The 72,089-nt window shown below is 40.5% G+C and overlaps 1 pseudogene; it reads right to left on the bottom strand.

The window, feature by feature from the left end:
* Positions 1–39,673: 39,673 nt before the first annotated feature.
* LOC122420412 lies at positions 39,674–47,431 on the bottom strand (annotated as a pseudogene).
* Positions 47,432–72,089: the final 24,658 nt, after the last annotated feature.

The following is a 72,089-nucleotide window of genomic DNA, read 5'->3' as shown; positions in this document are numbered from 1 at the left end:
AGAATCTTACTCTCTATGAAACCAGGTTGCATCTACAATAGTAATGCTGTGAACTGCTGTGGCCACAGCTTCCCTTTGAGGTCACTGGTGTAACCCATTGGAAATCTAAAGGTCGGCACAAAAAGGGTGTTAGCAGAGGATGAGAGCTAGGGATGGTCTGGAGAGACATTTAAGAGTCAGCAGGATAGACTGTGCTCTGCTCTCTTATTCACTCTATTATTACAGCCAAAATTTTAAAGAATTAGGTTCAAGACACTGAGACATTTCCCTTCTGGGCTCCAGATCTTTCTGAAGCCTAGTCAAATTGTGCACACCTCCACAAATTCATAATTCTTCTTTTTTAATTGTTTTCTTTTCTTAGTTTTTTAGTTACATTGTTTACAATGTACAGACAATGTAAACATTGTTTACAAAGTACAACAAAAAGAGATCTAATACGTATTTACTAACAAACCTGTTTATTGTCTATAACAAAAGTGGTATACAGACACTTTTGAGCAGACCACTTTGGGATTAAAATAGGTTAGTTCATTTAAAACAAATATTGAAAAAGTAGAGTCCTCTATCCCAACAAGACAAAAGACAAGGACATGATAGTTTCCAACCCAGTTCCTACAAGGAATGGCAAAAATAAATGGAAATAGCATAGTGAGGATTATCATAAATGTTGAAATACTGTCTTGTAAGAGGAGATAGATTTGTTCCCTGTGGGTGCATGGCTTAGTATTGAAACCAGTGAAATATAATTTTGTTTAATATAAGAAGAACGATCCAAAAAAGTGGAATAAAAAGTGGACTGGGGGCTTCCCTGGCGGCTCAGTGGTAAAGAATCTGGTAAAGGCTCAGTGGTAAAGAGGCAAAGTCAGGAGACACGGCCTCTATCCCTGGTTTGGGAAGATCTCACAGCAATTAAACGCATGCCCCACAACTACCGAGCCTGTGCTCCAGACCCAAGAGCTGCGACTACCGCAGCCCGAGCGCCCCACAGCCTGTGTTCTGCCACAGAAGAAGCCAGCGCGTTGAGAAGCCGGCGAACCACAGCTAGAGAGTAGCCCCTGCTTGCCACAACTAGAGAAAAGCCCACACAGCAAAGGCCCAGCACAGCCAAGAACACATACATAAATACACTTCTGTAAATGGACTGGGATGCCTCAGGAAGTACCAAGTTCTCTGTGACTGGAATACACGGGTACACACTTAACAATCATTAGATGGAGATGTTAAGACGAGAAATCAAAATACTGGCTTTTTTTATAACTGCTCTAGTATTGACATTCCAACTGACTTACAAATTTGATGTTTATTTTCTTTCCTTATTATACTAAAGGCTACAATAACAAGAAGCTACCTTCTTAAAGCTTAAGATGGTTCTTTGTTTTTTACCTTTTTTCAAACTGGCTTTTCTTTGAGGGGGCTAGGACAAAAGTTTGGAAGAAATGTTACCTACTGATATGCCACCAAGACTCTTTTTCCAAGAAAGTATGAGAAAGTGTCACCAAGAGTGAACACAAATGACATTTTAGAGGGAAGGAAGTCAATATCTAGGAAGACAGTGTCAAGTCTGAGGGTGAGAAGAAACAAGAAATGTGAGAACTAATAACACGATCGGGAAACTGAGAAAAAGTCAGAAAGCAGTGAAGGGAATGGGACAAAGCAACTGGGTCAGAAATAGCACAGTGAACCATGAGCAAGTGTTAAAACTTCTGTGGTGTTTTAAACTAGGCACAGGTCTTAACGGAACAGTGGAGGCCTCAAAAAAGGGGAAACATGTTTATGGAGACCCTAGTTTGGTAGTATTTTCATCTCAAATATTTACATAAAATTGAAAAAATAAATTTTAAGAAATCCTATACATTAATAAAGACAGAATGTGTGACAGAAGTTCAAGATGTTCAGGAAAAAAAAACTGAATTTCTGAAAATTTCAGTGTAAGTGCAAACTTACTTATAGAAATAAAAACCTAGATGAGGAAAAACAATTACACTGCAGTATTTAACTCCTTTGTAGTATTTAACTTGAGCTCTCAGTAAGAGAATAATCTACTGCTAGAGCACATTTCATGTTTCTTTGAGTCAAATGGGCCCATACAACTATCATGGGCTCATGACATGGGGGCAAAGAGCATGAGCTTTGCAAACATACAGGCATGAGGTCAAAATCCAACTATGCTTTTACTACATTGTTGTTTAGTCACTAAGTCATGTCCAACTTTTTTGCGACCCCCATGGACTGTAACTCTCCAGGCTCCTCTATCCATGGGATTTCTCAGGCAAGAATGCTGGAGTGGGTTGCCATTTCCTACTCCAAGGGATCTTTCCAACCCAGGGATCGAACCCACATCTCCTGCTTAACAGGCGGATTCTTTCCCATTGAGCCACCTGGGTGCAACATGGCATGATTTCTTTGTCTTTCAACTTTCCCATTTGTAATTTTAAAGTTGTTCTGAGGGTTAAATGAGAAAATATATTTGATGTGTTTAACATAGTTCTTGGAAAATTTTAAGTGTGCACTATAAATGTAGCTAGGGTTTGAGTTCAAAGATCTGGGGCGTGCATCTGTTTATTAATTAAAAGTTTACTGGCTCTCCAGAAGCAATTGAGCCTGTGCTCTAGAACCCAGGAGCCACAACTAGAGCCCATGCACCCCAACTACTGAACCCCGTGTACCATTGAACCCATGCTCCACAACAAGAGAAGCCACTACAATGAGAAGCCCACTCACCACAACTAGAGAGTAGCCCCCGCTTGCTGTAATTAGAGAAAAAGCCTGTGCAGCAACGAAGACCCAGCATAGCCAAAGATAAATAAATATATGAAATTATGGGGGAAAAAAAGTTTACTGGCTCTCAAAAAGTTGGCCTCATCTGTTCAACCATCACCATTACAGAGGCTAGAGATTTTCACAAAATTCAAGCAAATGGTGAACTCAACGATGGCATCCAAATAAAAAGGAACACCCCAAGTTAGACTTTGGACCCATGATGAACTTTTAATTCTGCTTTCTGAGGAGTAAAACCAAAATGGTCTTTGCTGTAAACAGATCTCTATGTGTTGCAATGTTGCAGTGTAAAGTGAGTGATGGCACTGTCCTAGGGTTCATCGGTATTACCCAAGAGCTCAATAGCAGAATCTGGGCTTCTCTGCACCAGCTCGGCTTCCTCTAAACCTATTACCTACAACTGAGTTAAACAGCAACCAAAATTCTTTAATTCAGGTCATTTATTTCGATAAAATGTCTTCTAAGTCCAGCTTTCCAGGGTTAAGACAGTCTCTTTACTTAATTTCCAGTTCTGTTAGTTTGACAGTGTACCAAAGATAAAGCAAGACTTGGCAGGTTGACCAGGGAAGCTGTGCATGTGCTGGAGGTAATTTTCAAAAAATTTTTTCAAACTGCAGTGAATCCATGTTGCCCTTCCTGGTATGTAATGATTGCAATGGACTCCTACAGAGAAATATCGAAAATGTAGGATTAGAGAGAAAATTCTTAACCTTCCATGGAAAAGTGGGATGAAAAAGTAGAGGATGTTAAAGAGGCACTTCAGCCAGAGAAAGAAGTGTCCAGCCAAAATCCAGTCCTTCAACCACCATATAATCTATAAATTATTAGAGTAATAGCAGTGTACATGAGTTGCTTAAATATCTTGAGTTCAATTTCTATATAGCAGATAAGCAAAAGGAAATCCCAAGAAGTAAAATGGCTCACCGCTTTCCAAAGTGTACGTCGATCTTCCAGCAGTACCAGAAATAGAACTATTTTCCTCACTTTTATGCTCTTTCCATGTTACACTTTAAAAGTGAGACATATACACACCAGTATATACAAGACAGAGAACTTGTATGAAGCTATTGTATAACAGAGGGAACTCTACTCAATACTCTATAATGATCTACCCGGGGAAAGAATCTTAAAAGGAGTGGATATATGTGCGTGTATAACTGATTCACTTTGCTGTATACCAGAAACTAACACATTATAAATTAACTATACTCCAACAAAAATTAATTTTGAAAAATAAAACTGATGTTACATCATGAAGACCATACCTTAGAAACACATCTACTGAAAAAACAAGAAAAAAAAAATATATATATATATATAGCATAGACAGAAGTAGTAGAAAGTAGAGTCTACTGGTTAAAGCATTAATACCAGCAACAAACCAACCTAGATCTGATTTTTTTTTAAGCACTGCTAGTTGTATGATCTTGAGTTTGCTTACTTTTTTCTGAATGGGGCTTTGGTTTTAGTTTCTCATTATTTCTGAGAGATTTGTATATTAGTTGGTTGGAGGACAATGAGATATAAATATACCCATCTCATCTAGTTTTGTTGTTACATTCTTAAATTATAACATGTTAATTAAATTATATTATAACAAATATAAAGTACCTAGCATAATCCCTGGCACACAGAGGAGTATTAGTAAAAGGCAGATCCTAGAGTGAAGGTCAGAGTTTTGAATCTATCTTCCTCATCAGAATATATCTTCCTCATCAGCTGGCAGATCCACTTTATTCTGAGATGAACACTGAAAACCTTAGCTACTCAAGAAGGTAAAAACTGATTATATTCATCAATTAACTCTAAAGGGCACCAAAATACAATATATTCATTTTCATAAACAGATGAGGTGCTGAAGCTGACTGAATCAAATGTCCAATGTTAGGGAAGATATGGTTGTGTGTCTTTCAAAGTACGTAAAAGCAAAGGTTCAGGAAACAACCTGGGGAAACATGCAAGAGAGTGATGGAGCGGAACAAGACCCACCTGTCAGCAGAGACCCCAGTCATGCTTACTGACGGCCATGGAGAAAACAGAAATCTTTCAGCTTCCTTCTGCGTATCTATAACTAAACTACTTGTTTTTTATGTCAAATAAGATAATAGAAGTTAAATATTCAAGTAAAAAGAACTTCTGTCAATCAATACACTCTTGGAGGAAGTATTATTAAGTCCGACCATAACAACTTTTACCCATCTAGATCCTAAATCCGAATCGAGATTGTGCCAGGGAAGCATAGGTTTTTGTTGCTGTTGCTAGCGATTTCTTTCTGTCAGTACGAACTTGAAAGAACAAAAAGTAAGTGGAGAAAAAAAAATGCTCCGTTTTTTGCGAGTTATATTCCTGCTTCTCATTTGGAGGATGGTCCTAAGGGAGTGATGTCCAAGTGTTCCTCAGAGCTAAGCCAAGGAATTCTCATGGACAGAGCTAAACTGTAAAAGCCTATATACTAAAGAGAAGTGTAGAGGAATTGCTCTTGATAGAAGTGGGATTTTCTCTTTTTATTATTTGGAGATAAAAGGTAAAAGAGAGGGAAAAGATACATACATTCAGCAGTTTTCTAAATACTCTTCATCTTCAGACGTCAATGTGGAAACAGAGACAAGGGTGACAAGTCTCTCAACGGCTTTGTTTTAGATGACATTACATAATGGCTCCTGAATTCCCTCATCTCTTCGTCTGCCCCAGCCACCAAAGCCAAAGGTCCATTCTCTGAGCCTCCCATCTGTGTCCCTCTAGCTTAACTTCTCAAAACATCCATTTTAAAGGCTACAGACAGAAAAACATAAAAAAACCTCACCTCTTATCCTCTGGAAACTTGCTATTTAAAATGGGGGTCCCTGCTTGCCCACTGTTGGTTAGGGATGTATCTTGGTACATCCACTATGGAAAACAGTATGGAGGTTCCTCAAAAGACCAACAATAGAGCTACCATAGGATCCAGCAATTCCATACCTAGGTATATATCCAGAAAAGAACAAAAACACGAATTCAAAAAAACACATGCACCCCACTGTTCATAGCAGCTCTATCTACAATAACCAAGGCATAGAAGCTCACACACATGTATACACACAATGTATGTATTCCATACAATGGAATGTTACTCAGTCACAAAAAAGAGTAAAATTATGCCATTTGTAACAATGTGGATGGACCTAGAGAATATTATGCTTAGTGAAATAAGACAGAGAAAGACAAATACTGCATATATCACTTATATGTGTAATCTAAAAAATAATATAAATGAATGTACACACAGAACAAAAGTAGACTCACAGATACAGAAAGCAAACTTGTGGTTACCACAGGGGAGAGGGAAGCAGGGGGGAAGGGGGAGGACAAATTAGAGGCGTAGGATTAAGAGGGCATGCTAACTTACTTCAGTTGTGTCTGACTCTGTGCAACCCTATGGACTGCAGCCCACCAGGCTCCTCTGTCCATGGGATTCTCCAGGCAAGAACACTGGAGTGGGTTGCCATGCTCTCCTCCAGGGGATCTTCCTGACCTAGGATCAAACCCGCCTCTCTTACATCTCCTGCATTGGCGGGTGGGTTCTTTTCCACTAGCGCAACCTGGGAAACCCAACAGATATCAACTACTATGCACAAAACAGATGAACCACAAAGCACAGGGAATTATACCCATTAGCTTCTAAGAGCCTACAATGCAGTATGATCAGAAAAAATACTAAATCACTATGCTATACACCTAAAATTAACATAATATTGTAAATCAACTACATTTAAATGAATAAATAAGGCAGATTTTAATTAATTAATTAATTAATGTAGGTTTCTTGGAATTACTTGGCAGCTTGCTAGAAACAGATTCTTGGGCCCCACTCGGAATCCGCCTTTTAACAGGATCCGCAGGTGATCCCAAGCACATGAAAGACTGAAAAGCACTGTTGTAGATAGGTTCACCCTCCAGAGAAACACAGCAAAGTCTTCTGTCTGTTCCTCCATTATGTCCAAACCAAGCATTGGCAGCCCAAATTGCAAAATGATTATGTGTTAATAGTGCAGGCATTAGACAGCCGTAGCAAGCAACCTGATTCAAATGCATCCGAAATCACTCCACGCATGAGCAGGAGCACAGTCTGTGAATTTACACCTGGCTTGTGGAAACCGTAACTATTCATCATGTGCACATCTCTCCGAAGTGAGGAGCCCCTGCAAATGAGAGGCTGTGCATTCGTGGCGATCATGGCTTGATGGTCTGTTAACACCCATATTCTGAATGCTGAACTGACCTTACAATGGCAGGCCTTTTCTTTCCCACCTGTAGTCAAGCTTGTGCCAGCAACCATCATTCTTACTCACAAACACTACTATTCATATCTCAAAACATCTATCTTAGGTGACCCAGGACATATCTAAGATTAACCCATAAGCTTCAGCCATGCATATGTCATCAGTATCTATGAGAGAATGGCACTCTGGAAGTAATTCTAATGCTTATAGAATAGAAAAGGTATCACTCATACATTCCTACATTCATACGTTCATTTCTCAAATGGTAAATATTTCTTTTTCTCTCACTCTTTTTTTTTTCTCTTTCCAGGTTACTTCAAATGGTAAACACTTCTTCTTCTTCTTCTTCTTTTTGTTCCGCTGGGTCTCTGTTGTGGCGCATAGGCTCCAGAGTACATAGGCCCTATAGTTGTGGCATGCTGGCTTACTTGCCCCACAGCATGTGGGATGTTAGTTTCCTGACCAGGGATCAAACCCATGTCCCCTGCACTGGGAGGCAGATTCTTAACCACTGGACCACCAGGGAAGTCCCCAGATGGTAAATATTTCTTGAATAGTCTTTATATGCCATGTTGGTGACAAAACACATCCAGGCTTACAATTAACCTCAGGGAGGATGGATAAATTAACAGACAGAATGATACCCAATTATATGCACTAACCATGGAAAACTCAGGGTATGTACAAAAAAGATTCCTTAATAAAATCCTGAGAGATCAGAGCATGTTACCTAGAGAAGAAGACATTTAGGTCAATGTGGAAAAATAGCAATTATTTGATGAACACAGATAGGAAGGGAAAGAATGTACCAGATTAGGGGGTGGGAGGCAGAAGGTATGAAGGCCTAGAAAGAAGAGGGAACTTAAAACAACTGGAGAGAATTCCATGGCAGTCCAGAGGTTAGGACTCTGAGCTTTCACTGCCAAGGGCGTGGGTTCAATTCCTGGTCAGGGAAGTGAGATCCTGCAAGCCATGTGGCATGGCAAAGAAAAAAGTGAGAAACTACATGGAGTAATTCACTACGTCTGTAGTATACGAAGGGGTCACAGATGAGAGGTTCAAAGGATGAAACCAGAGGAATAGCAGGGGACATGTCATGAAGAACCTCACAAGCCATGCTAATGAGTTTAGATATTGAATGCAATGGGAGTGGGAGACTCAGACCAACTTCTTGGATTTCTTTGGTTGCTCTTTGGGGAATACACTTGGGGCCACCCTTGGTTTCCAGATCCTTTCTCTAGTTCTTGCACATAGCCTTCTACATGTCAAAACCAGCCATGGTAAGACAAACCCTTCTCACTGCCCACCTCTTCTGCCTCCTATTCTTCTTCAGCATCTCAATCACTGACTCCTCTGCCTTCCTGCTCTGCTTGCTTTTATGGGTTCATGCGATGACACTGGACCCACCTTGATACCCCCATGGTGATCTCCCTATTTTAAAGTAAGCTGATTAGCAAGTGCACCAGCGAAACAGCAGACCCTACATTCATGTTTGACTGAATAACCAGAGGACAGGAAATCTTGGCAGACACCTTTAGAATTCTGCCTACCACCACCTTATAAAATAACTCAGAGGGCATGAGCAGGTTCTGGCATGATGAAGGCTGTGCTGTCTGTCTTGTAGATGGCTGGTCAGTCTGCTGAGTCTGATGCCCTTGGGAATCCTGCATTCCAGTAGCATTAATGCCAATCACACCATAGTCAGCCCCAGAATTTCCTGGGAAGCAATCCAGGGCCCTGTCTCAGTCCTTTTGTCACACTGGAGCTTCACGTAATCTAATGACCCACTAGAAAAAGGCAATAAGCTGAGACAATACCCTCCCCCCCCCAAAAAAGAGGAAGGAGTAATTTTCTGAAAACCTAGTGTTGTTAGGCAGCGTTCCTGGATCACAAGGGCAACTGTTCTGGGTCTAGGTTTCCGGTTTCCTCTCTGATATACCAGGAACTCACACTCACAGAAGTGGAAGGAGCCCAGGAGCTGAGAGAAGACGACCCGATTTGTGCGCTCACGTTTGTTATTATTTAGCTGCAATTATGCTTTCAAGAGAGTGTTGCTTTAAGAACCGCCCATTTAATTTCTTAGACTATGAAAACCTTCAGGTAGAGTAATTGCCTGACATAGAACACCTAGGAGGCGAATTGAAATAAAAAGCCTTTTACTGAGTGGCAAAGAGAAAGTACTAAATGCTTGATTAGAAGCTCTGTGTCACTAATAGTGAATGCAAAGAAAAAAAAAAAAGAAAGCCAGGTGAACGCTCCTCTCTATACATCTCATCTCCCCAACCTGTCTTCCTCTCCTCTGTCATTGTGGAATGTGTGAATTCCCACTCTACATTGGACACCCCAAACAGACTTTGAAATTCTCTTTTCCTTACTGAAAACAAGGAAAGACAATTGATTCAATTGGTCTGTTGAGTATTTTTCTCACTGAAATCTCTTCCTTAAAAGATTGCTTTATTATGCTCCAGCTTCATTACTGTAAAGACTTTGAGCCTGACATACCTCAGTTCTGCTACTTTCTACCAATATGACCTTAGGTAAGTCAAGGGAACCTTCTGAGCCTCAGATTTCTCAACTATGAGGTGGGAATAAGAACATGCACTTCTTGGATAGTTAAGAGAATTAAAACACAGAAAATCATCTGGCCCCTAGCCTATGCTCAAACGTTAAATCTCTTTTCCCTGTTCTCTTGTCTCCTTGTTTATGCTCTAATTAATCTCTAGCTTGTGCTTGCAGGAGTATGACAAATAGATCATAAATCCTATAAAAGCAAGACCTATACCAATGGGATTCCATGAAGAGGCTCTTTGATTGGCATTCAGGAGATTCAAGCCCAGGAGTGCAAAATCGACTTTGATTAAAGCCAGTCGCCCTCTCTGTGTTGCAATTTACACAGGTATAAGAGGTTATTTAACCACACGGATTTCCCAGCTCCAAAATGTCATGTTAACACCTATTTTTTACCTCTTTAAAGACCCTACTGAGCAGGCAGTAGGCATTCAATTAATGCTTGCTGACTGCTGCTGAATGAAAGTACACAATATGATAGGATTAGTGGCCATAGATAGTGGGTAGTAATGGGAATAGACCCAAAGCAAATCACTTTTAATTTTACCCAAATACTTTTAAGAGAATTTGAAAACAAAACAAAACGTCACTGTAGGAGTCAGAAGGTAGCAAATTGTGGTTAATGCACAATTCTTCTAATTCTTGTGAAATGGGTCTGGCTACAGCCCTGGATCTGCAGCTTCTTCTTGCGCCCAATGATGTCCTTGATCATTTCTAACTTCAGAGCTGAACTGCTATTCACCATGGAGAACTGTACACAGGAAGAAACAATGAAGAATCCCTAAAGGCTATGAAATATTCTACAAAGTTTGTACAGATTTTGATCTCACTGAACTTCTGAGATGGTGAGGAGGAGACCTGATGTTTTCTCTTGGGAGCTACTTTTTTTTTAATTAATTTATTCTTTTATTGAAGGATAATTGCTTTACAGACTTTTATTGTTTTCTGTCAAACCTCAACAGGAATCAGCCACAGGTATACACGTATCCCTCCCTTCTGAACCTCCCTCCCATCTCCCTCCCCATCCCACCCCTCTAGATTGAAACAGAGCCCCTGTTTGAGTTTCCTGAGCCATACAGCAAATTCCCGTTGGCTGTCTATTTTACATGCGGTAATGTAAGTTTCCATGTTACTCTTTCCATACATCTCATGCTCTCCTCCCCTCTCCCCATGTCCGTAAGTCTATTCTCTATGTCTGTTTCTCCACTGCAGTCCTGTAAATAAATTCTTCGGTACCATTTTTCTAGATTCCATATATGTGCGTTAGAACATGATATTTATCTTTCTCTTTCTGACTCACTTCACTCTATATAGTAGGCTCTAGGTTCACCCACCTCATCAGAACTGACTCAAATGAGTTTTTTATGGCTGAGTAATATTCCATTGTGTATATATACCACAACTTCTTTATCCATTCATCTATCAAAGGACATCTAGGTTGCTTCCATGTTCTAGCTATTGTAAATAGTGCTGCAATGAACAATGGGATACATGTGTCTTTTTCAATTTTGGTTTCCTCGGGATATATGCCTAGGAGTGGGATTCCTGGTTCATATGGTGGTTTTATTCCTATTTTTTTAAGTATCTCCATACCATCTCCCATAGTGACTGTATCAATTTACATTCCCACCAACAGTACAAGAGCTTTCCCCTGTTTCCACACCCTCTCCAGCATTTATTGTTTGTAGACTTTTTGATAATGGCCATTCCAACTGGTGTGAGGTGATATCTCATTGTAGTTTTGATTTGCAATTCTCTAATAATGAGCAATGTTGAGCATCTTTTCATGTGTTTGTTAGCCATCTGTATGTCTTCTTTGGAGAAATGTCTGTATCGGTCTTTACACTTTTTAATTGGGTTGTTTATTTTTCTGGTATTAAGTTGTATGAGGTGCTTGTATGTTTTGGAAATTAATCCTTTGTCACTTGTTTCATTTGCTATTATTTTCTCCCATTCTGAGGGTTGTCTTTTCAACTTGCTTATACTTTCCTTTGCTGTGCAAAAGTTTTTTAGTTTAATCAGGTCCCACTTGTTTACTTTGGTTTTTATTTCTGTTCCTCTAGGAGGTTGGGTCATAGAGGATTTTGCTTTGATTTATGCCATCAAGTATTCTGCCTATGTTTTCCTCTAGGAGTTTTATAGTTTCTGGTCTTACATTTACGTCTAATCCATTTTGAGTTTATCTTTGTGTATGGTGTTAGGAAGTGTTCTAATTTCATTCTTTCATATATCGTTGTCCAATTTTCCCAGCATCATTTATTGAAGAGGCTATCTTTGCCCCATTGTATAGTCTTACCTCCTTTGTCAAAAATAAGGTACCCATAGGTGCATGGGTTTATTTATGGACTTTCTATCTCGTTCCATTGGTCAGTATTTCTGTTTTTGTGCCGGCACCATGCTGTCTTGATGACTGTAGCTTTGTAGGATAATCTGAAGTCAGGAAGGTTGATTCCTCCAGCTCCATTCTTCTTTCTCAAGACTGCTTTGGCTATTTGGGGTCTTTTGTGTTTCCATATGAATTGTGAAATTTTTTGTTCTAGTTCTGTGAAAAATGTCTTTGGTAATTTGATAGGGATCACATTGAATCTGTATATTACATTCAGTAGTATAGTCATTTTCACAATATTGATTCTTCCTACCCAGAAACATGGGCTATCTCTCCATCTGTTTATGTCATCTTTGATTTCTTTCATTAGTGTCTTATAATTTTCTGTGTACAGTTCTTTTGTCTCCTGAGGTAAGTTTATTCCTAGATATTTAATTCTTTTTGTTGCAATGGCAAATGAGATTGATTCCTTAATTTCTCTTTCTGATTTTTCATTGTTAGTATATAGAAATGCAAGTGATCTCTGTGTATTGATTTTGTATCCTGCAACTCTGCTAAATTCACTGATGAGCTCTAGTAATTTTCTGATACTACCTTTGAGGTTTTCTATGTACAGTATATCATCTGCAAACAGTGAGAGCTTTACTTCTTCTTTTCCAATCTGGATTCCTTTTATTTCTTTTTCTTCTCTGATTGCTATAACTAGGACTTACAGAACTATGTTGAATAATAGTGGTGAAAATGGACACACTTGTCATGTTCCTGTTCTTAGGGGGAATGCTTTCAGTTTTTCACCATTGAGAATAATGTTTGCTTTAGGCTGAAAAAAGGCAGAGGAACCAGAGATCAAACTGCCAACATCCACCTGATCATCAAAAAAGCAAGAGAGTTACAGGAAAACATCTACTTCTGCTTTATTGACTACATCAAAGCCTTTGACTGTGTGGCTCACAACAAACTGTGGAAAATTCTTAAAGAGATGGGAATACTACACTACTTGACCTGTCTCCTGAGATATCTGTATCCAGGTCAAGAAGCAACAGTTAGAACTGGACATGGAACAACAGACTGGTTCCAATCGGGAAAGGAGTACGGCAAGGCTGTATATTGTCACCCTGCTTATTTAACTTATATGCAGAGTACATCATGCAAAATGCCAGGCTGGATGAAGCACGAGCTGGAATCAAGACTGTAGGGAGAAATATCAATAACCTCAGATATGCAGATGACACCACCCTTATGACAGAAAGTGAAGAAGAATTAAAGAGCCTCTTAATGAAAGTGAAACAGGAGAATGAAAAAGTTGACTTGAAAACTCAATATTCAAAAAACTAAGATCATGGCATCCAGTTCCATCAATTCATGGCAAATAGAAACATGGGAAAACAATGGAAACAGTGATAGACTTTAATTTTGGGGCTCCAAAATCACTGCAGATGGTGACTGCAGCCATGAAATTAAACGACACTTGCTCCTTGGAAGAAAAGCTTGGCCAACCTAGGTAGCATATTAAAAAGCAGAGACATTATTTTACCAACAAAGGTCTGTCTAGTCAAAGCTATGGCTTTTCCAGTAGTCATGTATGGATGTGAGTGTTGGACCATAAAGAAAGCTGAGTGCTGAAGAATTGATACTTTTGAACTTGGTGTTGGAGAAGACTCTTGAGAGTCCTTTGGACTGCAAGGAGATCCAACGAGTCAATCCTAAAGGAAATCAGTCCTGAATATTCACTGAAAGGACTGATGCTGAAGCTGAAACTCTAATACTTTGGCCAACTGATGCGAAGAACCAACTTACTGGAAAAAAAACCCTGATGCTGGGAAAGAATGAAGGTGGAAAGAGAAGAGGACAACAGAGGATGAGATGGTTGGATGGCATCACCAACGCAATGGACATGAGTTTGAGTAGGCTCTGGGAGTTGGTGATGGACAGGGAAGCTTGGTGTGCTTCAGTCCATGAGGTCACAGAGTCAGACATGACTGAGCGACTGAACTCAACTATCATATATGGCCTTTACTATATCATATACACGCTTCCCTTGTGGCTCAGGTGGTAAAGAATCTGCCTGCAATGCAGGAGACCTGGGTTCAATCCCTGGGTTGGGATGATCCCCAGGAGAAGGAAAGGCCATATTCTGGCCTGAAGAATTCCATGGACTGTATTGTCCACTGGGTCATCAAGAGGCGGATGTGACTGAGCGACTCTCACTTTCACTTATTATATATGGCGTTTACTGTGTTGAGGTAGGTTCCTTCTATGCCCATTTTTTGAAGAGTTTTAATCATAAATGGGTGCTGAATTTTGTCAAAGGCTTTTTCTGCATCTATTGAGATTATTATATTGTCTTTATCTTTCAATTTGTTAATATGGTGAATCACATTGATTGATTTGTATATATTGAAGAATCCTTACATTCCTGGAATAAACCCAACTTGATTATGGTATATGAGCTTTCTGATGTGTTGCTGAATTCTGTTTGTTAAAATTTTGTTGAGATTTTTGCATCTATGTTCATCGGTGATATTGGCCTGTGGTTTTCTTTTTTTGTATTGTCTTTGTCTCGTTTTGGTATCAGGGTGATGGTGGCCTCACAGAATGAGTTTGGAAGTGTTCCTTCCTCTACAATTTTTTGAAAGAGTTTTAGGATAGGCATTCGCTCTTCTCTAAATGTTTGATAGAATTCTCCTGTGAAGCCATCTGGTCTGAACTTTTGTTTTATGGAGATTTTTGATCACAGCTTCAATTTCAGTGCTTGTAACTGGGTTGTTCATAATTTCCATTTCTTCCTGGTTCAGTCTTGGAAGATTGAATTTTTCTAAGAATCTGTCTATTTCTTCCAGGTTATCCATTTTATTGCCATATAGTTGTTCATAATAGTCTCTTATACTCCTTCATATTTCTGCATTGTCTGTTGTACCCTCTCTTTTCCATTTCTAATTTTGCTGATTTGATTCTTCTTTTTTTTCTTGATGAGTCTGGCTAAAAGTTTGTCAATTTTGTTTATCTTCTCAAAGAATCAGCTTTTAGTTTTACTAACCTTTACTATTGCTTCTTTCATTTCTTTTTCACTTATTTCTGCTCTGATCTTTATGATTTCTTTTTATCTTCTAATTGTGGGGGGTTTTGTTCTTCTCTTTTCAGTTGTTTTAGGTGTAAAGCTAGGTTGTCTATTCGATGCTTTTCTTGTTTCTTGAGGCAGGATTGTATTGCTATAAACTTCCCTCTTAGAACTACTTTGGCTGCATTCCATAGGTTTTGAGTTGTGTTTTCATTGTCGTTTTTTTCTAGAAATTTTTTTATTTCTCTTTTGATTTCTTCAGTAACCTGTTGGTTATTTAGAAACATGTTTGATTTCCATGTGTTCGTGTTTATTACAGTTTCTTTCTTGCAACTGATATCTAGTCTCATAGCGTTGTGGTCAGAGAAGATGCTTGATATGATTTCAATTTTCTTAAATTTACTGAGGTTTCATTTGTGACCCAAGATGTGGTCTATCCTGGAGAAGGTTCCATGTGCACTGGAGAAGAAGGTGTATTCTTCTGCATTTGGATGGAATGCCCTGAAGATATCAATGAAATCCATCTCATCTAAAGTATCATTTAAGACTTGTATTTCCTTATTAATTTCCTGTTTTGATGATCTGTCCATTGGTGTGAGTGCAGTGTTAAAGTCTCCAACTATTATTGTGTTACTGTCAATTTCTCCTTTTATGTCTGTTAGTGTTTGTCTTATGTATTGAGGTGCTCCTATGTTGGGTGCATAGATATTTACAATTGTTATGTCTTCCTCTTGGATTGATCCCTTGATCATGATGTAGTGTCCTTCCTTATTTCTTGTAATCTTCTTTATTTTAAGGTCTATTTTGTCTGATATGAGAATTGCTACTCCAGCTTTCTTTTGTTTCCCACTTGCATGGAATATATTTTCCTATACTCTCACTTTCAGTCTATATGTGTCTTTAGGCCTGAAGTGGGATTCTTGTAGACAGCATATATATGGGTCTTATTTTTTATCCATTCAGCCAGTCTCTGTCTTTTGGTTGGAGAATTTAATCCATTTACATTTAAAGTAATTATTGATATAAATGTTCCTATTGCCATTTTCTTAATTGTTTGGGGTAGATTTGTAGATCTTTTTTATTCTCTTGTATTTCTTGACTATACAAGTCCTTTTAACATTTGTTGTAAAGCTAGTTTGGTGAATTCTGGTTTACTGAATTCTCTTAACTTTTGCTTGCCTGAAAATCTTTTTATTTCTCCATTGATTTTGATGAGATCCTTGCTGTATATAGTAATCTTGGTTGTAGATTTTTCCCTTTCAGTACTTTAAATATACCCTGCCATTCCCTTCTGGCCTGCAGAATTTCTGCTGAAAGACCAGCTGTTAAGCATATGGGGTTTCCCTTGTATGTTGCTTCTCCCTTGCTGCTTTTAATATTCTTTATTTGTATTTAGTCTTTGTTAGTTTGATTAGTATGTGTCTTGGCATGTTTCTCCTTCGGTTTATCCTGTATGGGATTCTGTGCCTCTTGGACTTGATTGACTATTTCCTTTTCTATGTTGGGGAAATTTTCAACTATAATCTCCAAAAATTTTCTCATATACTTTTGTTTTTCTTTTCTTCTTCTAGGACCCCTATAATTCGAATGTTGGTGCATTTGATATTGTCCCAGAGGTCTCTGAGACTATCCTCAATTCTTTTCAATCTTTTTATTTTATTCTGCTCTTCAGAAGTTATTTCTACCATTTTATCTTCCAGCTCATGGATTTGTCCTTCTGCTTCAGATATTCTGCTATTGATTCCTTCTAGAGTATTTTTATTTTCAGTAATTGTGTTGTTTGTCTCTGTATGTGTATTCTTTAATTCTTCTAGTCTTTGTTAATTGATTCTGGCATTTTCTCCATTTTGTTTTCAAGGGTTTTGATCATCTTTACTATCATTATTCTGAATTCTTTTTCAGGTAGTTTGCTTATTTCCTCTTCATTTATTTGGACTTCTGTGATTCTAGTTTACTCCATCATTTGTGTAGTATTTCCCTGCTTTTTCCTTATTTTTTTTTAACTTATGTTTGAGGTCTCTTTTTCCCAGGCTTCAAGGTTGAATTCTTTCTTCCTTTTGGTTTCTGCCCTTCTAAGGTTGGTCCAATGGTTTGTGTAAGCTTCATATAGGGTGAGATTTATGCTGAGTTTTTGTTTGTTTGCTTGTTTGTTGTTCCTCTGATGGCCAAGGCTGAGTGAGATGATAATCCTGTCTGCTGATGAGTGGGTTTGTATTTTTGTTTTGTTTGTTGTTTAGATGAGGCATCCTGCATAGGGTGCTACTGGTGGTTGTGTGATGCCAGATCTTGTATTGAAGGGTTTCCTCTGTGTGAGTTCTCACTATTTGATACTCCCTAGGATTAGTTAAAGTAGGAAGTCAAGAAACACCTGGAGTAACAGGCAAATTTGGCCTTGGAGTAGCGAATGAAGCAGGGCAAAGGCTAATAGAGTTTTGCCAAGAGAATGCACTGGTCATAGCTAACACCCTCTTCCAACAACACAAGAGAAGACTCTACACATGGACATCATCAGATGGTCAACACCGAAATCAGACTGATTTTATTCTTTGCAGCCAAAGATGGAGAAGCTCTATACAGTCAGCAAAAACAAGACTGGTAGCTGACTGTGGCTCAGATCATGAAGTCCTTATTGCCAAATTCAGACTTAAATTAAAGAAAGTAGGGAAAAACACTAGATCATCCAGGTGTGACCTAAATAAAATCCCTTATGACTATACAGTAGAAGTGAGAAATAGATATAAGAGATTAGATCTGATAAACAGAGTGCCTGATGAACTATGGATGCAGGTTCATGACATTGTATAGGAGACAGAGATTAAGACCATCCTCATGAAAAAGAAATGCAAAAAGGCAAAATGGTTGTCTGAGAAGGCCTTACAAATAGCTGTGAAAAGAAGAGAACTGAAAAGCAAAGGAGAAAAGGAAAGATATTCCCATTTGAATGCAGAGTTCCAAAGAATAGCCAGGAGAGATGAGAAAGCCTTCCTCAGCGATCAATGCAAAGAAATAGAGGAAAGCAACAGAATGGGAAAGACTAGAGATTTCTTCAAGAAAATTTGAGATACCAAGGGAACATTTCAGGCAAAGATGGGTTCGATAAAGGACAGAAATGGTATGGACCTAACAAAAGCAGAAGATATTAAGAAGAGGTGGCAAGAATACACAGAAGAACTGTACAAAAAAGATCTGCACGACCCAGATAATCATGATGGTGTGATCACTCACCTACAGCCAGACATCCTGGAATGTGAAGTCAAGTGGGCCTTAGAAGACATCACTACGAGCAAAGCTAGTGGACATGATGGGATTCCAGTTGAGCTATTTCAAATCTTAAAAGATGATGCTGTGAAAGTGCTGCACTCAATATGCCAGCAAATTTGGAAAACTCAGCAGTGGCCACAGGACTGGAAAAGGTCAGTTTTCATTCCAATCCCAAAGAAAGGCAATCCCAAAGAATGCTCAAACTACCACACAATTGCACTCATCTCACACGCTAGTAAAGTAACGCTCAAAATTCTCCAAGCCAGGCTTCAGCAATACGTGAACCGTGAACTGCCAGATGTTCAAGCTGGTTTTAGAAAAGGCAGAGGAACCACAGATCAAATTGCCAACATCCACTGGATCATCGAAAAAGCAAGAGAGTTCCAGAAAAATATCTATTTCTGCTTTATTGACTATGCCAAAGCCTTTGACTATGTGGATCACAATAAACTGTGGAAAATTCTGAAAGAGATGGGCATACAAGACCACCTGACCTGTCTTTTGAGAAACCTATATGCAGGTCAGGAAGCAACAGTTAGAACTGGACATGGAACAACAGATTGTTTCCAAATAGGAAAGGGAGTACATCAAGGCTGTATATTGTCACCCTGCTTAGTTAACTTATATGCACAGTACATCATGAGAAACGCTGGGCTGGAAGAAGCACAAGCTGGAATCAAGATTGCCAGGAGAAATATCAATAACCTCGATATGCAGATGACACCACCCTTATGGCAGAAAGTGAAGAAGAACTAAAGAGCCTTTTGATGAAAGTGAAAGAGGAGAGTAAAAAAGTTGGCTTAAAGCTCAACATTCAGAAAACTAAGATCATGGCATCTGGTCCCATTACTTCATGGGAAATATATGGGGAGACAGTGGAAACAGTGTCAGACTTTATTTTGGGGGGCTCCAAAATCACTGCAGATGGTGACTGCAGCCATGAAATTAAAAGACACTTACTCCTTGGAAGGAAAGTTATGACCAACCTAGACAGCATATAAAAAGCAGAGACATTACTTTGCCAACAAAGGTCCATCTGGTCAAGGCTATGGTTTTACCAGTGGTCATGTATGGATGTGAGAGTTGGACTGTGAAGAAAGCTGAGCACTGAAAAATTGATGCTTTTGAACTATGGTGTTGGAGAAGACTCTTGAGAGTCCCTTGGACTGCAAGGAGAGCCAACCAGTCCATCCTAAAGGAGATCAGTCCTGGATGTTCATTGGAAGGACTGATGCTGAAACTGGAACTCCTGTACTTTGGCCACCTCATGCGAAGAGTTGACTCATTGGAAAAAACCCTGATGCTGGGAGGGATTGGGGGCAGGAGAAGAAGGGGACAACAGAGGACGAGATGGCTGGATGGCATCACTGACTCGATGGACATGAGTTTGAGTAAATTCCGGGAGTTGGTGATGGACAGGGAGGCCTGGCGTGCTGCAATTCAGGGGTTGCAAAGAGTCGGACACGGCTGAGCGACTGAACTGAACTGAGGATTAGTTGTCTGGTAGTCCAGAGTCTTGGAGTCAGTGTTCCCACTCCAAAGGCTCAGGGTTTAATCTCTGGTCAGGAACGAAGATTTCACCAGTGGTTTGTTATGGCATTCAGTGAGATTAAAACAAATACCCAAAAACAAGAAACCAAAGAGGAACCCCAGACAAATGGCAGTTACAAAATCAGGCAAATAATAATTAAAATAATGGAATATACACATATATGTATACGCCCATAAGCAAAGTCAAAACAGTCCAATAAAAATAAAGTACAGTAGATTGACCTGGCAGACAAAGGAAATCAAAAATTATATTTACCAGTTAAGAACAAAACTAACTAAAGCACAAACTGGAAAATAAAACTAAAGCAAGATGCCAAGTGGGGAATAAAGCAATGAAAACAAAATTACCAAATATGTTGAGAGGAAAGGAAAGAAAGAAGAGATATGCAAAGTTAAATAGAGGTAGATGAATAAGATTTATATTAACTTCAAGGGGAAAAGAACAGTAGGAAAAGCAAACAAAGGAATAAATGTAGAAAAATATTAATAGGTTTTTTTTATTAATAGGTTTAAAAATTAAAGAGAAAAAAAATAGAAAAAATAAAAAAGGAAAATTCCACAGAACCGCAAAAGCCCAATGTACAGGCAAAAGTTTATAACAACAATAAAAAATGTGACTGAGGGGAAAAAAAGCTCAAAAGCTTAATTAAATTTCACAGTGCCAATAAAATCGACAACTACAACAGGGGTAGGGGGAGAGAAAAAAATCCGAAAGAATCTACGGAACAAGTCAAAACATAAGAACAATAAATGTTTTTCTTGAGTCACTGCCGTCAGAGTCCTTTCCCTTGCTGGGAGTCACAGTCCACCCCACTTCCCTAGGACGCCCTCGGACACTGTGCTGATCTCTGGACCTGCTGTGGCAGCAGCTCAGATTCTAATATGGTCCTACTCCTGTGTGTTCTCGCCTCAGAACTAGTGCATTTTCTTTTGTAGGAGCTCTCAATGTCCTTTTACATATTCCGTAGAGACAGAGTCTGCCTAGTTATTTGTGTGGATTTAATCTGCAGCTGGTGGGGAGGTTTGGGGTCTTCTTCCTTAGCCACACTGCCCTGGGTTTCAATTGTGGTTTTATTTCCACCTCTGCATGTGGGTCGTCCACTGGGGTTTGCTCCTGAGGCTGCCCTGGAGGGCTTGGGTCTGCCCCTGTGAGGGCCAGGGGTGGAGGTGGTGCAGCTGCTTGGGCCACAGGGGTTCTGGCAGCACCAGGCACTCAGGGGGGTTGGTGGCGAGGGCAGCAGGACATGACAACCAGTGCTGGCCAATACGTTCCAGTATTCTCGCCTGGAGAACTCCGCTGACAGAGAAGCCTGGCAGGCCACAGTCAACAGGGTCGCAAAGAGGTGGACACAACCAAAGCGACCCTGCGTGCACCAACGCAAGACTTTTTTTGCCTGTGGCAGCTCTGTCCCAGTAAGAGTTAAGCGTGAAGGTGGCGCAGCTGCTTGGCTTGTGGGGACCCTGGCATCACTAAGTGTGCGGGGACACGGGCTGCCTCCGCTGTAGTTATGGCCCTATCAGAGTCTTTTCTCGAGCCTCTTGTAGCTGGCGATCAGAAGGCCTCTTTGGCCAGTCTTTCTCCGTAGCTCCACCCGTTCAGGCACTTGCAGGGCTCCCTTGCCTGGGGTCCTTCTCTGTTGTTCCGTGTGTCAGGCACATAGAGGGGCCCCCCCGGCTGGGGTCCTATTCTGAAGACTGGCACATCAGGAACTTAAAAGGGGCAGCCTGGGTGGGGTCCTACTCTGTAGCTTGGCACATCAGTCACTTAAAGGAGCATGCTGGGTGGGGTCCTCCTCTGTAGCTGAGTGCGTCAGGCGTTTGGCGGGCCAGCCTCTCCATTGTTCAGCTGCCAATGCTGGCAGTGTGGGGGGAGAGAGGCCATGGTGATGGCTCCACCCGCTACACGTGACTCAGCAGGATCACCTTGCTTCCATGGCTGCCTGGCTTTCCTCCACAGGCTTCTCCCACCACAATCTCTTCCCCCACATTTCCTCCGTCCATCCTTGGCAGTCAATAGCAGCCCTCGCCCTGGGATTGCTCCACAATCTCTAAACTCCAGCTCCCAGTTTCTGCGCCTTCCAGGGGACCTGTGTCCCTGTGTGGGGTATGTATCAGGCAAGGACTGTCCGATTCTCATTCCATTTAGGCTGCCACAGATCAGCTGTTTCACTCCCAGCCTTAAATGTTTCTCCTCTGACTCAGACAATTTCCCCGATGTGGGGATTGGACCCCTGCTTCAGTTCCCCTACCCACCAAGGGCAGGTCCAGTCCTACTAACACTCCTTCCCCCTAGTTTCTTCATCCTACCAAGTTTTGCATGATTCTATCTATTTTTTTCCACTGGTCAAGTACTCCTGTTTGCTCTCAGCTGGTGTTCTGCATGGATTTCTTTGTCTGAAGATGTATTCCCGATGTATCTGTAGAGAGAGATGAATTCCACATCCACCTACTCCTCCACCATCTTGTTCTTGGGAGTTACTTTTGATTCAATTTTAATTTACATAAAAGTAAATGTATTTTGAGTGTACACTTTGGTGTGTTTTGACAATGTACATACACTTTCATAATAATCATCCCAATCAAGATGTAGAATAGTTTCCATTACCCCAAAGTTCCCAAAGTACCTCTCTAGTCAACCCCCCTTCCTAAGACAACTAAAGCTCCAGTTTCTATCACATTGACTTAGTTTAGTTCTAGAAATTAATTTACAGACTACATAATAAGCAACTTATGTGTCTGGCTTCTCTTGCTCAACATAATGTTTTGGGATATAATATGTCCATGCTTTACACATCAGGAGTTCATTCCTTTCCATTAGTGATTAGTATTTTATTGTATGAAAATATCACAGTTTGTACATCCATTCACCTGTTGGCAGGCATTTGTTTCAAGTTTTAGGCTTTTATGAATAAAGCTGTGATGAAAATCCTTACCCATTTTATACATACTTTGTACTTCTAATCAGTAAAGAACCAGAAGCAAAACTGCTGGATCATAGGGTGGATATATGTTCCAACACACTTTTCTTTTTTCCCTGAGTATGAAGTTCACAAAACAATTTTTCTTCTTCTGGCCTTCATCCCATTATCAGAAAGTTCATATTAATCTCCAAAAATAAGTAATATGTGTTTAGTGCTCTCTATGTGCTAGGACCAGGGGTAAGCTTTCTGCATGTTACCTCACTTAAACTTGGACTGCAAGGAAATCAGCCAGTCAATCCTAAAGGAAATCAACCCTGGATATTCATTGGAAGGACTGTTGCTAAAGCTCCAATACTCTGACCACTTGATGTGAAGAGCCGACTCATTGGAAAAGACCCTGATGCTGGGAAAGACTGAAGGCAAAAGGAGAGGGGGGTGGCAGAGGATGAGATGGTTAGATAGCATCACCGACTCAATGGACACGAATCTGAGCAAATTCTGGGAGATAATGAAGGACAAGGAAGCCTGGCGTGCTTCAGTCCATGGGGTCGCAAAGAGTCAGACATGCTTAGTGACTGGACACAATAGGACAGAGCCCCATTTAATCCTAACAAAACCCTTTAATGATCATCATTTACACAGCCTTAGGAGGTTAATAGGGGCTTCCCTGCTGGCTCAGCAGTAAAGAATCTGCCTGCAATGAAGGAGACCCAGGTTCAATCCCTGGGTCAGGAAGATCTCCTGGAGGAGGGCTAGGCAACCCACTCCAGTATTCTTGCCTGGAGAATTCCATGGACCGAGGAGCCTGGTGGGCTACACTCCAAGGGGTTGCAAAGAGTCGGACACGACTGAGGGACTGAACACACACACACAGGAGGTTAATAAGGGAAGCTGCTGTTGATCTTATACAAGAGTTGGGAGTCAACAGAAAATAAATCCAGAGAGAATGCATGCATTCTCTCCCACTATACTATCCCTTTTCTTTCACCAGGTATTTTCTTCTCAGCAAGAAGAACTACTGAGGGTTTTTGGAGATCAAGATGGTGGCGCACAAGGATACTGGGTTCACACCCCCTTGTGAACACACCAAAACTACAGCTACCAAGAGAGAGACTCACTGGCAACTAGCTGTAAAGAAGAAAGATCCATACAGATTCTGCTAGGAAACAAGGAGAAGGAATCTGCTTGGGGGAAAGAGAAGTGGAGGGGGATATCACAGGCTAGGAGCTCCTCTCAGGGGAGCGACGGGTTTAAGGCACTCATTAGGCACCCCAGCCCTGGAGTCAGACATGAGGAAGACAAGACCTCTTAGTTGGTTTGAAAACCATTGGGGCTTACCAAACGGCTTTAAGAAACCAAGAACCAAACTCCTGATGAGCACACACACTGATTTACAGTCACAGTGCGGTGGTAGCAGATTAAAAGCTGCCTGGGGCCCTGGCCAGCTTGCTAGGACCACCCCAGGACACATCCCAGCCTGCTCCAGGCCGCTGCTCCAGCCCTCCTGCCCCAGCACTACTCCCCGCTAGGGCGGAGGCTGCCGCTGCCAACAAGAGTGGGCAAACTTGTTGGGAACAAAGCCGGCCCAAACCCCCGTCCTGCCTCTGACCAGGACAGAGGCGAGCATGGCCAGCTCTCGTGTCCCTGCACACAACCTGACGTTAGCTCCAGAGCACAGCCAACCTGGTCTGGAGCCCCCGGCCCTGTACACACTCGGGAAGGGGTGTGGCCGCCTCAGTGATGTGGCACCAACCCCTCCAGCCTGACTCAACCCTAACCAAGGCCCACACTCCAGGAAAAAAAGTGAAACCAGCACAGAAGCGCAGCCGTGAGCTCCTGGGCTCTGCCACATAACCAGAAGCAGCCCAACTCCCGCAAGCCTCCAGCTCCAGCTCCTCAGCCCCAGCAGGGTGGTGACGGCCACTGAACACAGAAGCAGCCCCCGCTTGCGTCTGACTCTGGCTCGAGCCCCTCCAGCTCCAACCCTGTCGCCCACCAAGACATGGCTTCCAGCCCTCCCTGGGGAAGACGCGGCACATGCTCACTTCAGATCTCACTCTCCCATCAAAGCCACTGGTTACAGGCAGGCTACACAGGACACTAGTTCACTGTTGGTGGGATGTAAACTGGTGCGATCTCTGCAGAAAACAGTATGAAGTTTCCTCAAAAAATTAGAAACGGAACTACAGATTATCCAGAATTCTACTCCTGGCTAGACATCCAAAGAAAGCAAAAACACTAATTTGAAAATATGGATGCACCCTGAATGCCCATAGCAGCATTACTTACAATAGCCAAGAGAGGGAAACAATCTAAGAGTCCATCCACAGATGAATGGATAAAGAAGATGTGATGATATAAAAGGAAACGTGGGCGGAGGGATAAATTAGGAGCTTGGGATTAATATTCACACACTACTATATATTATATACAATAGATAACCAACAAGGACACAATGTACTGCACAGGGAACTCTACTTAATAGTCTCTAATGACCTAATTGAAAAATAATGTAAAAAAGAATGAATATATGTATATGTATAACACCTGAAACTAACACAACATTGTAAATCAACTATACTCCAAAAACAAAGTTTTTTTTAAAGAAGATGTAATGGGATGTTGGAATATAATGGAATATTACTAAACCATAAAACAATGAAATTTTACCATTTGCAATAACATAGATGGACCTGAAGGGTATTATACTTAATGAAGCTAATCAGAGAAATATGGATACTATTTATTTTCACTTCTATGTGGAATCTAAAAAATAAAACAGGCAAATGAATACAACAAAAGAAAAACAGACTCATACATATAGAGAATAAATGAATGGTTACCACTGGGGAGAGGGGAGGGAAAGGGGCAAGATAGGGAAGGAGGAGTAAGAGGTACAAACTACTACGTATAAAATAAGTAAGAGAGAAGGATGTAATGCAGGATTCCCCAACCTCTGGGATCTAATGCCTGATGATCTGAGGGAGATCATATCCACCTGATGGATCACTGATGGAATAAGGTGCACAATGAATGTAATCACTTGAATCATCCCCTTCCTCCTCCCTCGTCAATGGAAAATTTGTCTTCCATGACACTGGTCCCTGGTGCTAAAAAAGTTGGAGACCACTGAAATGTACAGGACAGGGAATATAACCAATATTTTATAACAACTTTAAATGGAGTATAGTTTATAAAAATATTGAATCACAGTATTACACTCCTAAAACTAATATAACATTATAAATCAACTATAATTTCGAAACAAAAAGACCTACTGATTCTTTGAGGCAAAACAATGAGTGCCTTTTCACCAAGTGGGAATGCTTCATCTCTCAGAGCCTCCAAACTGAAAGGCACTGAGGCACCAAGGCCTCCAGGAAGTTGATCCATGAAGGGTCATTTACTGCCACAGATACTCTGGTTACCAACTGAGACAGTGTGGACAGCTGAGGGCGACACCCGATTCCTCTAACAAGAATAAAATTTACAATGAAATACTCTGGTTCTAAATCAAGAGCATCATCTGTGCGGGATAGATTAGCACTAATACCCTGTTAGAGTTTATCAGAATCACCTGGAGAACTTACTAAATGAGGTGTGTGTAGGCCCCTCCAACAGAACATCTAACTCAGTAGGTCTGGGCTGGAGCCTGAGATTTTGCATTTTTAATAAGCTCCCAAGTGATGATGGCGATGCTGGTCCTCAGACCTTTGTGTAGCACTGGGCCAGACTACCCACATCACTGTAATAAATCTCTGATGAGAAACTGAGTTTTCAGTTAAAGCAAGTGATGAAGAAGTTTATCTAGCCAATTAATAATAGGCCTGGGGCTGCAAGGCCATCTTTGAAGTATTAACTCTGCATCTCTGGTATCCAGAATTAGAATTTCAAGGAACAGTTAAATCGCAAAGTTAAATGAGAATGATCTAGACTTGCCTCTGCATTTTGTGATATATAGGTAGATGATGATGATAGGTAGGTAGCAAAGAAATAAAATCTATATTTTATAGAAAAACAAGAAAAATTTGAACATGAAATTTTTTCCTGCCTGTTTGGGTCTCCCCCCTCCCCTTAACTGCGTATTGCACACCTGCACTAACCAGACCTCCTCAGAAGCTCACATTTCTTCTTAATCTTCTAAAGGGTGAGAATGACCCATTACTCAATAATTCCTTGGGAGATAATCTTACTTCTTAATCTTGTAAGGAATTGGGATGACCCCACTTGCTTTGTACATGCAGATCTGGGGTGTATAAACTGTCAATACATCATTCAAAATAAAACACTTTGTCTCAAAAACGTGCGTAACTGCTTTGACCTCTAAAGGGTGAACTGTCCTCAAAGCTTTCTGAAAGACTCTCTCCCAGGTTATAATCCTCAGGTTGACTCAAACTGAATTTTCCATATCTTTCCTAGATTGATTAATTTTTTTCATGGATGTTAGATAGATTAGATAGCTACAGAATGCTATAATCTCAGAATGTGTGCCTTTTAAGTGAAAGCAAGAATCATCTTTATAAAAATTCACTACTCTGTGCTTATTTTTATGTTTTCGCTACAAAAGAGGGAAACCTCTAAGGGGATTCAGTGTTCTATGGGACCTCACGTTAACATTTCCCTCTGAAATGCTTTTTCAGTGGCCACACAGACCCAGCTCTACAAGGATCCTTCAACCAATTTTCAGATTGAGTATTTAATTTCTTTAACAAAGCAAAAGTTTGGTGATTGCTTGATTAATTTAACCTCATTCTTCTTTGTCATGAGAACAAATCTAAATGTCTCAGCTGACAAACACCACTTTAGAAACATCCTGATTCTGATAAATGGCTTCCTTCAATGTCTTAAAAGTATTATTAGTATAGGTGCTAGTTTGATTCTCAACTCCTGCTCTCCTGAGAGCCAGGGGGTGGGAACGGAATTCAGGTTGGGAGGGCATTGCCGTGCCCTCAGGCAGAGTTTCAGATTAGTATGCAGAACATGTATGGGTGACTCTGTGAATTCTTTGTCTTTTTTTTTTTCCCTATTTTCCCATTTTCAGGTTCCAAGAGGGGAGCTCAATTATTCACTATTACAAAAATGGCTATTGATGATCTTGAAAACCCAGGTAAAGTAAAGATACTGATGCTCAGCTGCATAAGTTGATAACTTTTGTTAACAGATATAATTATGTTTCACACCTCCCTAAATAACATGAAGAGCAGTTAAAGAAGCAGTATTATTGGTGATTTTTAATCAGGTTCCTGTGAGACCCAGGCAGAAAGTAATTATTCAAACAAATGAAGGAAGACAGCATAATCCATAACTGCACTAAATATTAAAGGAATAATATCTCATTTTAAGATAAAGTACATAAGTGATATACAGTTCAAGTAAAGCATCTTTTTTTACGTACTTTACCACTTAATAAAAAACAAATTATAAGTAATTCTATTTAATGATTACATGTTATGTACAACATAATGCACCATTACTGTTTCTAGTATCTTTATCATTACAAAGGATTATAATTGTTAACATTAATAATGTTATTAACTATCACCACAGTTCATTTTATACAGCACTTTTTCTGTGCAAAGCATTTCACAGTATTACTGAAGTTAGTCCACACAACCCCGGAGTTAGATATTCTTCATTTCTTGTTGAAGAAACTGAAGCTAAGAGAATTTAAAGATCTGAGTGTCAATCAGGTAGTTAACTGGAAGACCTGCCTAGGAATCAAATTTCTGTCTGCCTGTCTCCACGTGTCTGGTCCTTCCCACACTACCACCAGCTATGAGAGTCAAAGATACCACACTTGATAGAACAGGTGTCAGTGCTCGATGACAGAGGTGTTTCTCTATATGTCCTAGCCCAAAACGCCACTTGAGGGCAAGACAATTTTGCAACTCAACGTCTTCTACCCTCAGTTTCTTATTTTCCTTCTTCATTTACTAGAAGTAGTAACTTCCTACTTCTATATCCTAATTCCTGTTTCTCTCAATTTTACTGGAAGAGAAAAGTACACTTTTCTTATCTAAGTTATCTTATCTAAGGTAACTTATTTACTACTAAGATATCATTCAACCTCTTGTTCTCTCAAGAGTCTAGATAGATATTATTTTGTACACAATAGCCAGAGCTAATACAATTATCCCAGGACTAAGAAAGGGATGTACTTAAGGAAGAAAACACATGACATCCACCTTATGCAAACATCTTGCTTAACTACTCCTAAAGTTAGTCCCTATCCCTTCACCTCTTCCCTTCCAAAAGAAATGTTTCTGATTATTTCATAAATACAGGTCACTCTGGTACAATAGAAAGATGGTGCCCTCTGGAATCAGATAGACCTGGGTTACAATGCTGGCTGGCTCCATTTAAAAGAAAAATTCTTTTAAACACCATTTTAATATATCTCTTAAAATACAATAATATTATTTTTTTCTTTAAAGTTTTATTTTGTATTGGAGCATAGTTGATTAACAATGTTCTGTTAGTTTCAGGTGTACAACAGTGACTAAACTGTACATATACACATATCTATTTCCTTTTCAAATTCTTTTCCCATTTAGGTTAGTACAGAATATTGAGCAGTGTTCCCTGTGCTATACAGCAGGTCCTTGCTGATTATCTATTGTGAATATAGCAGTGTGTACATGTCAATCCCAAAAAGTTTGGGGTTTTTTTTTGTTTTGTTTTTTTGTTTGTTTTTTGGTCATGCTGTGAGGCTCGCAGGGTATTAGTTCCCCCACCAGGGACTGAGTCCAGGCCACAGCAGTGAAAGCAATAAGTCCTAACTACTCAACCACCAGGGAACTCTCTATCTTTTAATAATTTTGACCACACTATTAACTTCTCTGAGCTTCAAATTTCATGTCTTTAAACTGCTACAAAGAGATGTTTTGAGGATTTAAAGGGCAAGTATATGTAAGAACATGGCACATCAGAAATGGCAGCTAAACTTCCAGGGATGAGCATGCTATAGGATATACAGAAGTCAAAATATAATATTGTATACATGAAACTTATAGAATGTTATAAATCAAGTAGTTATCATGTGTTTACTTTCCCTCCCCATCTTCCGGAGATACAAGGAAAAAAGGCACGTGCTTAACATATCTCAACAGTAGGGGAGAAAGACCTCGAGAAAATCAGTGTAAAAATCAGGCTAAAAAGGACAGTATCTCATCTGTCTCTGTTTCTTTCCTTTATTCAGAAAATATTTATTGGTTGTGTACTATACTCTAGGCACAAAGGATGACAATAATCCAAACATTTAAAGTAAATCAAGCATTTAAAGAAGACAGTTCCAGAAGATGGGGACAGAGACAGGTACAAAGGTCCAGAGACAGAAATATCTGATAAATTCAAAGAGGAGGAAAGAAATTAACACAACTGCAATGTGGTAAACCTAGGAAGTGGTATGAAAAGGCATTGAAACCAGGCAAATGCCAAACTATGGGAAATCTAACACACTCTGTTGTCTCACAAGGAATTGATCATTTTCTGAAGTCAGCAGGACTTTACTTTTTACAGAACCACATGATACGAATCTTGCTTTACTTCTGGATGATACTGTCTCTCTTGGCTACTTGCTACAGAGGCCTTTTTCTTTTTTCCTATAGCTGCTATACAGATTCTGACTTGAACTTATGTCATAAACAAAAAGTATGACTAAAGCCTTTTAGACTTTTGGATGACCAAATCTGGTAGGGTTGTAGAACGGTTACAAGCACAGCTTCTGGAATAACAGCAGCTAGGCTGAGATGACCAGCTGGGGCATGTGCCAGATGTGGGGCACACAGCAAGCCTCCTCCCTTTTCTAACCCTGCCTCCTCTTCTAAAAAAGAAAGCAGATGACGACTTCTTGGTGGCTCAGGAATTAAGACTCTGTGCTACCAAGGCAGGGGGCATGGGTTTGATTTGGGAGCTAAGACCCCTGAAAGACGCCCATGCAGCCAAAACAAACAAAAACCCCAAAAACGAAAGCAAATGGCTCTAAGAATTAAATTCTGCTCCAAGTGTACCTAGCACAGCTCCTGACACAAAACAGCCTAGCACAATACCGTCACTGATATTATTAATATTTATGGAGCAAAATAAACATCTCACTTGACTTTCTCTCAAAACTCAGAAGGTATAGAAAAGTTTTTATGTTAAACTTTAGTTTGTAACTGCCAACGTGTTTACCTGTGCCTCCTCTAAACTAGGTAAAATCATGACTTAATCAAATTTAAGGAATGGTAAGTTTCTCTGTTTTCTTATTGTCTCATCTTACCGGAACATGCATGATTCTAAAGAAGGTTGTGCAATTATCTTTCAGCTGTGCAACCTCGAGCTAAAATAGCTCTTGTGTGTTCACTTACTCATCCTTTCATTTACATATTCATTATCATGTGCAGGACCTGTGTCAAGTACTGGGCATAATATGGCAAGAGATAAGCCATGCTCCTTATGTTCACAATCTAACAGCTTTCAGTCCAGTTCAGTTCAGCTCAGTCATTCAGTCATATCTGACTCTTTGTGATCCCATGGACCACAGCACGCCAGGCCTCCCTGTCTATCACCAACTCCCGGAACCTACCCTAACTCATGTCCATTGAATCAGTGATGCCATCCAACCATCTCATCCTCTGCCCTCCCCTTCTCCTCCCACCTTCAATCTTTTCCAGCATCAGGGTCTTTTCAAATGAGTCAGCTCTTCGCATCAGGTGGCCAAAGTATTAGGAGTTTCAGCTTCAACATTAGCCCTTCCAATGAACACTCAAGACTGATCTCCTTTAGGATGGACTGGTTGGATCTCCTTGCAGTCCAAGGGACTCTCAAGAGTCGTCTCCAACACCATAGTTCAAAAGCATCAATTCTTTGGTGCTCAGCTTGCTTTATAGTCCAACTCTTACACCCATACATAACTACTGGAAAAACCATAGCCTTGACTAGATGGACCTTTGTTGGCAAAGTAATGTCTCTGCTTTTTAATATGCAATCTAGGTTGGTCACAACTTTCCTTCCAAGGAGTGTCTTTTAATTTCATGGCTGCAGTCACCATCTGCAGTGATTCTGGAGCCCAAGAAAATAAAGTCTGCTACTGTTTCCACTGTTTCCCCATCTATTTGCCATGAAGTGATGGGACCAGATGCCATGATCTTAGTTTTCTGAATGTTGAGCTTGAAGCCAAGTTTTTCACTCTCCTCTTTCACTTTCATCAAGAGGCTCTTTAGTTCTTCACTTTCTGCCATAAGGGTGGTGTCATCTGCATATCTGAGGTTATTGATATTTCTCCTGGCAATCTTGATTCCAGCTTGTGCTTCTTCCAGCCCAGTGTTACTCATGATGTACTCTGCATATAAGTTAAATAAGCAGGGATGACAATATACAGCCTTGACATACTCCTTTTCCTATTTGGAACCAGTCTGTTGTTCCATGTCCAGTTCTAACTGTTGCTTCCTGACCTGCATACAGATTTCTCAAGAGGCAAGTCACGCGGTCTGGTATGCCCATCTCTTTCAGAATTTTCAACAGGTTATTTTGATTTATTTTGATCCACATAGTCAAAGGCTTTGACATAGCCAATAAAGCAGAAATAGATGCTTTTCTGGAACTCTCTTGCTTTTTCAATGATCCAGCAGATGTTGGCAATTTGACCTCTGGTTCCTCTGCCTTTTCTAAAGTAGCTTGAACATCTGGAAGTTCTCGGTTCACGTATTGCTGAAGCCTGGCTTGGAGAATTTTGAGCATTACTTTACTAGCGTGTGAGATGAGTGAATTGTGCGGTAGTTTGAGCATTCTGTAACAGACAGTAAATAAACACTTTGGGCTTCCCAGGTGGCTCAGTGATAAATAATCCACCTGCCAATACAGGAGACATGGGTCGATCCCTGGGTCAGGAAGATCCCCTGGAGAAAGAAATGGCAACCCACTCCAGTATTCTTGCCTGAGAAATCCCACGGATAGAGGAGCCTGGTGGGCTACAGTCCATGGGGTCGCAAAGAGTCAGACAGGATTTAGTGACTGAACAACAACAACAAGAAAGGACATCTTAGACCTACTTCTTTGGAAGTTCTCCTTTGTATACCTGTTATGATTTATAGGCTTTACAGAGATGCCCTCATTCCCTTTGTTATGGACTGAATGAATGTTCATAGGTTGAAGACCTAATTCCCAATATAATGATATTAAAAGGTAGGGTCTTTGAGAGATGATCAGATTTAGATAATGCCATAAGGGTGGGGCCCTCATGATGGGATCTGTGTCCTCATAAAAATAAGAAGTGACACCAGAGCTCAGCCTTCTTTGACTGGCAACAATCTTCCCGGAATGGAGAAGCTCTTTACTGCATGACTTTATCCTAAGTAGACAAAGGCCAACTGACTGACCAGCACACAACTAACCCTGGAGCAACACTGTAAATGACACTTTCCAAACAGAACAAACACAAGACTGGGTCTTTTATATACCTCATTTAATCTACTTTTCACAACCATCTGGTGAGGCAAGTGCTCCAGGAATGCTGAATTGATCTATCATGATTTTACTATTTTCACTACTTTAAGACAAACTGCTTTTTAACAACATCAGATTCTTAGCTGCCTTCATATATCCACGGCTTACATAACAGCATAAGCCACTTTTGTTAAGTTTGAAGCCTTAACTGCTTCAGCTTTTAAGAGTCAGAAGAATGACAGGTATGTCTTGTAATTAGATTTTCACATCAGAATGGATTTGATTTTTGACATCAATGAACAAACCCATTTGTCTATCCCTGCATTGCAGGACTGGAAATCCATCATAATTATTTGCCAGCTGTTGGTTCACCCCAGTCATGGTTTCTTATTCTGAAATGTTTCCTAACTTCCAGAAAGTCCTCACTACATTTGTAGTTTGCAGGTATCTGAACGGCTTGCATTTTTAATGAATTCCTAATGTACTCACTCAAGCAAACAAGGAAAATTATAACCATGGAACATTACATTTCAGACATTAATCATAATTGCTTAATAATACCAAACAAGGAGATTTTATTGCAAACTGAGACTTCTTATTTAACTTCAGAATCAGAATAATTGTCACATTTGCACATAGTCTAAATGATACCACATATTTCCAAATGCCTACATTAAACAGTTTAGTCATAAAGAAATATTTTGTCAGCTAATTTAATTTAATTGCATGGCATAATCGTTTCACCTATTTCTCTAAAAACAGGTATTTTAATAAGAGAACTACAAGGAGGTTATAAAAATCTCACTTTCTCAATTGCTAGGAAAGGTCTCTGTGGAACGTTGCCAGACAATTACAAATTCGGGGGGTTTGTATAGTTCTTCAATGTATTTGTTATATACCATTAGTCACCAGTGAAGCCCTTCACTAATAGCAATACCCTTCAACAATAGCCCCAGAGAATTTAACACTGATTGATGGCAGGTCACCTGGAATTGGTTGGCAGAATTTCCAATTTTCTGTTGGGAAATTGCTTATTTCTCCAAGTCTATTCCCATTTTTACAAGTGGACAGCAAGCTGAGATTATACATTATTATGTGTCTAAATATAAAATTGTGATGGATGGTGTCACACATTTAAAAAGAGTTAAGCATTTAATTTAAAATTTAAAAAGTTTAAAGAAGTTTAAAATGTATTTTTAATCTTTCTCAGAAATTCATGGGCTGATTCATATTGGGGGAAATACTAAGAGGCTGCCTAAGGATTGTCATTTATATGGGGTATTATTTTCATAAAATTATCCTTTGCGACTCTTGAAGCAGTAGAACCATGACTTTCTTGTAAATATTATCTAAAGATCTCAGGCTTATCAGAAGACTGAAGGAATAAATAGATTCTTTCTATAACAGTACTAATGCTAAATTTGGCAGAGAAAAGAGGAAAGTAGCAACCAAAACTCAAAAGCCACATTAAAATCAGAAGACAAAGTTTGCTATTTACATTAAACTATCATTTATTTAAAAACATATACTAGGTGTCAATTTTAAAAGTGTATATTTAGGATGCAAAAATATTATATGTGTGTGTGCTTAGTCGTGTCCAACTCTTAATATCGTATATCACAGGAATATTACTATGTACTTTTCCACTTAGAAACTCTACCAAATTCTTGAATTAAGCATTAAGTCACTGGCTACCTATATAAATATATTAAAGGTAACAGGTAACAATCCAATGACAAGTTTGAAATTTTGTCAATATGGGTCACTCTTGAGAGACAAACTAGCAAAACCCTCAAAATCTGCCTGCAATGCAGGAGACCTGGGTTCAATCCCTGGGTTGGGAAGATCCCCTGGAGAAGGAAATGGCAACCCCCTCCAGTAGTCTTGCCTGGAGAATTCCAAGGATAGAGGACCTGGTGGGCTACAGTCCATGGGATTGCAATGAGTTGGACCCAACTGTGTGACTTTCACTTTCACTTTCAACACAATTGGGACAATTTGGTGGCTCAAATGGCAAAGGATATGCCTGCCATGTGGGAGACCTGGGCTCGAGCCCTGGGTCGGGAAGATCCGCTGGAGAAGGGAATGGCAATCCACCCCAGTATTCTTGTCTGGAGAATCCCAGGGACAGAGGAGCTTCGTAGGTTATGGTCCATGAGATCACAAAGAGCCAGACATGTCTGAGTGACAAACTCTTTCACTGAACTTTTCACACACGCAAATTCTTGAATTAAGCATTAAGTCACTGGCTGCCTATATATTAGAGGCAATGGATAATAACCCAATGACAAGTTTAAAATTTTGTCAGTATGGGTCACTCTGGCGGAGAGGGCAATGGCACCCCACTCCAGTACTCTTGCTGGAAAATCCCATGGATGGAGGAGCCTGGTAGGCTGCAGTCTATGGGGTCGTGAAGAGTCGGACATGACTGAGCGACTTCACTTTCACTTTTCACTTTCATGCATTGGAGAAGGAAATGGCAACCCACTCCAGTGTTCTTGCCTGGAGAATCCCAGGGACAGGGGAGCCTAGTGAGCTGACGTCTATGGGGTCGCACAGAGTCGGACACGACTGAAGTGACTTAGCAGCAGCAGCAGGGTCACTCTGGAGAGAGAAATTATCAAAACCCTCAAAATCTGTAATGCTCAACATAACTGCTTAATCTGAGGATTAAAAATGCCTTTATTGAGCTTCCCTGGGAGCTCAGTGGTAAAAATCCCACCTGCCAATGAAGGAGACACAGATTCTATCCCTGGTCTGGCAGGATCCCATATGCCTCCGGGCAACTAAGTGCGTGGGCCACAAGTACTGAATCTGAGCGCCCTAGAGCCCTTCTCAGCAACAGGAGAAACTACCACAGTGAGAAGCCTACCCACTCCCAATATTCTTGCCTGAAGAATTCCATGGACAGAAGAGCCTGGTGGGCTATTGTCCATGGGGTCACAAAGAGTCAGACACAACTGAGCGACTAACACGTAAACATTTCTAAAACTGTCATTTTAAAGGCTGCTTAGAATTTCACGACATGGCAACTTACTGCACTGGTGAATAATCTACTGATGGACATGTAGCTTGTTTTGTTTATGTTATTTATTTGTTAAATGGTTATTTATGCAATATTTGTTCATTGCTCAATATCTACCTTGTCCCGGATTGGGAATACAAAGCCTCTGTCTTATAGAGCTTACATTTCTGAGACTTAGGGATAAAGATAGACAAGAAAAACAATGAACACAAATAAATATGGTAGTTGGTGATTAAGTCCTACAATAAACTATAATATCATAATAAAGTAGGATAAGAAGTAATAGTGGCAAGAAGTAATAGATGGTCTCTAAGATAAGAAGACCTTCAAACAGGGATCTGAATGAGAGTATGGCATTGGCCCAGTGGAAATTTGGGTGACAAACCTTCCAGATTCAGTAAAACAAGAGGCAGAGGGAATTCCCTGATGGTCCAGTGGCTAGGTTTGGGCACTTTCACTGTTAGAGCCTGGGTTCCAACTCAGGTCAAGGAACTAAGATCCTGCAAGCTATGTGTTGAGGCCAGAAGAAAAAAGAGAGAGAGAAGAGACAGAGAAAGGAGTATGTGTGACATGCTGATACAATGTAAAGGAGAAAATCATTTCAAAAAATAAAACTTTTGTGTCTGAATCTTTACACATACATCTTGAGAAAATATTCCCAGGAGTATATTTGTAAGGTCAAAAACACACTCATTTTTTTTATCAGAATTTTCTCAATATCTCATGCAAGGAAATTTTTTTATTGAAATAGTTCTTTTAAAAACCCTCTATGTTATCATTACTTAGTAAAGTATTGAGGCTCTCTGAGAATTAGTGCACTCTCAAGAATCTGCCATGTATGTTTCTGTCATTTATATGTACAAACAGCCCTATCATTTGACATTATTCAACAGTTGTTGGTGATAAATGTCAGCATGCCGTGATTTGCCTGACAGCTATTTTGCATATGTTCCCTTCCAAACTAGACCCTCACTGCATCACCGTACATGACAGCACTGCACATTCTAGAGATTCTGTAACTGCGTGACTGATGTTGTATAACACTTGCTTTTTTATATTAAATTCTCACCTTAAGTGGTGAGAATGGTGACCATGTAGTGTTTGCCTTCATCTCCTCAGCATTCAGCATAAATACCTACCACACAGGAGAGGCTCTATAGGTACCTCGCATGAATGAATCAATAAAAACATCTTCCTCTGCATTGGCCTATATGGGAAAAGAATCTACAAAAGGATGGATATATGTAAATGTATAACTGATTCACTTTGCTGTGCAGCTGAAACTAACACAACACGGTAAATCAACTAGACTCCAACAACAGCAATAAAAAGCAAACATCTTCAGTGATATTATATGTGACATAAGAACTAACTAATAACTAAAGTATAATTAATTAATTTTAAATACTAATATTTCAGAATGTACCAACAATCGTCAGTCCCAGGAGGCTCTCCTTGCAATTTCTAGTGGCTCAGCGGTCACTCAAAGACTGCACATTTGACTCTTAAACAACAGGGGCTTAGGGCACCAACCCTCCTCACACAGTTGAAAATCCCTTATAATTTACCGTTAGTCATCAGTATATGTGGTTTGTATCTAGGTCCAACATCTAAGGATTTAACCAGTCAGGGATCATTTAGTACTGCAGTATTTACTATTGGAAAAGAAAAAAAAAAAGAGAAAAAGATAAGTGACCAAGGTTCCTTATACATCTCCAGTCATCCCTAACCTCTGCATCCAGCTGACCACCCTATTGTCCACCAGGACCTGGTATTCTGTATTAGACTTTAAAGATGACTTCTTCTGTATTCCATTAGTCCCAGACTCATAAGGAAGTTTTGCTTTTCAGTGGCTGAACCCAAACATGTAACAAAAACAACAATACTGCTGGACAACCCTGCCCTCAGAGGTTTAAAAATTCCCCCCACCACCTTTGGGGAAGCTTTAGCCAAAGACCTAAAAGATCTCCATCTGGAAGAGGGAACCCTCCTCCACTGTGCAGACAACATCCTGATCATCAGCCTGCCTGAGGAGGCTTCTGAACCACCTAGCCTCCTTAAAGGATATATGGTGTCCAAGAAAAAGGTTCAAATGGCACAAACTAGGGCGACCCACCCAGGCTTCATTCTCATAGGTCAGAGAAGCCCACCCTGGAAAAGAGAGAAAACATTTGCAACCTCACCCCCTAAACCAGAAGACAGCTTAAGGGTTCCCCCTTCCCATGGCCAGGTTTTGCCATGCTGGATCCCTAACTATGGTCTATTAGTTATGCCTCCATATGCAAAGTTCAAAAGAAAGGATGATGATTGTTTGGAATGGAATTCACAAAGCAAAGGGGCCTTTCAAGAATTGAAAAAGTAATTGCTTCAAGCCCCTGCCCTGGCCCTCCCAGATTTAGCTACACTCCTTGACCTTTACATTCAGGAGAGAAAAACAATCATCCTTGGGGTATTAGTTCAAAAATTGGAGCACTTGACTCGGGTGGTTGCTTATTTCTCTAAACAATTAGATCCAGCCTCTAAGGAATGGCCTTCTTGGCTTCAGGAAGTAGCTGCTATTACAACCTACTCAAGGAGGCTGAAAAGTTAACGTTTGGTCAGCCAATCACTATATGGACTCCATGATGATTCAAGTTTTAAACAAAGTCCTACTGTATAGCACAGGGAATTTTGTTCAATGTTATGTAACAGCGCAGTCGGGAGAGGAGTTTGCAGGAGAATGGATAGATGTATACGTATGGCTGAGTTCCTCTGCTTGTTCCTCCTGAAACTATCACAACATGGTTAATTGGCCATACTTGAATGAAATAAAAAGCTTATTTCCATAGTGGTACAATCCACCCACCATGCAGGTGATACATGTTCAATCCCTGGTCTAGGAAGAGTCCACACACCAGGGGTAACTAAAGGCGGTACACCACAACTACCGAGCTGCAACTTCAGAAGCCCGAGCATCCTAGACCCAGCACTCTGCAACGAGAGAAGCCACCACAGTGAGAAGCCTGTGCGCTGCAACTAAAGGAAAGCCCGTGCAGCAATGAAGACACAGCACAACCAATAAATAAATAAAATCTTAAAAATAATAAAAATTTTTTCAAGTTTCATCTAAAAAAAGATTCAGATTTTAGTATGTTCTAAGGGAACAGAGTGGCTATCCCCCATAAGGCTGATTCAAGTTCGGACTATGTTTTTAGACGATCCAGTGGCTATCATAAAAACCTGTCACACGCTAAATCCTGCCACCACGATACCCACAGGGCTCCTGCAGCACCACTGTACGAAAACCATAGACACCATCTATTCTGCTTGCCCTGACCTAGGAAGTGAGGCTCTTCCAAACACGGAAGAGGAATGGTTCACAGATCAGAGCAGTTTTATGAGACAGGGGAGAAGTCTGCAGGATACGTAACAACCTTCCAGACCCAAGTCATGGAAGCCAGAGGCCTACCCTCCAGGGACTTCCGCCCAATAGGCAGAGCTGACCACTCTCAGGGGTGATCCTTAGAGCTCAGGAATGGGAGGATCTGAAACATTTACACAGACTCCCAGGGCGTACTGGCCATCCTCCACGCCCACGGGTCTATTTGGAAGGAAAGAGTTGTGTTTACTGCGGAGAATGAACAGCTGAAACATGGCTTAAGCATACTGAAACCCTCAGAACTAGTACAGCTTCCAAAAAGGTGGCAGCGACTCGTCGTAGGGGTCACCAAAAAGGGCGGCGGGGGGTGGGGGTGCTGAGGGAAACAAGGCAGACTCAACTGCCAAAAGGCGGCCTGAGAACCAGTAACTCGGCAACCACCCCTTACACCTCAAGGGCCAGATCCATCCAATTATCCCCCAGTCTACAAAGGAAGAATTAGACAATGTGGAAACAGGGCTTCATTAGAGGTCTAGGAGGCCATGGGTGGCTAGTTACAGAACACGGGCCAAACTTCTTTCCCTAAACCACAGCCTGCCAAGCCATCAGGGAGGCTCATCAAGGAACTCATTATGGGAGAGAAGCCCCATGTAATTGGTTGGTTGAGGTCATAGTAGCTCCTGGCATGAGGCGTATAATCAATGAGATAGCTGAGACATGCTGCTCTTGCTAGTATGTGGGCCATGTATCTTAAATCGACCAGTGTCCTTGTCACCCAGGCCATATGGCTGATCATAGAAGCTAATTGTGTTCTATCAACAGGATGCCACAAAGGCCCACTGCAAAACCAGACCAAACTGGCTAGATCCAAGACAGAGGGAAAAGTAGGCTAAAGCTCGCCGCTTTTCTTGCCTTGGTTGATCTGTGTTTCCACACCAGCCCCTGAGAGCTAAAGGACACTTACCCAGATTCCGCTCTGTGTTTGTTTCAATAACACGAGGTGTTTGGCAGAGACGCTCTGCAGCTGGACTTTGAGAGAGAGAGATGCTTTGAGAGTCACACACTGGTCAATCGCCCCAGATTGGTTCTGACTTGACCTCAGGGACGCACCTGCACAGATGAGACCTGGAGGAGTCTGAAAGTTCCCTCTGCTCCATTACCACGCTAAGAACTCCACTCCAGGGGTCATTTGTACTCTGCTATGGCAATCCATGGCTTACCAACTAAAGAACAACGGCAACCCACTCCAGTATTGTTGCCTAGGAAACCCCACACAGAGGAGCCTGGCTGCTACAGTCCACGTGGTCGCAAGAAGTCGGACATAACTGTGATGCTATGAGCATGTATGAGGACATGACTGTGCTGCTATGAGCACACATGAGGACACGACTGTGCTGCTATGAGCACATATGAGGACACGACTGTGCTGCTATGAGCACACGTGAGGACACGACTGTGCTGCTATGAGCACACGTGAGGACACGACTGTGCTGCTATGAGCACACGTGAGGACACGACTGTGCTGCTATGAGCACGTACGAGGACATGACTGTGCTGCTATGAGCACGTACGAGGACATGACTGTGCTGCTACGAGCACACATGAGGACACGACTGTGCTGCTATGAGCACATATGAGGACACGACTGTGCTGTTATGAGCACATATGAGGACATGACTGTGCTGCTATGAGCATGTACGAGGACATGACTGTGCTGCTATGAGCACACGTGAGGACACGACTGTGCTGCTATGAGCACACGTGAGGACATAACTCTGCTGCTATGAGCACGTATGAGGACATGACTGTGCTGCTATGAGCACGTGTGAGGACATGACTGCTGTTATGAGCACACATGAGGACATGACTGTGCTGCTATGAGCACGTATGAGGACATGACTGTGCTGCTATGAGCACACATGAGGACATGACTGTGCTGCTATGAGCACACATGAGGACATGACTGTGCTGCTATGAGCACATACGAGGACATGACTGTGCTGCTGTGAGCACGTACGAGGACATGACTGTGCTGCTGTGAGCACGTACGAGGACATGACTGTGCTGCTGTGAGCACGTACGAGGACATGACTGTGCTGCTGTGAGCACACATGAGGACATGAGTGTGCTGTTATGAGCACACATGAGGACATGAGTGTGCTGTTATGAGCACACATGAGGACATGAGTGTGCTGTTATGAGCACATATGAGGACATGACTGTGCTGCTATGAGCATGTATGAGGACATGACTGTGCTATGAGCACACGTGAGGACATGACTGTGCTGCTATGAGCACGTACGAGGACATGACTGTGCTGCTATGAGCACACGTGAGGACACGACTGTGCTGCTATGAGCACACATGAGGACATGACTGTGCTGCTATGAGCACGTGTGAGGACATGACTGTGCTGCTATGAGCACGTACGAGGACATGAGTGTGCTGCTATGAGCACACATGAGGACATGAGTGTGCTGTTATGAGCACACATGAGGACATGACTGTGCTGTTATGAGCACATATGAGGACATAACTGTGCTGAGAACAGCATAGAAGCACAATACGTGGGAGAGCAAGCGGGCGGGAGGGACTGCCCATGCACCAGCTGTTCCTGGAAATCTTTGTCCTTTGCCCCAGTTTCTGATGATGCACTTGCCTCTCACCCCCGCAAAACTCCCCACTTTCCTCCCTTTGGGGAGCAGGTGTTTTTAGACATGAGCTCCCCTTCTCCATTCCCTGGCCATCCAAGAACAGCTTTTCTTGCCTGCGCCAAACTCAAGTTTTGTTTTTGGCAGTGGGAACCTGAACAGGAAAGAACTCCCTGACCAATCCAGGGGGTGCTTCAGTTCAGAGGGACCTCAAGAGTGGGGGTGGTCTCACATCTAATTGGGTAACATCCTCTGTCTCCAAAAGATTAGATAAATTGCGTCGCTCGGGGATTCGGGTAACATAGGTAGCCCAAGATAGCTGGGGAGTTCAGTTCTCCACCCGGGGTTACACCACCGCCCAAAACCAGTAGGCAGTAGTTACCGAAGGTGGACCTGCGCCCTTCCGCGCCCCTCAAAAAACAGAGGAAGAACTTGCCACTGGGAAAGCCCATTAATAGTTCCTGAGAAATAAAAATAAAAGCTGGGTAATAAAGCCTAACCTTTCTTTTTTTTTTCCGTTTCCTTTGTGCTAGTTTCACTTGCTCACTGGCTGCCGCGTGCAGAGCTCTTGTACCCGACACTTTTGGACCAGAGTTCCGAGTGCAAGAAGGCTGCGCCCGACACCTGGGCTCCACGTGCAGAAGCGCTGCGCACCACAGTGAGATTCAAGATGGTGGCGGCAGGCGGAGTGCACAGACGCTGCGTGGGGCGCTGCACCCTACCGGGAGCGTGAGCGGCACAGCGGCGCCAGACCGGCAAGTTCTCGTCCTCCTCCTGGCTCAGTCAGTTCAGTTGCTCAGTTGTATCCCACTCTTTGCGGCCCCCACACATTATAGCAGGCCAGGCTTCCCTTTCCATCACCAACTCCGGAGCTTGCTCAAACTCATTTCCGTCAAGTCAGTGATGCCATCCAACCATCTGTTCCTCTGCGGTCCCCCTCCCCATCCTGCCCTCAATCTTTCCCAGCATCAGGGTCTTTTCCAACGAGTCACTTCTTCGCCCAGGTGGCCAAAGTATTGGAGCTTCAGTTTCAGCATCAGTCCTTTCAATGAATATTCAGGGTTGATTTCCTTTAGGATTGACTGATTTGATCTCCTGGCTTTCCAAGGGACTTTCAAAAGTCTTCTCCAACACCACAGTTCAAAAGCATCAATTCTTCAGTGCTCAGAGGGCAAGAGCTCACACCTCTCCATTTTTCTGAGCAGACAGTAAAACCTTCCTTTGCTTCTGGACTGAACTCAGTATCATTCTATTGGCTTGAACAACGCTGGGCAAGAGGACCCTGCTGGGGCTTGTTAGCAATTTTGTTGATAAGTTTCTTGTTTACCTGTTGTCAGGTTCCCCCACCAGAACGTGAGCCCATTACCATGTCTCTCCTGCTCATTTCAGTGCCCCACGCTGTACCTGCCCCATACGGGCACTCAGTAAATATGAGGATAAAAATAAAACTAATGAGGGAATGCATGAGCATTCTTTGATTATAAACATCCCACAACTGACTAGTTTCCAAGTATGACTACAATATGTAACTCAAACAACACTCCTGGAGTATAGGAAGAAGCATGCCCCCAGGAATTGGTGTCTGGAACTGCTGTCTGGCAGTCAAGTGGTTAGGACTGCACGCTTTCACTGCTGAGGGCCTGGGTTCACTCTCTGGTCAGGGAACTAGGACCCCGAAAGCCAAGCAGGGTGGCCAAAAAAAAAAAAAAAACATGCTCTAAAGAAGTTCTTAATCCCTGTACTAGAGTTATCACACATCTGAGCACACATTCAATACACTAAGAATGAATGATACAGAATATGTGACTATATGCTTTTAATCTTTTATGCAAAGATAAATAAAGAATAATATAAACAACTACTTTCTTCCTTTTGAAATATCACAATTCATCATTCTAATCAGGACAGGTGTGCACCAAGGCCCACTGGCAATGTGTTTACAATTTCTTTATCCACCTCTTCTTTGCTGTATTGCCATCCACTTGCTAACTACACAGTCCTAAGTATCATATTTAGGAGTCTAATTCTGATAAAAAGTAGAAATTTCCTCTTTCTTTAGCAATTATGGCAAAGTTCCTGGTGCTTTGAGCGACTATTAGCATTGTAACTAGCCACATAGATGTCCCTTTTATTCAAGGTATTCAGTGTCATTTGAAATTGTTATTTTGTCTCTCTAATAACATGCCAGCTACATGACAAAAGAAATCTGGTCATAATTGTTCTCCTTATATTCCTCTCCCCGCACCATCCCCAGTGCACAGAACAGTACTGAACTCAACCCTGCTGCTGCTGCTGCTAAGTCGTGTCCAACTCTGTGCGACCCCATAGACGGCAGCCCACCAGGCTCCCCCGTCCCTGGGATTCTCCAGGCAAGAACACTGGAGTGGGTTGCCATTTCCTTCTCCAATGCATGAAAGTGAAAAGTGAAAGTGAAGTCGGTCAGTCGTGTCCGACTCTTAGCGGCCCCATGGACTGCAGCCTACCAGGCTCCTCCGTCCATGGGATTTTCCAGGCAAGAGTATTGGAGTGGGGTGCCATTGCCTTCTCCACCCTGGCGCTTAACACATTTTTGGATGAAAGAAAAAATGATTGAACGAATGAACCAATGAACTGTGTCTCAGTGTTGGCTATGGATTTCATGAGTAAGATGTCTTTCTACTCTGTTTCATCAGCTTCAGCTGTACTGGGTTACTGATGTTAACACAGGCAGAGGATAGAACCAAGCTTCAGTCAGTGATCATCATTTCTATAATAAATCCAATGATGGGCTTATAATAAAGCAAATTGAATGATGTTAACTTTGTGTCCCATGTTCCCCACTTGTGAACTCAAGGAAGCAGATGCTGTCTTTGCTCTGACACCATCGGCAGCTCCTTATATTACCAAGGCCTGCTTCTCTGCCTGACGGCGCTTTTGGAATACGGTAACATGGCAGGGCTGGGAACTAATGCCCCAAAGCAATCCTCAACCGTATCCTCAATGAAGGGTAGGGGATGATAGGTAAAATCTCCAGCTCTCTGTCCTTCAGTGGGACAGTTCTGAGATTCCACAGGATTTCCAGTGGCATTTGGAGCCCTGGTTGCCCATGGTAGACACCACTAATTCACAAAAATTCATTTGGTTTGCCTTCCTTCCTTGTCCCATTTCTCCACTCCCTCAGAGAAGACAGAGTGCCTACCTGCCTGCTAAGTCACTTCAGCTTTGTCCAACTCTTTGCAATCCTATGGCCCGTAGCCCACTGGGCTCCTCTGTCCATGGGATTCTCCAGGCAAGAATACTAGAGTGGGTTGCCAGGCCCTCCTCTAGGGGATCTTCCTGACCCAGGGATTGAACACGTGTCTCTTATGTCTTCTACAAAGGCAGGCGGATTCTTTACCTCTAGCACCACCTGGGAAGCCCTAGAAGACAGAGTATCTGAGATAATTTTCATGGGATTGAATCCAAATCCTTGTCCCCAGGTCTCCTTTTGGGATGATACCAGGGAAGATTGGGAAATCATGCATCTATTGCATAAAGTTGTTGAAAGGATTCATTGAGTTAATACAAGCAAAGCGATTAGAAGAGCACCTGGTATACAGTTTGTGGTCCATAAATTTATGAGTTGGTATCTAGTATTATTTGTCTCCTCTGACCTACTAATTTTGGCTCTCTACTTAGGTCCATAATTTTCCTCTTCATAGCTATCTCAATCCCCAATCAATCTCTGAAATTTCTAGGTGAAGATCATCTACCTCCTTGGAACCCACTTTTTTTAATGACTCTATGCATTAGCTTACATTAATGCAGCAGAGGGGACCAAAGCTTACAAGTACTGCATACATTTCACAAGATGTGCTGCAGGAAAAAAAAAATGACTAAGAAGGATCAATAATATCCTAGGGTCTTGGTGGACACCTTGCTAGTGGAAGTGGACCTCTGATTCCTGGTGGAGGGTCTCATTCCAACAGGGTCAAGCTTATTGGCATCCCTCAAGTACGGGAAGCCTAATTGGTGGGCCTATGGGTGGTCTCATACCATGTGGCATGGTAAGTTGCTTCAGTCATGTCCAATTGTTTGCAACCCCCAAGGACTGCTGCCAGCAGGCTCCTCTGTCCATTGGATTCTCCAGGCAAAAATAACTGGAATAGGTTGCCATTTCCTTCTCCAGGGGATCTTCCTGACCCAGGGGTCAAACCCGTGTCTCTTATGTCCCCTGCACTGGCAGGCAGATTCTTCACCACTAGTGCCACCTGGGAAGCCCCATACCAGGTGGAGGAGCCATAATTCCTGGAGGTGGGATTGCTCGACCAACAGGTGTGGGTGTGTGGTGTGGATGTAGCCCCCTTTTGGTGGATACTGAGTTGGGGCTCCAGTAACGCTGGCAGTGGCAGCAGCTGCTACAATACCTCTTCCCTGTGGGGTCATTACTTGTTGGGATGGCCCCCCCGCCCCCATGGACAGGGCCTGTTTATCCAGGAAGAGTCTGGGGAATTGGAACACCAGCTGGAACACCTCTGCCAGCTGCTCTACCAACCCCCAGCATCACCAGTAAATGGTACCTGAGCAATGCCAGTATCTTTACAGGGTGGTCCCTCCACAGTCATGGAACCAAGTTCTCCCGGGCAGCCACACCAGACCCCAAACTTGCTTTTCTTCATACTCTGAATGCTTTGAATTCTTTGCCATGATCTTTCTGAATTCATCACAGTCACAGAGGATCAAGTTCACCTACTTGTCAAAAGCCTTAAAAGGGTCATTGAAGACTGAACCACCCTGCCAGTCGCATCTCACGTGTAGTCAATGTGCTGCAGCATCTTGCACCTCTGTCCCATAGTTACGATTGCTGTTCCACCACATTCGATGTCCACAGGACAGTTTCAGGATCCTTAAGACCTAAGGAAGCCTACAGATTAAGGTATGATGCAAGTTCTCCACCGAACACTGCAGGCTGCGGCAGAAGCTTCCAATAGTAGAAGAAGCCTCTTTGTTTTGATCTGTTTCCTCTTGGTATCAGCTACCTGGGTGTTCTGATACTGCTTTAATGACTTCTTGGTGTCTCAGCTAAGAAGACCTGCCTCAGTTCTGCCTGGAAATCTACCACAGGCACTTGCTCCTGCTGGGTGACTGCCTCGGGGACAGGTGACACGGCTGGTTGCTCAGTGAGGCTGCCCTTCATTTGACTTGGGTTCCTACCTCACGTACAGCGCTGCTCCGTAGTCCTCCTCAGGTGTAGACCGTCCCTGGCCTGCTCTGTCACGCCGCTGGCCACTCCTCAAAACAGAACAGAACAGAACAGAACAGAAAAGGTCAGTCATCTCCAGGGACCGCTCCGCTCCACCATGCTCTTTGCCACAGGCGCACCAACTAATCACGCCGGCCCTGTCTGCGCATGCGCAGCAAGCCCCCTGACCCCACTTTTGATAGCTGCCTTTCAACTTGCCTTTCTCTAGGCCATCCCCAACAGCTTCAGAGGTAGGAACATGAAACTCGACAGATCTGATTTAAAAGACTTACATCACTGCTGAAAAATGGCTGAGGAGAGTCAGATTTTTCTGTTTGGCCTTTTCTCTTCCACTGCTGCAGCCACGAGAGAGATAATATTGCTAAAGCAATTGCTAGGTGAGCATTTAAGACACTCTAGTGGATCTAACGAGCTTTTCAGGGGGTGCAGTGGTAAAGAGCCTGCCTGTCAATGCTGGAGAACCAGAGACGCAGGTTTGATCCCTGGATTTGGAAGATCCCCTGGAGAGGACATGGCAACCCACTCCAGTATTCTTGCCTGGAAAAGTCCATGAACAGAGGAGCCTGGTGGCCTACAACCCATAGGGTCACCAAGAGCCAACATGACTAAGCGCACGCACACACACACACACACAACTCTAGTTACATGTCATGGTAAATATTTTATCTTATTTATTGATAAAATAATTTGGTCAAATTCTCCAATGGAGCCAGGATTAAAATTCAGAATTTTCTTACCTCAAATCTCACTTTCAAGCCACCACCAAATTGCACATCTAACTGATCGAGTATACTTGTTGGAAATCTCATTCTCCTTTCTCCCTGGTGTCAGAGCTCTGAGTTTCTTGAGTTAATTTTTAGCTAACACTTATTCTAGAACAATTCCAGAAAGTTTGACTTTACAGAAGCAGTTGTCTCAATTCCCTTAATGAGTTATGACTCTGCTATATACAAACTCTCAAATGTAGTCAGGTAGTCACCTTTTTTATTTTATCCTTTTTCCCAATGTCTAAAGGCTATGAAACACTATGAATATGCAATAAATACATCTTAGTGGATTGGTTTTAAAATTATAAAACAGTAAATTCCCTTTTGCATGTGGATATTTCTACAACAACCAGATAGTCTGTACTTAAACTATCTGCTCCCAAAACATTTCTACACTGTTGGTAGGAATGTAAGTTGGTATAGCCACTGTGGAAAACAATGTGGAGGTCCCTCACAACACTAAAAACAGAGCTACCATATGATCCAGCAATCCCACTCCTGGACATATACCCAACAAAACTATAATTGGAAAAAATACATGCACCCTTATGCTCATAGCAGCACTATTTACAATAGTCCAGGTGTGCAAACAACTAAATGTCCATCAACAGATGAATGGATAAAGAAGATGTGGTGTATATAGAGCAATGGAATCCTACTAAGCCATAAGAAAGAAGGAAAGAGTACCATTTCTAGCAACATGAATATGACTAAAATTATCACACTAAGTGAAGCAATTCAGAAAGACGAAGACAAATGCCATATGATATTACTTATATATATATTCTATGAAACAGAAACAGACTCACAGAGAAGATTTGTGATTAGCAAGGGAAAGGTAGGAAGGGAGAGGAAGGGACTGGGAGTTTGGGGTTAGTAGATGCCAACTACTAAATCCAGAATGGATAAACAAGGTCCTACTGCATAGCACAGGGAACTATAACCAATCTCCTGGATAAACCATAATGGGAAAGAACATCAAAAAGGAATGCATATAACTCAGTCACTTTGCTGTAGAGCAGAAATTAGCACAACATTGTAAATCAACTATACTTCAGTAAAAAAAAAAATTAAAAATAAGAATAAAAGTAAACTAGCTGCCCCAAAGGGGCTTCCCCAGTGGCTCAGGGATAAAGAATCTGCCTGCGAGGGCAGACGCTGTAGGAGACCCAGGACGTGCAGGTTTGATCCCTGGGTTGGGAAGATCCCCTGGAGGAAGGTGTGGCAACCCACTCTAGTGTTCTCACCTGGAGAATCCCATGGACAGAGGAGCCTGGCAGGCTACAGTCCATAGGACTGCAAAGAATCAGAGACAACTGAAGCGGCTTTGCATGCACACAGCTGCCCCAAAATATATAACCAAAATTATAGATTTTAAAATACCTTTGGGATGAATTAGTCTGACATAATTGCAATATATATAATGAGGATGACTTTTCTTTTTCAGTTATATTAAATTATGGTAAAATATAATTAAGATAAAATTTACCCTCTAACCACTGTGAAGTCATACAATTAAGTAGTGTTAAGTATCAGTTCGGTTCAGTTCAGTTCAGTTCAGTTCAGTTGCTCAGTTGTGTCCGACTCTTTGTGACCCCATGAATTGCAGCACGCCAGGCCTCCCTGTCCATCACCAACTCCCATTTACTCAAACTCATGTCCATTGAGTCGGTGATACCATTCAACCATCTTATCCTCTGTCGTCCCCTTCTCTTTCTGCTCCCAACCCCTCCCAGCATTAGGGTCTTTTCCAATGAGTCAACTCTTCACATGAGGTGGCCAAAGTATTGGAGTTTCAGCTCCAACATCAGCCCTTTCAATGAACACCCAGGACTGATCTCCTTTAGGATGGACTGGTTGGATCTCCTTGCAGTCCAAGGGACTCTCAAGAGTCTTCTCCAACACCACAGTTCAAAAGCATCAATTCTTCTGTGCTCAGCTTTCTTTATAGTCCAACTCTCACATCCATACATGACTACTGGAAAAACCATAGCCTTGACTAGAAGGACCTTTATTGACAAAGTAATGTCTCTGCTTTTTAATATGCAATCTAGGTTGGTCATAACCTTCCTTCCAAGGAGTAAACGTCTTTTAATTTCATGGCTGCAGTCACCATCTGCAGTGATTTTGGAGTCCAAAAAAATAAAGTCTGACACTGTTTCCACTGTCCTCCATCTATTTGCCATGAAGTGATGGGACCAGATGCCATGATCTTAGTTTTCTGAATATTGAGTTTTAAGCCAAGCTTTTCACTCTCCTCTTTCACTTTCATCAAGAGGCTCTTTAGTTCTTCTTCACTTTCTGCCATAAGGGTGGTGTCATCTGCATATCTGAGGTTATTGCTATTTCTCCCAGCAATCTTGATTCCAGCTTGTCCTTCTTCCAGCCCAGAATTTCTCATGATGTACTCTGCATATAAGTTAAATAAGCAGGGTGACAATATACAGCCTTGACATATTCCTTTATGTATACTCACATCTTTGTACAACCAATCTCAAAAATTCTTTTCATCTTGCAAAACTGAAATGCTACACCCATGAAACAACTCATTTCCCCTCCCTTTGAGTCACTAGCAACTAACTAACCTTCTATTTTCTTTCTCTATGAAATTTTACTACTCTAGGTACTTCATATAAGTGGAATCATACAGCATTTGCCTTTTTGCATCTTGCTTATTTCACTTAGCTGAATGTCCTCAAGGTTCATCCATGTTGTAACAAGCATTAGAATTTCCCTCCTTTTTAAGACTCCATTGTATGTATATACCACATTTTGTTTATCCATTCATCTAATACTTGGATTGCTTCAATCATTTGGCAATTATAAATTATGCTGCTATGAACATGGTTGTGCAAACACCTCTGTTTTCTGAATTCTGTTTTCTGAATTTCTGAATTCTGTTAGATACATACACAGAAGTGGCATTGCTGAGTCACGTAAGAATTACATTCTTAATTTTGGCCATGACAGTTTCCATGGCAGCTGCACCATTTTCTATTTCTACCAACAGCGCACAAGGGTCCCAATTCTCTATAAGGTGATTCCACTTTTTATACTTTCTCAATGTCACCACATCTTGGTCTCCATCTTCTTTTATGCTTCGTTATTAATTGTAAAAACCCTATTTTACACACTTTTGTTTACCTTTGAACAATTTTTTAAAACTAATATTCACTCACTGAGTGCCTACTTTTGATGCTGGGAGTTTTTTTTTAATGAGTAAACACTAGCCCCTCAGCTCTAGAACCTCTCTGACTAGTATAAAACATATAAAAATACTCAAAATTTATAATGTGATATGAAATATAATCATATAATATTTGTCACCTGATATACATATGTAAAAGGAATTCCCAGATGGTTCAGTGGTTAAAAAAAAAAAAAAAAAATCTGCCTACCAATATAGGAGACACAGATTCAATCCCTGGGTCAGGAAGATCCCCTGGAGAAGGAAATGGCTACCCATTTCAGTATTCTTGCCTGGAAAACCCCACGGACAGTGGAGCCTGGTGGGCTGCAGTCTATGGGGTTGCAGAAGAGTCCGACATGACTTAGCAACTAAACAACATATGTAAAAAACAAAAAAAACAAAAAACCTGTAAGAATGTTAGCTGATGTTGTGAAGAAAAGACAGCATTATGATTGGATATAGACTGCTGAGAAGGAGTTTCAAGTTGAAAGAGCGTAAAAGAAAAGTACATTATAAACTGGCAATTTTATGATACATATTATATACAAAGGCAGATGGGTTTGAGAGATTGAGACCGGGTTGGTCCCCAAAAATATTAAATGTCATGCAAAATTCTTGTTTACGTTTGTATCATGTAATTAAAATTCCATTCATGAAAATATAAAATGAAATGGGGATAGACTCCACTCCCCAGAGATTAGCTGCCTCTTATAAACCAAGCCCAGCCCAGACCCAGGCATACAAAGTTTAACGCTGTTGTCAGACCATTGCAATTTAGCCCAGTCCTCTGGGACTATGACAGGGCAGAAAGTAGACATCCCATGGTCAATCTGATTTGGAATATTTTTAAAAACCTACCAACCATGCCTCCATTAATTTGAACATGTCATAGAACCACTGTTAGCCTAATTAAAGGCCTCCCTATATGGGGCATCATTATAGACATTCCTGAAAGAGAATCTTCATCAAATTTGCATGGTTAAAATCAATCACAGAAAATGGATACAGATTCCAAGGACATTTGAATATATACTTCCATCAAATTATAAACCCACACAGATATATATGTCATATATATATGGCAGGTATAGTTATATGTATATAAATATATGGGGAGAAGGAAATGGCAACCCACTCCAGTATTCTTGCCTGGAGAATCCCATGGATGGAGGAGCCTGGTAGGCTACAGTCCACGGGGTCGCAAGGAGTCGGACACGACTGAGCGACTTCACTCACTCACTCATACATCTTTCAAAATTATTACCAAGATTATGTGTGTGTGTTATATCCTAAAGAAAGAATGCATACCATAGAATAGAGGATGCATGCGTGTATGCTATCACTTCAGTCATGTCCGACTCTGCAATCTCATGGACTGTAGCCTGCTAGGCTCCTCTGTCCATAAGATTCTCCAGGCAAGAATACTGGAGTGGGTTGCCATGCCCTTCTCCAAGAATAGAGGATAAGTAGATGTTATTGGCAGGTATGTATATTCATAGAGTGGATCAGTGGATCTTTGGGGAAAAGTCATTACTTCTTGCACTTATAAGGCAAGTTCACTGAATGATGTTTTAGGGAAATTCAATTTTAAAAGATAACACACCGGGCCTGGTGCACTGGGAAGACCCAGAGGAATCGGGTGGAGAGGGAGGTGGGAGGGGGGATCGGGATGGGGAATACGTGTAAATCTATGGCTGATTCATATCAATGTATGACCAAAAAAATAAATAAATAAATAAAAATTAAAAAAAAAAAATAAATTAAAAAAAAAAAAATGCATATCATGCAGGGGGCCGGGGGTTCCATTCTTGGTCTAGGAACTAAGATCCTGCATGCTGCAACTAAGACCCAAAACAGCCAAATAAATAAATAAACATTTTTAAAAATAAAAAAAAAAAGATAACACACTTTGCATATAAAGAGCTAACTATTAATGTAGTAAATCATAGATCACAGTTAGTTAGCATTACCAAGATAGCAGAAAGGGGCACTCGTCAGATGCAAAGAGTAAGAAATTTACTAGCAAAATAATGTTACGATGTGTCTGATTATTTTTACCCATGGAAAGAAAGTATGATATACAAGTCTTTCATTAATGTTTGGGTGCATATGGACTCACCTTATTTTCTCTATCCCTGGAGCCAACAGTTGTGTAATTATTTGATATATATAATTTTTTTATCAAAAGCATTGGTGCACGTCAGTGAGAACTTTCAACCACCTTGAAAATGACTTTTAGAATATTTCATTAGCAGACTGTCTTTCAGAGCCTGAGTTGACATTCATGTTTCTTCATACTAGTCTTTCATCCATAAAACCCTTTGTTCTGCTGAACAGTTTTCAGACAATGTAGGCAATCAAAAAAAAAAAAGAAAAGGAAAAGAAAGAAAGAAAAGAAAGCATCCATTCCAGCATTTGATCAGTCTTATTCAAATCTCATCTATTAATAATCTTTTGAAACCTTTCTAAGAATTTTATTTCCCTTCTTTCAGTATCATATTAAAAAAAAAAAGCCTCCCAAGTTTAATGAAATGGGAGTTTGATATATCATAAGAATGAGGCACAATTCATGGTTATATTTTATCCACTTTTGTCACTTTCAATAAAGTATGTGGGAAATAACTGCTATGTTCAGTTAGAAGATTTATTTTTAATTACAGAAGATTGAATTTTCAACACTCAAACAACTGAGGGAAAAAACACTCAATTACTTAAATAGCATTTTATACACACCAAAAAAAAATAACATGTTCAAAATGAAATAATCCAGTCAGATATTTTTCAGTAGTTAATAAAAACAAAATATTAAGTGATTATTTTGAGAAGCAACATGTTTCTAACCCGTCCTATAAAATGGGTGTTTTTTGGAACCACAAAGACTCAGGACTACGTAAAACATGGATACCCACTGTGTCTAGTCTCCACAAAGCAAGAATCACATTGACTCCCCCAACCCTTCCAATATTTATGTGCAAAATATATATCATTTCAGCTGAGGTACTTAGGAAGCTTAAAAATGGAGCTATTCCTAAACAAGCAAAATTTTACCATGTCTTGGCATGTGAAAGCACATAATCTGTGAAATATGCACATTTCAAAGCAGAAAATCCAGCTTTTCCTGCACAACTATGCCTACTAATCCCACTACCATAATTTAAACCACCATTTGGAACATTTAGTCATAGGGTTAAACACAAACCATTAAAAACAAAGCAACACTAAGTTCAGCTTGATTTACTATCCTTTATATATTACGCTTCTGCCTGTTGTATCAAGGGCCCTTTAAGGGCCAAACTGGAATTTGCCAGATTCTTTCTTACAATAGAGATTTTAATTTCATCTTTTGTTCTATAATTTAGAATTTCCAAGTTTCATTATGTTTTTATTATTTTGTTGCTCAGGCTAATTTGCTTTTATCATACTTCATAATATTATGGTTTGAGAATGAAATAAAAAGTAGAATTTGGTTTCAAATTATGTATCTTAGAAGAGAGAAATGGGAATTGTCAAAAAGAAATTAAAGAGTTATAGAAGAAGCAAGATTCTTCTTTTATACTTTTCTTTCCAAAAATGTTACTAAGAATTTCTAAATATGTCAAAATACTTCTTAAACAAGAGAATCGTATTTAAAATACTCATAAGAGTACCTAAAAGCAACTTTCAACCCCCTTCAGCCAGTTAGACAGGAAATACTTCTGTCACGTCTTAGAACTCATACACTGTAATATCAGGATGGAAAAGGAACCAGTTAAGACTGGAGAAAAACTACTTTCTAAGAAAGCTTTCCAAAGAAGTTTCATGGAGAGAAAAGAGTTTAGCAATAAACTTAAATTCACATGAGAGATATTCCAGCATTTGTGCAAAGCTGATAAGGCTTCTCAAACAAGAACCGAACTTTGTCTGGATAGAAGGGGTTAAAACTCATTTAAGGAAGATGACTAATGGGAGGAACAAATGCAGTGATAAACTGAGATGCATGACATATACTGAAGAAGGACAGGGCCATACTGAAGAGCTAAATAGAACACAATAGCTGACCGTGTTCATGCATTTGGATTATGCCTTTGGGATGTTTTTAGGGTTTTGGACATTTGAGCATTTTGTATTCAAAATTTTCACTGAGCACCTGCTATGTTTCAAACACTTCATTAGGCACTGAAGTTATACAGATGATGGTAAGACTTACAATTCTGCAACTTGACAATGGTGAGAAAGAGATACACATACAGTAGAAACCATACTTGGAATTTTTAATTTTGACCTTTTCCCAGACTAGCAATATGCAGTACAATACTCCCCTGATGCTGGGCAGAGGCAGTGAGCAGCAGCTCCCAGTCAGCCACGCCATGACTGGAATAAACAATGAATAACACCTACAACCATCATGTACCTAGACAACCATTCTATTTTCACTTACAGTACAGAATTCAATAAATTACATGAGTCATTCAATACTTAATTATAAAATAGGATTTGTGTTAGACAGTTTTGTCCAATTGTAGGCTAATGTAAGTGTTTGGTGGGTTAGGTGTATTAAATTCTGGGCTTAACGGTGGGTTTATCTGGACATAACCTCACTGTAAGCCGAGGAAGATCTGTAATGACATCTAAAGTAGAATCCCTACTCTCCAGGGGGGAGAGAGCATGTTGGAGAGCTCACATGCATATAAATGAACTTAGCTACAAATCAGGAATGGACTCAAAGACTTAGAGAACGAACTTATGGTTGCCAGAGCGGGGAGAATATGGGGAAGAGACAGGGAGTTTGGGATCAACATGGACACGACACACTGCTATGTTCACAGTGGATAATCAACAAGGACTTACTGGACAGCACAGAGAACTCTGCTCAATGTTATATGGCAGCCTGGGTGGGAGGAGAGATGGAAAAATGGATACACATATAGGCATGGATGAGTCCCTTTGTGCACCTGAAACTATCACAATATTGTTAATCGGCTATATTCCAGTATAAAATTTAAAAGTTTATAAAAAAAGAGAGAAAGTAGGGGCCAGGGTTCCTGCCCTCCAGCCCCTCCCTGCAAAGCCCCGGGATCACATCTCAGAGCTCCTTCAGGCAGCCTCCCAACAAAGCTCTCCCACACCAGGTTTCAATAGCTGCACCCTCCTCCTGCCCCGGTAAGCAGAGGAACAAGAACAGCCTCACTCTCTTACCAGCCCTGCTGGAAGGCCCTGTCGCACGGAGCTTCCCCGCCCCTTCCCCACACCTTGGTACACTGTCTCTTTATTAGGCTCTCCTCAGATGACCCAGTTTGAGAGTGCGATCTGTTCGCGGCTGGGAGCCTGGCAGACGACAGTCCTTATCTCTCTCTCGCGCTCGCCCACACTTGATGCCACTGTCCCCTCTCTTCTCATCTCTGACTCTTCCTGCTCAGTCTCCTTAATGAGTCTGTCTTCGTGTGGTCAAGAAACAGTGACAACATTTATCTTCAACAGCCCTCCCACGTAAACATATACTCCGAGTAAAAGCAATGTGCTCTGATGGAAGACAAGGTCCCTGAGCAGGGCCTTTACTTGTCACACACACACACACACACACACACACATACAGAATCCAAATTAGTCTTGTGAGGTAATTCCTGTTTTATGACAAGACAAGGACAATTTAAATATAAAAATTCTTCTCTCCGCCCTGTGCATTGTATGTATGTGTCAGCACACTTCCCTCGTTGGCAGGAGCACCGGCTCAACCACAAAGAGCAACATTCTCCTAGCATCAGCAAGACAGCGCCGTAAAAGACTCCTTATCCCTTCTTGATCTTGGAAGGGGTCACGTGACCACCAAGATGCTGCTTAGATTTGGAGTATGTAAACTGTTGATAATACGTCCCTTGACATACAGTCCTCTGTCTCAAAAAACTTGTATCACCATGCCTTGATTTCTAACCGGCAGAACAATTCTCAGAACTTTTGGAGATGCTTTTCCCGGGTAATATTCCTCAGATTTGGCTTGAATAAAATTTTCCAGTTCTTTCTTAGATCAACTGATTGATTTTTTTCTGACAGTTTTATGCCCCTCAGTTCAGTTCAGTTCACTTGCTCAGTCATGTCCAACTCTTTGTGACCCCATGGACTGCAGCACACCAGGCTTCCCTGTCCATCTATTTATGCCCCTAGGCACCTCCAAAAAATAAATTCTGATTTACTCTGGCTTCTCTTCCTCTGTTTATCCCTTAAATTCTGTTTCCTTCTAGAGTTACATTTGACCTTTCCCATGCTTTTCTCTTTTTATTATATAGACTTTTCCTGTGAAGCTTCACATCTGTGACGCTGATTTCCAAATAAGAGGAAATGCTCAACACTTTCAAATGCTTAGCATAATAATACCAGTACTCTCCACTGACTTTCAGTCCCAAATATCCTTCTGGGTAGTGGACAACTCCCTTGAGGAGTCCTCAAAGACCTCAAACTCAACAAATTCAAAATTGAATCATCAAGTACCCTCTAAAACTTACTCCTTCTCCTGTCTCATATCCTATTGAGTAACACTGGTCTCTGCTCAGAATTCCAAGGCACAAAGCTATGAGTTGTCCTTCACACCTCTTACTCCATTATCCTTCACCCATTATTTCAGCCAGATAGGACCATCGGTTCTGTCCTCTTAAATACATCTCGAATCTATCCCCTCTTCTTTCCTCAGTCTCACGGCCTCCTAATTACAATGCTGGAATCAAACCTTACTCTTCTATAATCCACCTTCCATATCACTTCTTTCTGATGTTTCTACAATAAATCTTATCCTATCACTCCCTTTTTATTCTTTAATGACTACATATTACATTCAAGATAATACATTCAAGCTTTCCAGAAAGACTTGCAAGGCCCTTGCCTGCATTTCGATAGATATACCTATATCTATGGATAGATAGAGAGATAGATCTTACTGGTTCTATCTCTCTGAAGAAGGCTTACTAATACAAGCTGTGACCTACAAGAGAAATATAGTTTATATCACCATCAACATGAAGCACAACACATGCACACACACATACACATTAAGGATATAACTAAACTAAAACCAAATCTCATGGCAAAATATTTGTTTTATAGGTGCTGAACTGCTGAACTCCTTTTCTATTTTATTATTAATGCTTGTGTAACTTTTAAAATTACTTCTATGATTAATTAATAGATTTGACTTTCAATTAGAAAAACAAAATTATGTAAGGTTAGTTGAATCCATTTATTTCAAGATCTTCTTCCGAGACTGCAGTCTTTTTTCCTGGCTTTTGTTTTGATTTCATTTGATTGAAATTTTACAGTAATCGAGTAGATTCAAAGACTACTTTTAAGTTATTGATATTCTTCCCAAACCTTGAAATTTTATTTATTATTATAGTATTTGCTATTATTATTTTCTTTTTCAGCTTTGTAAACTTTATCACAAATTGTTATCTGATATATAATGCAAATTGACTGGAAATGCTCACTTTTTTCAGAGTAGACCTCAATCAGTCAGCACTTTCCTAACACAAAAGCTCTGGTATGATATTCTACCAATTTATTGCACTTTCCTCAAAAAGAGATGATTTTTAAAGTTATTATTAGAAGTCTACCTAATCATGAACACAAATAAATAAAACTTAGTCATATGGTTTTCTTATTTCAATATAATAAGTTTACATTTTATTGTTTCTGATTCTGTGGCATATCATTATTATTTTTATAAAGTGATTGTTAACTACCATCAGTATTTAATTGAGATTCATTGACTATTATTATGGTTATTTAATTATCAACAAAGCAAAGAAAATTATTATTTAACTTTAATAAATGAAAATATATGAGTGCAATTAACTTTTCAAATAAAAGATATACATTTTTTATTTTTATTGATAAACTATTTTTGATGTAATAGTTTTCCACTTAATGGACTATTTGAAGGAAGACTGATATCAATTAATATGTCTATTAAGCACCACCATTTTCAAAGGTGATCCCTAATTATCTTGCTGTAGGCTATTTTGATAAATGTGAATGAAGTATCTGCATATTTTTCCTACAAATAATATATAGCAAGAATTAAATTGGGCATTCCTTGCTTATATAATTTTCATCTAATTATATAGCCATTGGATATATCTCTCAAATGCTCAATAACTCTCTCTTTACAATCAACTCATGTTTAATTAAAAAGCAGTGATGAATTTGCTAACTCTGTATTAACTACTCATTTGTGATATAAAATTAATAGTGGGTCTAAATTATCTTAAGTGATTTAAGGATTTCCAATATACTCTCCCAACTTCAAAGGTACTTGATTCAAACAAACAGGAAATAAAAACATCATTAATTAAACATTTTCCTGTTAAATAATAATGCTTGCATTTCTATTTATTTTAACCTTAGAATATATTAACAATAAATTTACAAAACAAGAAATACAAATGACCAGTGGTTATATAAAAGTTATTCAGTGCTGTTTATATATAGTGAAATGTAATTTAAAATAATAAAGAGGAGGGAAGCCTATTTTGCTCTGAGTTTCTACCAGAAATAAAGACCAATCTGTGAATGGGTTTGTTACACAGTTTGCCATTCTCTCTGTCTCTGCCCTGCTTCTCTGCTTCCCATTGGACTTGGAAAGCCAGTTGACCTATAAAGCAGTGTGGAGCAAAAGCATGACCCAAGAGGAACATTCATGATGCTCTGACCCAATGATATTATATCTGGAAGTTAAAATATGAGAAATAGAGTATATAAAGTTGATAATAAGAGCAGAAAGCAGTAAGAAATATTAAGTAAGACATGAAAACGGAAGAGTGCTGAAGAACAGTAAAAATTCTCTTGGCAAATGTCAAACATACAATAAAGCATTGTTAACTATAGTCACCATGCTGTATGATGACTTATTCCTCTTATTACTTACATACCCTTTGACCAATGTCTACCCATCTCCCCCACACTCAGCGCCTGGTATCCACCATTCTACTCTCTGCTTCTAAGACTTTGACATTTTTAGATTCTACATGTAAGTGAGATCATATGCTATTTTTCTTTCAGTATCTGGCTTATTTCATTTAGCATAATGTCCCCCAAGTTGACCCATGTTCTCACAATGGCAGCATTTCATCCTTGTTTATGGTTCAATAATATTCCAGTGTGTATATGTATGTCTATGTGCATGTATGTGTAATTTTTTATTCATTCTTCTGTTGAAGTGTGCAGGTTGTTTCCATGTCTTAAATGCTATAAATAACACTGCAATAAACATGGGGATGTAGATAGCTCTTCAAGATAAAGATTTTGCTCTTTTGGATAGATACCCAGAGGTGGGATTACTGGATCATATGGTAGTTTTATTTTTAATTTTTTGAGAAACCTCTATACTATTTTACGTAACAGCTTTATCAATTTACTTCTCACTAACAGTATACAAAGGTTTCCTTTTCTCCACATCTCACCAACACTCATTATCTTCTTTTTATTTATTTGTTTTGTTCTGTTTTCAGTACTTTATTTTTTCCCCATTTATTTTTATTAGTTGGAGACTAATTACTTTACAATGTTGTATTGGTTTTTGTCATACATTGACATGAATCACATTATCTTCTTTTTAATGACAGGTATCTTAACAAGTGTGAGGTGATACCTTATTGTGATTTTGATTGCATTTCCCTTATGATTATTGATGTTGAGCTTCTTTTCATATACCTATTTTCCACTTGCACATCTTTTTAACATATGTCTATCCAAGTCCTTAGCCCATTTTTCAATTGAGCTATTTGTTTTCTGCTATCAAGCTGTTTGAATTCCTCTCAGTCTTTTCTACTAAATGTGTCATTACTATACATAAAAGCCAAGATTTTTTTAACTTTAAATAAAAACTTAGAATATATTTTTTAAAATCTCTTACTGAGGGCAGAAGATGATCAGATCTGAGAGCTGGAGTTGTACTTCATCTCTATCACATTCAGTGTCCAACTCCTTGGTGATTGGCTTTTCTATGATCCTATGAAGCCCATTAACACAAATAACCAAAAATAAGAGACTGCTAAAATAAATTATAGTGTGATAGAATTCTATAGACTTAGTAAAAGTGGCATTATAAAAGTATTTTATTAGCCTAGAAATATGAAAATGAAGTAATAAATCACAATATAAAACTGTCATCCAATATGTGTGGTTTCTTTTGTTAAAAATAAAATGCATATTTTAAATATCTGGTAGACAAATATATAATCTAGATAAGTACTTAGGCCAACATGTTAAAAGTGTCACTTCTTAGTGGTGAAATTGTGATTGATTTCATTTTCTTATCTTTTGCATTTTCTAAATTTCTTCTCTAAACATGTTTAACTTGTATAACCAAAACAAAGTAAAATTTAAAAATACGAAAGCAATGTCTGTCCCTAAATGTTTAGGATTATGCTTTTCCCTTACTTTTTTGTGACAAGCAAGTATTACTTTTATCATTGAAAAAAATTATAATTTCAAAACACCATAGGTATAATATAAAATGAGAGAAGGCTTGATTTCACATGAGACTTTAATCAGGATTATGATACACTATTAATATATCCCACATAAGCAACTCTGTTGTTAAAACACACCATTGTAGCAACAACTTTTACAAAAAATATAGTACTATATAAGCTTGTTCAGTAGCAAGGATTTCCAGTGACAAATTGATCTTTAAAACCTCTGTAATACACAAAGGTTTTATACACACACACACGGGCTTCACACACACACACAGACACACACACACACATGTGGGCTTCCCTGGTGGCTCAAAAGGTAAAGAATCTGCCTACAAAGCAGGAGACCCCAGGTTTGATCCCTAGGTCAGGAAGATGCCCTGGAGAAGGGAATGGCTACCCATTCCAGTATTCTTGCCTGGAGAATTCCATGGACTGTATAGTCCATGGGGTTACAAAGAGTTGGAAACGGACTGAGTGACATTCACTTTCACTTTTTTCATATACATATATATTTATACACACACACATACTTATATATACACAGACATAGACACAGAGGAGTCTGGCATGCTGCAGCCCACGGGGTTGCAGAGAGTCAGACATGACCTGGCGACGGAACAACACCACACATACATACACACACATCTTCTTTATCATACAACTCAATAGCAAAAAAATAAACAATCCAATTTAAAAACGGGCAGAAACTTAACAGTCATTTTTCCAAAGAAGACATACAAATGGCCAACAGATACATGTAAAGGTATTCAACATCACTAATCATTAGGAAAATGCAAATCAAAGTCACATTGAGGTATCACTTCACACCTGTTAGAGTGACTATTATTTTTTTAAAAATAAGTGTTGTGTTAGTAAAGATATGTAGACAAGGGAACCCTTGCACACCATGGATGGAAATGTAAATTAGTACAGCCATTACGGCAAATAATATGGAAGTTCCTCAAAACATTAAATATAGGACTACCATGAGGTCTAGCAATTCCACTTCTGGGTATTCATCCAAAGGTACTGAAATCATGGTATTGAAAAGACACCTGCACTCCATGCCCATTACAGCATCATTCACAATAACCAAGAAATGGCAGCAACCTAAATTTCCATCAGTGGATGAATGGATAAAGAACACGGGGTATATACATAAAGTGGAAAATGAATCAGGCTGGAAAAAGAGGGAAATCTGCCACTTGCGACAACATGGCTCAACTTGAAGGACATTACACTCAGTGAAATAAGCCAGATTCAGAATAACAATATTATAATATCATTTATATGTGGAAACTAAAAATGTCAAACTCATAGCAGCAGAAAGTGGAATGATGGCTACCAGGGGCTCTGGGCAGAAAAATGGAGACATGCTGGCCAAAGGGTACAAACTTTCAGTTACAAGATGAATAAGTTCTAGAATGATATATATTTCAGTTATAATGATGAATAAGTTATACTCATCATACAACACAATGAGTATAATGAACAATATTGTACTGTATACTTGAAACCTGCTAAAAGGGTAGATATTCAATGTGCTCACCACACACACAGAAAAGAAGATGGTAACCATGTGAGGTGATAGATATGTTAACTAGCTTGATTGTGATGGTTCTTTCACAGTATATGTGAAAATCAAATTTTCAAATTTTACACTCTCTCTATATATATATAGAGAGAGAGAGAGTGTAAACCATTTTATACATGGTTTCAGTAGCGTGTATGTCATGGTATTGAATTTATATATGGTATTGAATATATATATATATAAAAATTTTAATTGTCAATTATATCTCAGTAAACCCGGGTCAATAAAGAGAAGGTCACTTGATGGAGACAGAAGAACACAGGCCACACCGTGCAGACCCGGGTTCCAACCTAATTGGCTACATGCACGGAAAAAGCTCATAATCTACGCACCTTTTAAAAAAGTGTTACAGAGGGCTTCCCTGGTGGCTCAGTGGTATAGAACCCGCCTGCCAGTGTTGGGGACAGGGGTTCAGTCCCTGGTCCGGGAAGATCCCCCAAGCCTCAGAGCAGCTAAGCCCATATGCCACAACGACTGAGCCTGCGCTCCAGAGCCTGGGAGCTGCAACTACCGAGCTCACGTGCTGCGATTACTGAACCCGCATGCCCTCGCGCCTCTGCTCCACCACAAGAGGACCCATGGCAATGAAAAGCCCGCGCACCACAACTAGAGAGTAGCCCCCACTCGCCACAACTAAAGAAAAGGCCTCACAGCAACCAAGATCCAGCACAGTCACAAATAAATAAATAAACTTTTAAAGAAAAGAAGCGTCATAGAATGAAGTCAGAAAGAGAAAAACAAATATTGTATATTAATGCATATAGGTGGAATCTAGAAATGGTAGGGATGAATCTATTTGCAAATCATAAATAGAGACACAGATGAGAACAAATGTATGGATACTAAGGGGGAAAGGTGGTGGGGTGGGATGAATTGGGAGACTAGGATTGACATACACGCTACTGAAACCATGTATAAAATGGGTAACTAAGGAGCACCTATTTCACAGCACAGGGAACTCTACTCAGCACTCTGTGGGGACCTAAATGGGAAGGAAATCCAAAAAGAGAGGATATATGAAAGAATATAGCTGATTCATTTTGCTGTGTGGCAAAACCTAACACAACACTGTAAAGTAACTGCACTCCAATAAAAATTAATTTTAAAAAAATTTTTAAATGAGGTAAAGGCAAAAAAGATAGTATGAGATTATGAGCATGTTCAATGTACAAAGAAGAAAGTGGGGAAAATTGGAGAATATTGGGGTCAGAAAAAACAATCTCTGACAATGAAGATATTTTGAGTTATTGCCACATAACTGAGCAAGAGAGATAAACTCTTTATGTAATGAGATTAGTCTTTGTATACAAATAGAACTGTATACTGTAAAAACTCTTGCAAACTCTTGAGTAGATCAGTAGATCTTATTTAACCTATAAATAAAAGACTTCTAAATAGTAATAGAAAGCAAAGATAAGACTTTACCAGTCTGTGATGATTTACCAAGCAATCTCTTCAGAGGTTCTATCTTAATTATTTTCTACACCTTACAAAGCTGCCACCAGGAAAATAGTTGTGTGATGGATTATGAAATAATTGTTTAGCTCTTCAAAACACAGAAAACCAAGAAAATCCAGAATATAGTCATCCATCCATCCAATTATTCATTTAACAAGCATTGTTTACCAACATATCCCAGAGACCAGCACCCAGAATTTGCTCCATGAATTAAACACTTAAGAATTGAGCATTGGGACTTCCCTGGTGATCAGGTGGTTAAGAATTCACCCTCCAATTCAGTTGTGCATGTTGGATCCCTGGTTGGGGAGCTAAGAATCCCATGTGCCTTGTGGCAAAAAAAAAAAAAAAAAACATAAGACAGAAGTAACATTGTAACAAGTTCAATAGAGGCTTTTTAAAAAATGGTCCACATCAAAAATTTTTTTTAATTTTTAAAAAATTTAAAAAAGAACTGAGCATCGTGCTAATAGTAAGCTCACAGAGATGAACAAGGCACTATTCAAAGCACTGAAGAGCTCACAAATTAGAAGAAAGAGTTGGAAATGTGAACAAATAGCTATAACGCATGTTAATGCTGGATATGTAGCTAGGAGTGTAATTCTACCTTTTAAAAAATTATTTTATTATGATTATGTAAATTCAGATTAACCTTGGCAAACATGGACAGAGACTGGCAAGAATCATAAGCATTTATAAACAATATCTAATCAAGGTAGACCAAGTTCTAAAAGTAATTTTTATACCTTTGTACAATTTAAAGAAGGAAATGGCAACCTACTCCAGTATTCTTGCCTGGAAAATCCCGTGATTGGAGGAACCTGGTAGGCTACAGTCTATGGGGGTCGCAAAGAGTCGGACACGACTGAATGACTTCACTTTCACTTTCACAATTTAAAGACTGTGTAAAAGACTGACAGTCATACCCATCACAGCTTAACTCTGGCTTTTTCTCTGGGGTCACAAAGAGTCGGACACGACTGAGCAACCAACAATTTCCTAGTGGGGCTAAACAGGCTACGCTGTGGTCAGTCTCTGAGTCATGTCCAACTCTTTTCAACCCCACGGACTATAGCCTAGGATGCTCCTCTGTCCCTGGAATCTTCCAGGTATGAATACTGGTTGTCATTTTCCCACTCCAGGGGATCTTCCTGACCCAGAAATCAAACCTGTGTCTCCTAAATCTCCTGCATTGCAGGCAGATTCTTTACCACCAAGCCACCTGACACCGACTTCACTTCCGAGCAAGACTGTGACGTGTCTTGAGTCAGCACTGAAAATGCTAGTCAAGCTTTCACGTCAACAGTATCTGAGGACAACTGAGAATGATAAGCTTTTTAACAACTTGCACGGAATCATTTTTTAAAAGAAAAACAGTAAAAGGAAAATAAAAAGAATAAAAATAAAATAAACGTATGACCTTGGCTCGCCAACTTTTATCCGCACACTTCTTGTTTGAACCATGTCCCTTGGGTCTGTCTGCACAAGGGGAACTGCTGCTCTCCTCTGTAAGCTTGGGATGCCTGCCTCTCTCCCCACTCCCAGCCCCAGTAGGGTGTCGACTTTGTGATCAACAGAGAAATAGATCATGGAGAAGTGGGCTATTTTTCCACATCGCCTGTTTCCCCGCGACTGCCTTTTTCCTGGTCTGGAAGAAAAGTTTCCATGACAACCAAGTCGCTAACATTCACTCCCCACCAGCTGACGTGCTTGCCTCCCAAATGATCAGCTGGATGTTGTGTTAAAATTATTTTACAGTGGCTGGCTAATCTGCAGGGATTATTTGTCTGTTTATTTTTGAGAAATGGGCTCCTTGCTGAAACTTCTTCAGTGGGCCTAACTTCTTTTTCTTGTACTTTAAAAAGCATAATCTCAACTACACAGAACAAGCTTACGCCAACATTAGAGAGTCACCTCCCAGGAAATAAAATATGAATGTGAAGCTTTCTTTCCCATGTAAGTGCTTCGAGGGCAGAACCAAGCTTGATTTTTCTTTCCCTCCTCAGGTGCCTAACACATGGTCTGGCAGGTGGTATACATAAAATGAATGTTGAATATCTTACCACCTGAGATTCTCCAAACAGAGTATTTTATGCTTAGGATGATGGGTTGAGGCAGAATCAACCTCCTAGTAATGTAATAATCTTTTTGTTTTTAAAAATGACTGCCTATGAGAAAGGCAGGCAACTTACAGCAGAGTATTAGTACATGGCAATTGTTAAGACTGTGCCTGTAAGAAAAACTGCAAGGGGACTTCTCTAGCAGTACAGTGCTTAAGAATCTGCTTGCAATGCAAGGGATGCAGGTTCGATCCCTGGTCAGGGAACTAAGATCTCTCGTGCTATGGGGTAGCTAAGACCACCTACCACAAAGAAAGACTGGAAGGAAATATACTAAAATATTTACAATTGTTATGTTTAGTAGATGGAAATGTGGAAGTATTTCTTCTGATTTTTCTCAACTTAATTTTTTCTTTTTTGTTAACTAAATGTATTTTCCTTTTCAGTATTATCTTGGTTTTTTGCAGGGGCTGTAACAAGATACTACTAACCGAGTAGTTTATAAACAACAAACATTTATTTCTCACAATTCTGGAGGCTGGGAAGCCCAAGATCAAGCTTCTAGCATGGTCACGTTTTGGTGAGGGCTTTCTTCATGGCTCATAGTCAGCCTGCACCTTCTCATTTGTTCTTCATACGGTGGCAAGAGTGAGAGATCTCTCTGGGGTCTCCTTTATAAAAACATTAATTCAGTTCAAGAGGGCTCCACCCTCATGACCTGAGTTCCTCTCAAGGCCCCACCTGGTAATACCATCACATCAGCAGTAGGAAATTCACCACGTGAGACTGGGGGAGACACGAACATTCAGATCATAGCAAGTATCTACTACATTCAAGGTACCGTGTTGTTGCTTAGTGGCTAAGTCATATCTCACTCTTTTGTGACCCCATGGATGGTAGCCCGCCAGGTTCCTCTGTCCATGGGATTTCCCAGGCAAAAATACTGGAGTGGGTTGCCATTTTCTCCAGGGGATCTTCCCATCCCAGGGACTGAACCTGCATCTCCTGCCTTGGCAGGCAGATTCTTTACCGCTGAGCCACCAGGGAAAGTACAAAGGTACTGTGTGTGTGTGTGTGTGTGTACGTTGCTCAGTCGTGTCCAACTCCTGGCAGGACTGTACCCCGCCACGCTCCTCTGTCCATGGAATTCTCCAGGCAAGAATACTTGAGTGGGTTGCCATTCCCTTCTCCGGAGGATCTTCCCAACCCAGGGATTGAACCTGGGTCCCCCGTACTGCAGGCAGATTCTTTACCACTGAGCCAGCAGCGATCCTCTAAGGCAGCATGTGCTGTGCTGTCCTTAGTCCCTCAGTCACATCCGACTCCTTGAGACCCCACGGACTGGAGCTGGCCAGGCTCCTCTCTCCACAGGGATTCTCCAGGCAAGAATACTGAAGTGGGTTCCAGGGCACCACACTATTCCCCAAATAAGAAGGATTAACCAATTGCTCTCCTATTCAGAGCTATAAAGAGAAGAGGCGAACTAGATAGAAAACAGCTCTTTAGAAGGATTATTTACCCTGAAATGCATGCTAACTGGTGTTATGACTATATGCTGTGGTGTGATGAAAATGAGACAGGGACCACCACCCCCCCATTCAGAAAAGGAGCTTGTGAAGAAGGATGAAAAATCTTTTCCCCTTCTCTAAAGACAAATCTGATCTTAGTTAATGTTCTTGCTCTTTCTCCTGAAATAATGGAGGAAGACATATCTGTACTGGCTTCTGGAGGACAAGCAGGAACTAGTTAGTCCAGATAAAAACAAAAGAAAGGCAGAAAAATATTCCATGTAGAACCATATAGAAAAGAAGAGCATGTTCAAAAAGCTGGATGATTATGAAAGCGTGATGACACTGCAGAGAATGCAATTTTTCCACCTACTTATGGAACTGGAGGCAGGGGAGAGGCGATATCCAATGCAAAAACTATTAAACAGACTTATAATACACAGACATTGAACTTTATACTAAAGAAAAGGAGAGGTATGGAAGATTAATGCACATTTGTACTTTATAATCATCTCTGCGTCTGCAACATGAAAAGTGGATTTGGGGAGGGAGGAATAAATGCTAGAAAAGACCAGTGTTCTTTGCAGGAGAGGATGTTAGCCTGTACCAAAGCTGATATAGAATGAATGAGGGGAAAAAGGTAAACAGAGACATTTTGGAGGTAGAACTGATAAGAGTTGGAGATTTACTGAACATGAGGTCAACAGAAAGAAAGGATCAAAGGAAATTTCAAATTTCTGACTTGAGCTGATGGACAGAGGAAGCAAAAAGTGACAATCAGAGAAGGATGCTTTAGTGATTTCTAGATAAGTTGAATCTGATCTGTTTGTGGGACACTCAAATGGATATATAAAGCTAGCAACTCAGTGTGGGACTAAGGCTGTGTGTGTGTGTGTGTGTGTGCACGTGTGCATGTGCGTGTGTATATATGAGTAACAGAAACAGAGTAGCCCACCCCCCTTAACGTCCCAGCCACATCTAGATTTGTAACAGTCTTTGGGTCTCAGGGGCTTCCCAGGCAGCTCAGTGGTAAAGAACCCTCCTGCCACGGTAGGAGATGTGGGTTCAATCCCTGGTTGGGAAGATCCCCTGGAGGAGGAAATGGCAACCCGCTGCAGTATACTTGCCTGGGAAACCCCGTGGACAGAGAAACCTGGCACACTACAGGCCATGGGGTTGCAAAAGAGTTGGACATGACTTAGCAACTACCAACAACAAATCTGGGTCTCAATGGTACAAAATCACTCAGCAGTTACAGGATGGCTTGGTGCATTAGAGAGAAAGAGACTTTAAAGTCAGGTATACCTCAGCTTTCATCTCAACTCCACTACTTACTTGCTACAAAGCTGTGAGGCAAGTTATTATATTTGAGCCCACTCCCCCTCCACCAAAAATGGAACTGCTGATCCCACTTTACAGGCTTCAGTGAGATTATATATGTAAAAGCATTTGGCACACAGTAGACCCTCAGTTATTCTTTATTTTCTTAACTCAGTTTCTAGTGGTCTTTGCATTCTCTCCCTCCGTCTCCCTCTTTTTTTTTCCAGTACCTTCTGACTCCAGTTTCCACTTTAACTCATACTGTTAATATAAAGCATTATTTCAATTACCTGATAAAGGAAAAATTCTGCCCCCGTGCCCCCATCTTCCCTCTGTACTGTCTGGCCCTGCATGTGTTTGTAATCCTCTCCTGGCCTTGTCTACATCTAATTTACTTCCTTTCAGTTGAATGTTATCACAAGACAAGAACTGTTCTCACTTCATGTTTACTGTAAATAGATAACCATTATCTCCAATGGGCCTGCTTGGTTCTATCTTAGGTGGTTCACATTCTGCAACTTGTTAATTATTTCATTTTATTTCTCTACATCAGGTTGTTTCTCTTCTGCATTGATACTCAGATAAACAGATGAAAACAAGTTTGTAATTTCATACCCCTTTTCAAACAGATTACCACTGGGAACAAGCTGAGGCCCTTAAATTTTATTTTGCTTGTAAAGTTCAATGACCACATCAAAATTCTCTGACTGGCAAAGACAAAGACTGTCAGATTCCCCTTTACAGGGAGGTGAGTTAACTTCAGTGAGGGATCTCAGTCAAGTGAACCAAGGCTTGGTCAGTTCCAGAACACAGGGTTCCTTCATATGAGGGGTTATCTAGGGCAGCAGCCAGAGCATGCGGGATCAAAGGGCAAGGTTCAGGCAAATACAGGATAGAGAACAGTGGCCAGAGAAGGCAGTTGTCTTATTCAAGGAAAGGCATTAGAATGAGAAAAGAAAGGAAACCAGTACTCTGGAATTCGGTAAACATAAGATAGATGGAGAGGATTTAGGTCATAAACTGTGAGCAAGGGACAAGAGTATTTAAAGTGCCCGCTTCAGGGATATGGTTAAATATCTGACCCCACTCCTGAGTATGTATCGGGAGAAAACCGTAATTTGGAAAGTTACGTGCACCCTGTGATCACAGCAGCACTATTTACAATAGCCATGGCATGGAAGCAGTGTTCATTGACAGATGAATGGATGAAGATATGATACATGTATACAATTAATATTACTCAGCCATAAATAGGAATGAAATAATGCCATTTGCAGCAACATGAATGGACCTAGAGATTACCATACTAAGTGAAATCAGAGAAAAATCATATGATATCATATGCTATCACTTATACCTGAAATCTAAAAAGATGATACAAATGACTTTATTTACAGAACAGAAACAGACTCACAGACTTCAAAAACAAACTTATGGTTACTAAAAGGGAAAGGTGAGGGGGGTGGGGGTAAATTAGAAGGTTGGGATTAACATATATACACTACTATATATAAAATAGATAATCAACAACGACCTACTGTATAGCATAGGGAACTCTAGTCAGTAATAGCCTGCACAGGAAGAGAATCTGGAAAAGAATGGATATATATATATAACTGAACCACTTGCTGTATACCTGAAACTAATACAACATTGTAAATCAACTATATCCCAATATAAAATTAAATTAAAAATAAATAAAGTACCCTCTTCAGGGATGATGGTCAAATATCTGAAAATAATATAATTCAAACTGAAGTAGATAAGGGCAGGTCCTTTTTTCTCATCCTGATTGTGACTTTTTGATTCTGTTGACCTGAAATAAATAGACTGCCTGATATGTCTCTAAAGATGGGTTTATTCAGGATCAGCAGAGAATTGCAATTCAGAGTCTGCAACCATGGCAAGCCTCAGGCAAGTCTCCCCACAGCAAGAAAAGGAGAACATTTTTATAGAGAGGAAAAAGAACCTGGGAGGGTTATAATAAACAAAGTCCATGGCTTTTCATTGGCTGAGTCCTTGCCAGGAAAGAAAAGGAGTTGTTCTTCCTGCTGGGCTTAGCTCACCTCACAGGACGAACCCTCCTCTTACTGATCTCACAACTCTAATCAAGGTTTCTGTTTATTAACTTTTTATAATTTCCATCCAAGAAAATTATATGAGAGCTTATAGAAGATTGCCCCAATAAAAAGCCTGTACTTTATCCATACCTGCCTCACACTTCACTTTACCCTCACATCTCCTCAACTCTCTACTTCTGTTTCTACCTCCATCCCCCACAATATGGACCTAAACCATTCAGTTTCTCCTTTTCTTTGCTTTGATTACTCTGTGCACGTGTGTGT

Source organism: Cervus canadensis, chromosome 18, assembly GCF_019320065.1.
Source record: "Cervus canadensis isolate Bull #8, Minnesota chromosome 18, ASM1932006v1, whole genome shotgun sequence".
NCBI classification, from domain to species: Eukaryota; Metazoa; Chordata; class Mammalia; order Artiodactyla; family Cervidae; genus Cervus; species Cervus canadensis.
Note: the sequence above shows the minus strand (reverse complement) of the source record. Positions and strands in the feature narration are given on the sequence as shown.